Raw genomic sequence first — 72,089 nt, forward strand, 5'->3', positions numbered from 1 at the left:
TAGGTGTTAGTCTGTGAATGTAGTGTTGGGTGGATGGGTCTCGCCTCAAGTTTACCGTTTAAGGGATGTGAAGGGTTCTTTCTCATTGGTAAGACTGTATTCTTATGCCATATATTCATGCCATTATTGTATATTCCATTATCATTTCAATATTTTATTGTATTGTTTCTTTATTTAACGTGAGAACAAGATGCGTAACTTGTTTTGAATCTATACAAATCTACCTCAGGGTGTGTTGAAATATATTAAATGGACATGTTAACAGAACATTGTCCATTTAAGTGTGAGAGAGAGAAGTGTGTGTGTGTGCTTCAGTTTAATTTTTCTAGGTTTAATGTATTTAATTTCTTGGACATGTTATAGTTTGCCATGTAGCTGCACTGAGTCAGTTTTGGTCAAATGTGTGTGAGTTATTTTAATTTTTTTGGTTTAGATTCAGACCAACTCATGAGAGAAGTGCAACTGTAATATTGCTCCGGTTGACTTTTTATTATTATTTTTACTGTAATGTACCCTGAGATTGTTAACTCGGGACTATGTTAATTATTTCTTGTTGGGTTCTAATTAATGAAGAGGATGATCAGTGTTGGTGACCTTGATTGTTGTATTATAATAATTCTCATTTTGTGTTGCTCGCTGATGCTCAGGGCTCCAGATGCTGCACAAATATGAAGCCCTTCATGTTCGGTGTCTTGCGTCGTCACTCATGTGGTTTAGGACGGTTTGTTCCACTTTTCGTGTGATGAAGGCACATATGTTTAGTGTTCTGGTGACCAAAGAATGTAGCCACATTGAATATGGCAAACAGATACCATGGATCTGGTGTATGGAGTGATCCATGTTGACTGGTTTCAGAGAGAACGCTGTCATGTTCAGGTCATCGTGACAAAGTATGGCAAGAATGTTGTGCCCAAAAATCTGTTCTAGTGTTAACATCGACAACTGCTTTCTAGTGAATAAATATCTTTTTCTAATTATGCTGGCATTGTTTCTTTCACAGGTGGTTTTTGATTGTGTGGCACATTGTACTTGACTACAGGCCATCAAAGATGTAGACGAGCTTGTTTCCCATTCAAAACCCATTCACTTATATATATATTTAACAAACTTTTGTGACAAATATGTTCAGTCTGTTGGAAATTATGGCTGTGATGTTAGGAAAAAAAAAGTATTAATCAAATCGATTAATCAAATGAATTCAATATCGCTTTCTACAAAAAAGGGAGACTGGCGCTTGTCGTGGTTTGGAAAAAAAGGGAAGAAAAACATGACCTAATAATAACTGAGATAGTGAATTGGTGGGTTTTTGTTAAATGTGAGCCAAAATCATCACAAATAAAAGAACCAAAGACTTAAAGGGTTAGTTCACCCAAAAATTTAAATTATGTCATTAATAACTCACCCTAATGTTGTTCCAAACCCGTAAGACCTCCGTTTATCTTCTGAACACAGTTTAAGATATTTTAGATTTAGTCCGAGAGCTCTCAGTCCCTCCATTGAAGCTGTGTGCACGGTATACTGTCCATGTCCAGAAAGGTAAGAAAAACATCATCAAAGTAGTCCATGTGACATCAGAGGGTCAGTTAGAATATTTTGAAGCATCGAAAATACATTTTGGTCCAAAAATAGCAAAAACGACGACTTTATTCAGCATTGTCTTCTCTTCCGGGTCTGTTGTAAGACAGTTCAAAACAAAGCAGTTTGTGATATCCGGTTCACGAACGAATCATTCGATGTAACCGGATCTTTTTGAACCAGTTCACCAAATCGAACTGAATCGTTTTAAACGGTTCACGTCTCCAATACGCATTAATCCACAAATGACTTAAGCTGTTAACTTGTTTAATGTGGCTGACACTGCCTCTGAGTTAAAACAAACCAATATCCCGGTGTAATACATTTACTCAAACAGTACACTGACTGAACTGCTGTGAAGAGAGAACTGAAGATGAACACCGAACCGAGCCAGATAACGAACAACAGATTCTCGATACATTATAATTTTATAGTAATTCATCACATGTTTTTTGTTTTTTTGTATTCAAATTTTTAATGTATTATTGTTGTTGTTGAATTAAACAGCATAAGCTCTTTTCACCGACCACCTTGCTGATATTTATCAAGGGTGCCAATATTAAGGTGCTTTCTTTTTTATTTTCGTTTATGTTGTTGTCTAAAGTTGTCTTATGTTTTTCTGTTCTGTTCTGTCCTTTTTTGGCTAATTGTAGCCCATCACAGAATATTCTGAATGGTAATAGCCTGTTAGACTACTGTAAGAAGTTTTCTGATTTTTTCTGTCCTTTTTTCACGACAGTGATGACTAATAAAAATCCTATAAATTAGCTTAATTGAGTTACCATCGTGAAACTCGGTCGACAGAACACGACTGATGTGGCGTGAGAGATAGAGAGAGAGGGCAGTGTTTCTCACTTTCGCTACATTGCCCAATTTTGTAAGACAGGCAAAGGGTGAGAGAAAGAGAGAGAGTGTGTGCGGCGGTCTCGCGCTTATAATGGCTGCCAGGAAAAGCAGAGCAGAGGAAAATCAGATAGATTGGGAATAACGTCGTGCACAGGTAATGCTCGTGTGTGTGCGCGTGCAGCAGGACTCTGTCTGAAGCAGCCTTTCCACTGTCTCCGACGAACGACAAGCGACAGACCGGAAGTCATTCATTTCCAATGGAAAGTAATGCGGGAGCTGCGTGGAGTTCCGATCACATGCGTATGTGGAAATTTCGGATCTGATTTGAGCCTCGGATACATTCAAATATTTGAACTTCTGCGACTAGACCGTATGCGAACGCTCGACCGGATGTGATGTATTCTAATCAAAACGATCGGTGCGAGGTCAGAATTACCAATATTTTGTTAACATTAACATTATCCTTTAAACACTATTTCTGTAAAATGGTGGTTTATAATACTTATGGCAGAAATAATTATTGAATAATTATTAAACCATTATTTACGTTGATTAGCCACATAAAACCTACAGTTTTTATTTTGGGGGTCATCTGATTTGTGACGATGCATTCATAAATTAACTATGTTCATTAAAATTATTAATTTTACCATGGTGAATATGCCAAGGTAACGGTTGCTGCACGACGTTTGAAAGTTCTGCGCGACTTCCGCTAGAGGGAGAAATGCGACAATCGTGTCCGAATGTCGTGTGCAGTGGAAAGGCAGCTTGAGCATGTGTGTTGGACTGCTGCGCAGGTGCATGTGTGTGTCGCTGCTGGAGGGGTTTTGTCATGAAACACACCATTAACTGTCACTGTAACATATGAGCTGCTGCAATTTATAATATCCTTTTGGTAATCCAGCTGTGGAGAGGAGAAAACAGCGGAGCTGTTGTCGAAAGAGACAAACACGACACGCGATTTCTGCTTGACCAACGTTACTCAGGCAGATTACAGGGAGTGTGTAATCTTAGTTTTTCCCTTTGATCGCCGTTTCCTGAAGTCAAGATGCTTCCGCACACACACACACACGCACGTGCTGGCAGCATTTTCGGTGACGCTGAAAACGCATTATGCTTAGTGTATTATTGTTTTTATGACTATTGTTAATATGCAAAATAATTTATAGATTTTGTCATGGTTGGTCATCCTAATGATTTACCTGAGGTACCTCCAAATGAGCCTACAACAATTAAGCATTTTTATAATGTTCTTATTTTACATAAATAAGAGTCCTTAAAATGTGTCGTTTAATAACTTTGTCACAATGAATCTGTTGTGCCATAATAAATTGTATGATGATTATTATGTGTCATTCCTAATCGTTTGCTCAATCATTCAAACAATGTTTTTAATAACAAAGCGAAAGCTGACTGTTTTTTTTAATGCCCACATGAATTGGAATATAAACATTCTTAATCTGTATTTATTTACCCCCCCCCCCCCAAAAAAAAAATATATACACATTTAGTAGATAAAATGCACTATATAGTTAAAAAGTTGTCTTTAATCATATACTGCATTGTGGTGCACTTGGAAATCATTTTGACTCAAATGTGTATTGGTCAAGTTTTGAAATCCACAACAGTACTTGCAGTACTTTAACAATGTTTTGCTTAGTTGTAACAATTCAAATGTTTTGTAGTTTAATAACAAATGGCTAAATCAAAACCAACAGTAATTTGTATATTTTCATTTCAAAGATGATAATAAAGATGGCAAAGATGGTGAATAAAGACTTTAACTGATTCTGTGTTAAAAGTTTTATTAACAGATGTGGGAAAGGCATTACATAAATGACATTTACTACAGACCTGTATGAATCATCTAAGCCGTGTGAGAGATCTCCATCAAACAACATTAATGTGATTTCTACTCAATTGGTGATTGTACTACTTTTGGCTGGAGACATCGAAGTTAATCCAGGCCCAACACCAGTTGTCAACACCATTTGCGCTACAGAAGAAACAACAGTGCCAACAAATAATGGCCCTCAATACACTACCATCTGGTCACTGTCAAATCGCCTGTTTGACCCACCTCTGGGCGCTGTGGGCCCTGTGGAGTTCCCGCGTCTTGGGCTGTTTGGTGGTGGTTGCCCTGACGGCGCCTCTTCCTGGTTCGGCGCGGACGTGTCTTTGGCTGGTGGTGTGGAGTGCGGAGGCGTGGGCGGCCTTGGAGGGGCTGTTTCGCCGTGTGTGGGGCGCGGTCGCGGTGCTGGCTTTGCTGGGCTGGGGCTCTTCATGGGTATGGCGCTCGCTTTGTGTCATTTCTTTCCTAACCAAGCTTAAAGACGTGATAACGTGCGTGTGGAGAACGTCTGCCCGTCTGCCCGTCTGAACGTCTGCGCGTCTGTACGTCTGCCCGTCTGAACGTCTGCCCGTTTGAACGCAAAACGTGCCTTGGCTAATTTAAAAATAGCGCACGTACTTTTATGCAGCTACTTGTTGGATTAATAAATGACTGACTAACTAACTGTATTTTTATATGTACATTTCTGAAATGCATTTTCTGTAAAGCTGTTTTGAAACTATATGTTTTGTGAAAAGCGCTGTAGCCAACAACTAAATTTGAATTGAATTGAATTGAATTGAATTGAATGGACTTGTCTTATTTGAGACACTGTTCGAACAGTGTGGGCTAGAAGATTTGATAACTTAAGCTATTATTAAATTAGATGAAGTAATTTCCAGCAGAGGAAATCACATTAATAGCTATTTAACATAGACCTAGCTTTTAACATCCTCGAAGAATATTAAGAAAATACTATTTAGGTTTGAATACATAAAAAAAGAAAAATCTAATCTCAACAGAAAAAGTCTTTGAATGTATTTTGGAATATATTATGCACGATCATGCATGGGAATATGAAATAGGCTATAGGCTATAGGCTACAATAATAATAATAAAAAAGCTCCATAGTAGAGTGGATGCATTACTTAATTATATTCTTAAATTCGATGTTATAAAAAAATCGTACTATGAACTTCTAGCAAGCTCATTTAAACCGAGTTGTAAATGCCGAAATGAACGGAGGCTAAATAAATATTAAACTACTAAATATCAATATAATTGCCAGTAGATGGCGCCAAGGCCCTGTTCTATTGAGATTACTGGTTGATGTTCAACCACCTGCTGTGGTGCTGTTTGGAACTGTATTTTCATTGACTAGCCTATTGTGTGAAATGCCAGTCATTAATATATTGTTTATTTACAGGCTTTCTGGTTTTCTAAAAACTGCTCATAACAGAAACATTCAAACAAATATTTACAAATTTGTGTTTTACTTGGTATTTTTTTATATCCTTGGTATGTTGGCAATTCATTTTCATTATATATATATATATATTTCTGTTACTCAGAAGTGAAACATTATGTGAATTTAAAGTGGCTGCGTTATAAATAGAAATATGGGTATAGTCTAAATGTATGTGCTGTTGTTGGTTGTCCCATGACATGCTACATTTTAACGTTTTAATGACAGTGTCTTGGCTATAAATTTTACATTTCACTAATTAAGGGGAATGTAAAGCATTAAATCAACTAGGTCTCTGAAATAGCTCATGAAGCTTCATTTGACAAGCATATTGACAGAGCACAACTCAATGTCACACATTTAGATAATGGAAGAACAACACAGAAACAAACAGGGTCAACAGTCGAAGAAGAGGAGTAATGATGTGTGGTGGAAGAAGGGTACGGAGGCAAAACAGTGGAAGAGGTCAAGATTGTGGACATGTTTCTAATGAAATAAGGACACTATTGCAGACAATGTTATCAGTCATGACCTTACAATGACGGGGTGTCAAAAGGTAAAGGCGAATGTTAGGAGAACAACAGTGTCTTCAATCATTCAAAAGTTTGTAGACAGAACAGGTGTGTAATCAGACATTGTTTTCTGTACTGTAATACTGTATACGTACTCCACTTGCATTACATAATACAGCAAATATACTTTATAGAGACAATGTAACACACACACACACACACACAAACACACACACACATATACAGAGTGTGTGTGTATGTATGTGTATATATATATGTGTATATATATATATAATATATGAATGAAGAGTTCAGATACAAAAGCCATCTGAATTTTTTTTCTAGAACGATCATTTTTATCAAGCTCATATGTTTAAGTTCAGTGATTTCACTTAAATGATAATTAATAGGTAATTTTCATTGCCATTTAAGTGAATTTCCTGAACTTAAACATACGAGCTTGATAAAAATTATCATTCTAGAAGAACATTTCAGATGGCTTTTGTATCTGAACTACACACACACACACACACACACACACATATATATATATATATATATATATATATATATATATATATATATATATATATATACACACACACACACACACACACATTTCATTGTGATATAAAGAATATAAATGTAAATCGTAGCCATAGGTTAAATCTGAAAATAGTGAACACTGTTATATTGACAGCATGACTAATCATTTTGACTCTTGTTTGTGAACAATGACACAAGGACTATTCATTCTGATGGCACTATATGTTCATTGACATAAATACATGACTTTTGAGAGATGAACTAAAGATTTTGAGCAGGTTACAGGCTTTTGCAGGTAATCCATTGTGTGGTGTTACTATGAATTATTTTGAGAAAAGCATTTACTGGTTTGCTAATCTTAAGGATTATTCAAGAAATCTACCAAAGTGACTGAGAGAAACTGTAAAAGGACATTCAGGGCAAACAGCAGGCTATGTGCAAGGGGATTTAGTAAATGTAACATCTCAGAATCCACATCCTTTTTGATCATGGAGCAACATTCCAAGAAGATTTGAGGAATATACAGTTAATAGCAATTTCAGACTATAACCATGGGAGCCTAAGCTCCAAGTCAATAAACAAACCACAGACAACAGCCATCACATCTTTATTATTTTTTTAACACATAGAATTGTCTTTCAAATGACTTGATAACTTGTATGTTTATCTGTGCTGACAGGTAAATTCCAGTTTAGATCTTCTGGGGAATTTTGTGCAATTCCTTAGTTGGAGTGTTAATATTTGAAACTATTTGTAAAACATGAAAACGTAATGCGGGATCGATAAATAAATAATTAGATTTTTAATACCTGGGGTCTGTTTCAGAAAGAAGGTTAAGTGAACACTCTTGAGTATGTTAACCCTGAAATGAGTGAAACGTTTTTTTTTTGTTTTGTTTCCTGGACACCTGTGAGATCCATCAAAGAGGAGATTCACTCGAGTGCATGTCAGTGGTGGAGAAATCGATTTAAATGAGGCTAATCTGATTCACTTGATAACATCTTGCTGTGACCTCTGAAAGTAACCTAATTACTAAAAACTGCATAAAATCCTGTGTTTGTTCTGATCTACCGATCTTGATGGAAATTTAAAGAAGCCAAGTGAATGACAACTTTATTAGCCAAGTAGGCCTAAGCATTCTTTTTTAAACAATATTTTGTATCTATTCTGTGTCTTAAGTAGCCTACAATAAAACATTAGCCAATATAGTCTATAGCTTAGTAAAATTACTATGGTAAATCGATAAAAAAAGAAAAGATTAAAGTTAGCATATAATATTTATTTAATATGGCCGAATCATTCTCCTAAATCTTACAGTACTGCGCATGCTCAGACCACCTGAATCGTCTACTACACCAATGAGATTGCTAGGCAATTCCCTTTTACGGTTGTTTTAAGCATAGACAGTAGGCTATATAAACGTCTCGCCCGACAGTAAATGAAAGGATGTGGCCTCACAAAATGGCGGCGCTATATCGTTTACGTCCCAGAATGCACTGCGCAGTGACGTCGGTTGCCAGGCAATTCGGGCTGGCAATTCAAATGTGTCGCCCCGCCCATAGACTAAAAAATAGGCCCCGCCCCATCGTCCAGACTGCACTCTGGGATATGCCTACTATTTTTTCCATGAACCACCCACAGATATCATATAAAGGCTAGATGTCTTAAGGCGGAGTCACTTCCGGCATCAACGGTGGCCATCTTACCACAGGGCTCTGTGAATTAAGGTGAGTGAGCAGCACGCACACAAATCCTCTTATCTCGCTGAAATCTGGACGGATTTACAAACGGTTTGGTTTCTTACAAACGTTATTAACGTGGCTATAATTCTGAATGCTTAAACATTTTGAACATAATTATTCATATGTATGCAGTATAATAGCTACATCTCTGATGTTTATAACAAACCAAACCGTTTGAAAATCAGTAGAAAATTGAGCAAGTTATGGTTATTTAAAAGTACATGCACCATGTTATGAGTGAGCGAGCACCCTGTGGTAAGATGGCCGCCGTGTGCGGATGTCGAGCTCCATTGGCCAGCAGCGCGGACGAGACATCTAGCCTTTATATGATATCTATGGAACCACCTATTTGGACTACCTACGAAATACCTGATGATGAGACAATCTTTATAACTATTTGTTACTTTAAAACAAAACAGGAAAGTCTCCGCCCAAATCACGCAGATTTTGAATTTCGAAACCTTGCTGGGTCATGGACGCCATGGATGGGTGAGTTATTATATAACAATTTAGCCATTCTATTTATTAAAACTCAATCTTTAAATTATTTAGTTGACACATTAATAGCCTATTCTCTCCCCCCCAGACATCCCGTGCCAGTCTCCCGCGAGTTTTTGGAGCAGATCTCTGAACAATTAAACTCGATAAGGACTGTACTTCTGCAAAGACCGCAAGAAACGGATTATATATATTATCGGCTGGAAAGTGTTGTTCAAGTTCTTTATCGTTTAGCTGCGGTTGATTCATTGCCGAGAGAGGATGAGATTTTTTTTTTTTTACACAGCAGTTTGGAGCTTTTGGCACCAGAAGTTGGTGTAGCAGGCCTACACTTTGAAGAGCGTGGACAAAATATGGTAGTAGGGAAAGAACAACTGCAGTTTTTACTGGAACAACGTTTTCGAGTGCATGAAATCGCAAGGATGTATGGAGTATCCTATTCAACCATTAGGAGGTGGATGAAGGCGTACAAACTTTCCGTACGACAAACATATTCTGACATCAGTTCGGAAAACTTGAAAGTCGTCATTGAGAACTTCATTGGACAGTACCCGAACTGTGGATACAGGATTGTTGATGGCCACCTGAGATCCGTAGGCATAAGGTATGACCTTTAAACTTATAGGATATATTTTCCCCCCTACAAATCGTAGGCTACATTTGAAAAATGCAATTTTGCACGTTTTATTATATGATATTGTTTGTATATTTGTAGATAATCCGATGTAATAGTCGGCATGAAACATAAGTTGTGATTGTCTTTTATTACTTATGAATGTCCTAATGCGTTTCTCAATTTTGGAGTGTTTTTTAAACCGGTGGGTGTTTCTAATCATAGGCTTGTTCGACTTGAACCGGCGCTGCACAGGCCGATCGGTGAATGACATCAAATTACCGTGAGAGCGATTCAAAAGCATACAAGCCGTCTGCTCTCTATTCGCTCTCAAGGTACTTTTCTTCATGAGGAACTGAATGGCAAACGGCGGATGTTCCCAGAAGCAAACACTTGTGCCATCATCTTGAAGTTGCCTATTGGGCATACATATGAAGACTTTTGTCATTTTATGACAACTGGAATCATTCAGTCACCAGTATTTGGGGTAGCCTAAAACTTGGGGTAACTCCTGCATGGCTGTTCACTCCCCAGCTGTCCTGTTGTTGTTGTTGTTGTTGTTGTTGTTTTTACGTTGTTTATACTATGTATTGTGTATTGTTTGCTTGTGTTAAAGTAATAATCATATAAATATTACTTTGTATGCCCTAAACCTTGACTGTCTTTTATTTTTTATACCTTATTTATTTTAGTATGACATGATAAAAATAATTAATTACATTTATATAGCGCTTTTCTAGGAACTCAAATCGCTTTTACATATGGAAGGGGGGGAATCACCTCCACCACCAATGTGCAGGTCATTGGTTTTTAATGACCACAGAGAGTCAGGACCTCAGTTTAACGTCTCATCCGAAGGACGGTGCTCTTTGACAGTATAGTGTCCCCGTCACTACACTGAGGCATTAGGACCCACACAGACCACAGGGTGAGCGCCCCCTACTGGCCTCACTAACACCTCTTCCAGCAGTGACCTAGTTTTCCCAGGAGTCTCTCATCCAGGTACTAACCAGACTCAACCCTGCTGAGCTTCAGTGGGCAACCAGTCTTAGGCTACAGGGTGATATGGCTGCTTTTGGATATTGGATAATATTGGTTAATCATATAAGTAATATAAACATGATTATGCCATAGCATTTAGTCAGTTTTATACAATATAACTGCAGTGTTGACTACTAATTTGACTTTTAATTGATGTCAATCTGCTCTTACAAGAATTCCAGTGATGCCAATACAGATTGTGCAAATGGAGCAATATGGAATGAAAAACATGTACTTCAATAACTGCAAAATTGTTAAGAAAATGCTTTTTACTGTTATTCTTATTTATGTAACAAACTTTATTTCCCATGATTTAAAGATTTAGTGTTGCATTTATGATTATTGTGTGTGCTTAAGAGCAGGGTAAAGGTATGGGTATCTCGTGTATCAATAAGTAGACAGGAATAGGACCAGCATGCAGACAATACCACAGAATAAATCAGTCATACTCTGACCATTTAAGTCTATTATTCTGTTATTAAAAGATGCTACAAATGACATTACAAACGCTTCGTTTTGACATAAAAATAAATTAAAAAAATTATTCAGTCATACATTTCACTCATTAATTATCTTGTGTTAGTGGAATATAACTTTTCCAAAGACGCAGAACCCCCATACAATACAAATCTGTAAGACATTTAAAGCACTGAAAATATTTTAGAAAAGCAAATGTATACTATATCGAACATTGCTCCTTTATGAAATTGTTAATGCACTGAGCCCTTAATGTACAGGAATAAATGACCCAAAACTTACTGAAACTTCCTTACAAATAGATCAAGGAGTGGACATGGCTAATGAGCAGATAAGTGTCCCTCTGCTGCCACCTACTGACTTTAGTGGTCATTTACTGTCATTTTTGTTTTAACTGTTTGTTTTTCCTGCAGGTGAAAACAAGATGCATCCGTTTAAGCCTGTTACAGTTTATTTATCAGGGCTCTTAACATAGTAGTAAAAAATGTGCAGTATGACTAGGCTCAATTTAATAGAGTGCTAGGCTTTATATTTAGTGTAGCTCTATTAAATAGTATTTATGTTAAACGATTTTAAATTGAATGATTGATAATTTATTTTAGTTTAAAATCCAATACGTTTCTGAATGGTTAATTAAAACTAAATGCAGCATCTATGAATGAACTTGAGGCATGCAGACCGGCTGCTGCAGGGCTTTAACAAATCTTAAACAAACAAATAATGATATGACCCACTTTTTCTGAATTTTACTAGCCCATTTTATTTGTCTCTCATAAGATCGTATATACATGACAATAGACTTGTATATCATTGGGATACCAAATGTATGTAGCCTACTTAACATTCAGCATTATAAAAATAAATAAATCCAATGTAGTTCTAAGTAAACTGCCAAAATAAGATTATCTAAAATGTCTATAACAGTAAAAGTATGAGAAAATAAGGAAAATTAGGCGGGCAGACGTTAAGACGTGCAGATGTACAGACGGGCAGACGTGCAGACGGGCAGACGTTAAGACGGGCAGACGTACAGACGGGCAGACGTACAGACGTAATCCACACGTTAACTTCTAACGTGACGCCGCCGTCACGTCTGTAAAAATCAACAGCTACACGTTATTGACGTGTCTACGTGACGTGATATTTGCGTGTACGTCTCCATATAAAACAAATGGAGACGTACACGCACGTATACACGTGTGTTATCTGTCGTGCTTGTCAGTCTCGTCGCCGAATGACACAAAGCGAGCGCCATAATGGGCTCGGCGGAGATCGTGCCAGTGGCGGCGGGCTTGCCGGGGAGGCTGCACTGCAGGAGGGACGCGGCGGTAGTGTGCACTGGTGAGCGTGTGACTCCGCTAACACAAACAACTGTTGCTGACTTTTGCAATGTTAATCAACAGACTCCTCCAATAAAACACAGGAATCCAGTCTTCAAAAGGCACAGAACCAACAAAATATTTCGCACATTAAATCAGGCAAGGGTAGTTTGGGATCCGTTATCAAAAGTAAAGGGACTATTTGGCGGACACTTAAATATACGTAGTATGAAACCAAAATGTGAACAACTGGAACATCTGTTGTGCAGTTCCAATATTGACTTTTTAGGGCTTTCAGAGACGTGGTTAACCCATTCTTCCCCCGAGGCTGTTGTAAATATGCCTGGGTATAATGTATTTAGAAAGGACAGAAATAATGGGAGGGGTGGGGGAGTAATAATGTATGTTAGAAATGATTTAAAGTGCACAATGATTGAATGGCCAAGTGAAATTGTTTTGGAATGTGTAGGTGTTGACATATCACTTTCTGCAACAATGTCTTTTGTTATAGTGTGTATATATAGAAAGCCTACTGCAAAAAATGATTTTTATGAACAACTTAAACTTCTCCTTAAACACTGTGATAAAAGCAAGGAAATTATTTTAATGGATGATTTTAATATTAACTGGAATATAAAGAGGGAACGAACGACTCTTAAACAAATTACTGACTATTTTAATTTAACACAAATGATAAAAACACCAACCAGAATAACAAATCATTCGGAAACTCTAATAGATCTGTTATTCACAAACCACGCTGAGAGGATTAGTAAAACATACAATCTCATTACAGGGCTTTCTGATCATAATATTGTATTTTTCTCCCGAAAATTAAGTAAAAAGCAATTTCATTCATCTACATTTAATAACCATTACAATTTTATTCCAAAACATCTACATCAAAATCTTGATATTACTCTAAATGAAGTAAATTGGTCTGGATTATTTTCTGATAAAGATATTGAAACCAACTCTCAGATATTTAACGCTAAAATTACAGATGTTATGGAGTCTTTTATTAAAAGAGGAAAGGGTAAAAAAGGGGGAAATCATCTACCCTGGTTGAATAATCACTGCAAAATACTTATGAAAGAAAGAGACATCTTACTCAAAGTGTTTGTAAAATCTGGTTTTACCATTGATAGGCAAAGATTTACTTCCATGAGAAATAAAACAACTCATACCTTACGTAAAGCCAAGGCAAATTTTTTCTTGGATGTCATTACAAGTGCAAATGGAAATGGCAAAATAATATGGCAAAATATCAATAAACTAATTGGAAAGCAAAATAAAATGGACAATGATAGATTGGAAATAAAAGTTAACAACGAGCTGCTATATAATCCAAAAGAGTCAGCAACTGAATTCAATAATTTCTTTATTAATTCTGTCAATGAAATAACACAAATGTTTAGTTCCTCAGAGATAGTTTGTAAGCCTATTAATCCTGGACAGCCGGTCTTCAGGTTAGAGCAAATAACTGATCTTGAAGTGGCTAACATTATTAAGTCCATGAAACCATCAAAGGCCAAAGATGCATTTGGCCTTGATACATATTTTTTTAAAAATACACAAAGACCTGCTGGTATGCCCGCTAACACATCTGATAAATCTATCAATTAAAATGGCAGTTGTTCCATCAGGATGGAAGGTGGCTATAGTCTCACCAATTTTTAAATCAGGAGACAAAACAAACATCTCAAATTATCGCCCCATCAGCATCCTCCCTGTTGTATCTAAGGTTGCAGAAAAGTGGATCGCCAAGCTGCTGAATAAACATCTCAGTAATGGCCATTCTCTCCTGCACCCCATGCAATTTGGGTTTCGCCAGTACCACTCCACAGAGACTGCAAACTGTGTCTTCGTAGAAACAGTGAAATCCTCGCTTGATAAAACCACATGTGTTGGTGCAGTCTTTTTGGATTTAAAGAAGGCGTTCGATACAGTAGATCATCGAGCCCTTCTGTCTAAACTGACTCACTTCAACTTTGCAGAAGATGCGCTAGTTTGGTTTCAATCTTACTTGTCCAACAGAAGACAAGCTGTGAGTGTTAATGGCACTATGTCGTCTTACCTTGAATGTTCAGCAGGAGTCCCACAAGGATCTATTTTGGGACCAGTACTGTTCTCTCTATATATAAATGATATGCCAAACATTTGTCAAAAAGTCAATTTCCAAATGTATGCTGATGATGCAGTTATTTTTACACCTGCTAAAAGCACACAGGAAGCATCATCCATTCTTACATCAGCACTGGAGAATATTCAGCATTGGCTGCTTAAATCCTGCCTGCTATTGAACAAAAAGAAAACTGTTACCATGATTTTCTCAAAAAAATTCATAAAACTGGAGCGGTCCAATGTGTTCCTGGGGGGAGTTGAACTTGACATTGTTTAAGAGTTCAAGTACCTCGGGGTCACACTGGACCCAACACTTTTATTCAAAAAACACATTAAACTTACGGCAAACAGAATCAAATTCAATTTACATAACTTTAAACAAATCAGACCATCAATGACAATTACTTCTGCTAAAATGTTCCTACATTCAATGATATTCTCACATATAGATTATTGCATCACAACCTGGTCACTTACTGGAAATACAATTTTAAAACCCATAGAAATGTTATTCAAAAAAGCTATAAAAATACTTGATCAAAAGCCTCTGTCATTCCATCAGTGTAATATTTTGGGAAAATACAATATGCTCAATTTTGAAAATTTTATTAATTTTAAAAATAGCTGTTTAATTTATAAAGTTTTTCACGGATTGGCCCCACCTTCTCTTTCCACATACATCAAACCTAGGTCTGACAGAGGTTTTTGCACCAGAGCCTCATTTAGAGGAGATATAGAGATCCCGCACAGAAAAACTACCTTTGGACAAACTGTTCTGTCTATCAGAGGAGGTCATTTTTGGAACAGCCTCCCAACAAATATAAGAGAATGTCCTACTTACTGCACATTTAAAATGCACCTTAAACAGTTTCTTAAAAGTTCCCAGATATGTCCTCATTTTGACTAACTTTATTGATGTAATCTGCCTGAATGTGTACTAATGTGTCTCTTGCTTGAAACTGTTTATTGTCTGTTCTTTTATGTTGTAATATTTTTATGTTGTTGTCTTCCTGCCTCGGGACTACAGGTGAAAATTAGCAGTTATGCTATAACCTGGCTCATTTACAGTCTGTACAGAAATGTTAGATTGTTCATTAATGTGCACTGTCCCGAACAAATAAAAAAAAAAGAAAAAAAAAAAGAATATATGGAATGCCAAAGCTGCCAATTTTAAAAATAAATAAATACATAAATACATATACAAATAAATGTAAATAAGAATAAATAAATACATAAATATATAAATAAATATACATAGAAAAGCAAAAAAACGAAAATAAATTATTTATACATTTATTTCCATATTTATGTATATATTTATTTTTTTCCATATTTATTTATTTATTAATTCATTTATTTATACATTTATTCATTTCTACATTTATTTATTTATACATTTATTTATTTATACATTTATTTATTTATACATTTATTTATTTCTTCTAGGGCTGGGATAAACGATTATTTTTTAAACGATTAATCTAGCGATTATTTGTTTTCGATGCATCGATTAATCTAACGATTAATTTTTCCAGACCGATTTGATTTCGATTATCTCCCCATTAATTGACTACTAACAATTTATACATGTTGATTTACATATCTGAATGAAAAAAAACATCAATTCCTTAACATTGCAATATATGTTTATTACTCTTAAAATTACAAAATAAAAGACTGACTAAGAATGCATTACTTTGCACTTGTATAGCGATAGCATTCAATAAAACCTTGAAACCTTGAAAACACATAGCTTACTGAAACAAGCTTACTGAACACATAGGGCCTAGCTTACTGAAAAAAGTTCTTCTTTCAGATGAAAATAACAACAACTTGATGTCTAGCATTCAATAAAAAAGGTCACCCAAAATACTTGTTTAGAGCAATTGAAAGAATACAGTAACCAATGTAAACTTGAGGGCTTTAAGCTAATACAGAGAGTGCTTTTCCAAAAAAAAAAATAAAAAAAATTAACAGTGGGAGCCAGCAGCCTGTCATGTAGAAAAAAAAATCTCTGAATGCTCCACGTGAAACTTTGGCGTTCCGCCCTTTTTCTATCATGTCTAATGATTTTGGTTAATATGCACGAGGGAGAGAGAGAGAGAGAGAGAGAGAGAGCAAGACAGCGCTCGTGTAGTTTGAAGACTGTGAGTGCGCGAGCGCGCGTGAAACTTTGGTGTTTCGCCCTTTTTCTATCATGTTTAATGATTTTGATTAATATGCACGAGGGAGAGAGAGAGAGAGAGAGAGAGAGAGAGAGAGAGAGAGAGAGAGAGCAAGACAGTGCTCGTGTTGTTTGAAGACTGTGAGTGCGCGCGCAGCCGGGGCTCTCTCTCGTACGCGCCCTTTCACTGTCACTCACCGATCAAATAAGGCTTTGACAGCCGCCAAAAAAAAAAGATCAATGCAGAAAAACCCCTGGATTGGTTATATTACGTTGGACAGAATGTTGATCCGGCCATCGCGTATATTCAGCGCACATAAGGTAAACGTTTTGCAAACGTTTTTTAGAGAAATAAAAACAGGTCGACGAATCGATGCGCATATTTTGCGTCGACGTATTTTTTGCGTCGACATCATCTATGACCTCGACGCGTTGTCCCAGCCCTAATTTCTTCATTTGTTTCTTCCTACATTTCTTCCTGCGTAGGGTAATGAGGAGGGCGTGGTTTACCTCAGACATAGCAATCGAGCTCAGAGTAAGCGAAGGCGAAGGGTTGAGGCCACAGTGACGCCTATTGTGTGGCGAAATACATTTTGTATAGCTCACTGACATTGATACGGTCTGTGACTGCGAGGTATATGGTCAAAATCCTAAATCTTACTGTGTGACATGGATAGGCTACTCTTTATTCCGGACATGGCGGTAGAACATCGTTTGGTCTGGATTTGTAAAATGTCCTGGGCTAACAAACATGAAACAGGGACTCTGCAGTGCTTAATTTGTAAATTGCGAGGTCCCGGAACAAAGCGGGGTAACGGAGGCCGGATGCATGTGATTACAGGAGGGAGAGGTGATGGAGCACTCGCACAATCACATTGGTCAGCAGTTTAAGTGATTGACTGCATGCATCAGTTGCTTTTAGTGTCTGTATGTTCATGAATAACATGGAAATGCCATGCAATTTTAAAACAACAATTTCCAGGCCTAAAAACGTTTTGAAAAAGTTGTGGAATTTTATTTTACAAATCTCTGTATAATAGAGTCCTACATTTCGGTGGGGGGCTGTGTAGCTATGTCGCGTGGTTTTAATAATTCTCGCAGCTTTCAAGTTTATAATGGAGGAACATTCCTGCATTTATTCAACATAGCTTGTAGGTTTGAATAATAAAATTAATCCACGCAAAATTTAAGATTAAATAATTCATTCGAAACCAGTCTTCGAATCCATGACCTCTCTCACGCGCTTCTCATCAGCGCATCTCGTCTGCACAGTGACCTGCAGCACGCGCCGACACAAGACTTCACTCGCATCTCGGGACAGCTGACAGAACAGTCACTTGACTAATCGAGTCATTGTCACAAAAAATGTATAATTTGCACACTTTTTTAAGTATTTTAAGCCATATGGTACTCGCGCGCTCCGAAGGCTGTATTATGTGCCCTCACAGTCACATCCAATGTTCACGCGTATAAAGCCGCCTCGCGAGTAGCCTATTATATAAGTTATTTTTCGTAGTTTGTTGAGCTTAAGCAGTCAAATACATACAATATGATGTCTGTTGTGGGTGTTGACAAACAAAACAATTTCATGGCACACTCTACTTAAACACATGGGGAAAAAAAATAAAGAAAAGGGGAAAAAATAATTAAACAACACTGTGTCTCAGGACACTTGCACTTAACATGAGGCTATATGAAAAACAAGCTCAAATGGAGTAAGAAGGTTTTTGCTGGCGAATGAGGAGATCGCATCTGAGACAAGTGCATCGCATTATACGCTTTCATCAACTCTTACAGGTTATATAACATTTATTGTTGCTATATGGGCGATTTGTTTTTCTTGTTGTTTAATTCACTTGGCCAAAATCTCATGATATAAACGATAAAGCGCTTATGCACAGGACATTTAAAACGTACAAAAGTAGGCTATATTGGCTTGCGAAAAACCAGTCTTCAAACACACAAAAACATTAGCCTTTACAGACATAGTGTTTGAGTAAAGAAAATAAATAATAATAATGAATTATAATAGAGATATGAATTTTGGATAGTTTTTCACGGCACATCTGGCTATTCTCTGTCTGCCATATGGAAACGCCGCACCTCGAGGAGGGGGATCCGCCAAAATGAGGTGCTGGATCGGATTTCGGAGGTGCCGGATCCGGATCCGGTGTGTTGCGGCACAAATTAAGCCCTGGGACTCTGAGACTGAAGCGCTTGATATTTTCCATTTTTCGGTCAGAACTCATGGAAAGGAAGTAGGGCAGATTTAGGCTACAGTGAAGTCGACGCAAGCATACTGACCAATGCTTTTGAAAAAAAAAATTATTCTATTAAGCGGTGGTAATCTTTAACCTACCTCCATAAACTCATGTCCAGGGGCAACCTTATTAAATGTATGAACGTCACATTAATCCACATCGATAAATTCAGTTAGAGGATAAGACTTTAGGGCAGTTAGCCTACCCCTAAAATCCAACCAGAGCTTCATCAGAGCCATCAATACAGAAGAGATCTTAATGCATTTACACAGCAATTAGCCTACAAGTGCATCGAAATATTATGAAGTGTTTTACATTTTGAAGACATAAATATGACATGATGGAATCTAGGGCTGCAACTAACGATTATTTTGATAATCGATTAATCTGTCGATTATTTTTACGATTAATCGATTAATCGGTTTATGTACTTATATTTTAGTTTTTTCCATTTTTTCCCCAAGTAAATTATTAATAAATGGTCTTTATCCTTAAGAATAGATTTTTAAGAGATTTTAACCATTTTGCACTGTCATATCCTCATCAAAAATATACCTGGAGTTGTTTTATTGTGTTAGTAATCCTTTGCCGAACTCTTCTGCAATCAGAACACTGACCCATACGTACTCTAGCAAATTTCACAAGTAGATTTCAAATAACGTTTTCACCATGGCAGTCCTTAGAGCTCCTAAAGTAGTTTAACATCCCGAACAAAGCTTATTAAGGAATCTTTCAGAACATATTTTCACGAAGAATAAGGATAAAACAATAAGATTGCAGTGAGTTGTATTTTATTATTTACTGGGAAACAGCTTTATAGCTTTTGCTGTGAAATTGTAAACAATCCTTCGAAAAAAGTGCCAATGGCATGAAACCTGAATGGAACTCACAATTTAAAGTAAAATCCATCAGAAGGTTGTCCAGAAAAAAAAAAATTGGACACACACAAAAAACCTGCTGTGTGAAAAAGAGCAGTGAATACTTAGAAAAAAAAAAGTGCATTTCAAATATCTTTAAACATTTACCTCTCTCATTCAGTCATAATTAGGCTGCACGACTGAATTTTTAACTGGTAAACGACAAACTGATCACAGAACATGTTTGTAAAGCTTTAAATGTTAACTGTTAAAAAGCAATGTTATCAGCTTTTACGACTAAACATTTGCAAACAACATTGTACTGGAGAATTTGCACAAATGCAAGTCTTAGGGGCCGTTCACAAATCGCGCCTAAAAACGCGTGGAAAACGCTAGGCGCACCGCTTTCTCCTTCTTTCCAAAGCGCTCGCGCAGAAGCGCCCCTGAGGCGTCTGCCTTTGTTAAGCAACCATGACGTGCTCTCTCCTTGAAGACGCGGAAATATCAGCAAAGGATAAATGGATTTGCAGCTCAAAAAAATCGCTTGCAGTAGCTCTGCTACTAAATTTATTTCAAAATGGAAATCCATATACAACTATGATCAGCTGTTCTTTTCATCTTGACAGAGCTTTTAACGTTGTTACGGGAAAGGATGAAGCTGATTGGTTAGTTCTTGTCACATGACCCTTGGTGCGCTTGCGGCATTCTGAAAAGTTGAAATGTGTTTAACTGGATGCGGTGCGGTGTTGGAAATAACGAACTTGAGAAGAAGTGAGTGAAGAAGTGAAGAAGTGAAGTGAAGTGAAGTGACATTCGGCCAAGTATGGTGACCCATACTCAGAATTTGTGCTCTGCATTTAACCCATCCGAAGTGCACACACACAGAGCAGTGAACACACACACACACTGTGAACACACACCCGGAGCAGTGGGCAGCCATTTATGCTGCGGCGCCCGGGGAGCAGTTGGGGGTTCGGTGCCTTGCTCAAGGGCACCTCAGTCGTGGTATTGAGGGCAGTGAGAGAACTGTACATGCACTCCCCCCACCCACAATTCCTGCCGGCCCGGGACTCGAACCCACAACCCTTCGATTGGGAGTCCGATTCTCTAACCACCAGGCCACGACTTCCCCTTGAGCGCGCAAAAGACGTGATGTGTGAACGTCCCCTTAAACAGTTCAGTAGTGCAGAGTTTACAGGTTACTCTTCTTTTTTGAAGGCTCAAAGTAAAGTACTCTTACATCATGCTGAATGCTGCAGAGACGCTGCTCGGGAAGCACGTGACATAAAACGAGGCCAGCTATTGGCTATTCGCTACTTCTCCTGCTGTACTGGCTGAGTAAAGCCTCCGGTGGCTCATTACTGCCACACTTTGGTCACCGCAGATTTGAAATATGCACGAAATGAGCCGCTTACGGCAAAAAAAAGTTATTTAGCAACGAATCGATGACTAAATTAGTTGACAACTATTTTAATAATCGATTTTAATCGATTAAATCGATTCATTGTTTCAGCTCTAATTGAATCAATGAAGTGATAGACCTACGTTTAATATGAAACTAATACAGACACCAGGTGGCAGAAAGACACTGTCTTAATGCGTGCGTTCAATCCACTCGTTTGATTCCTTAAAAATACACCGAATCAAAAACAACTCGACGTGTTAAAGCGGATCAGCTTTGGATTTGTTTTTGATCATTTCTATTTAGGCCTATGCGTTATTTAAATAATAATAATAATAATAATAATAATAATAAATAAATGACCAAATGTTCAAAAAGTTGGCAGAGAGGGGTCATGTTCAGGGAAACAACTTAATTGTCGATAGACTATTTTTCGGGGACATGAGTTTAATGCGCAAACCTGCGTGACCATATAGCAACTATTCAGAAATGGAAATTACGAATGCATTAATATTTTGTTTTGAATTTAAGAAAAGTCGATTGAATATTTACAGGTTTGTATCTCGTTATTATTTTAAGTAAAGTCTTTGTAACCAACCATAGTGATCAAATATCGAAGCTATTTATTGTTAAATTTTGTAAAATTTTCTGTAGGCCAAAAACTGCCAAGAACATAACTAAAAAATAGCTAGTAGCCTACATAACTTTTTAATTTGTATTATTATTATTATTATTCTTTCTTTTTATTATTATTATTATTATTATTATTATTATTATTATTATTATTAGGCTATTGTTATCATCATCATCTGTAAGATGTAAGAGTTGATGAAAGCGTATAATGCGATGCACTTGCCTCAGATGCAATCTCCTCATTCGCCAGCAAAAACCGGTTTATTCCATTTGAGCTTGTTTTTCATATAGCCTCATGTTAAGTGCAAGTGTCCGATACAATACCAACACTGAGACACAGTGTTGTTTAATTATTTTTTCCCCTTTTCTTTATTTTTTCCCCCATGTGTTTAAGTAGAGTGTGCCATGAAATTGTTTTATTTGTCAACACCCACAACAGACATCATATTGTATGTATTTGACTGCTTAAACTCAACAAACTACGAAAAATAACTCATATAATAGGCTACTCGCGAGGCGGCTTTATACGCGTGAACATTGGATGTGACTGTGAGGGCACATAATACAGCCTTCGGAGCGCGCGAGTACCATATGGCTTAAAATACTTAAAAATGTGTGCAAATTATACATTTTTGTGACAATGCAACAATGACCCAATTAGTCAAGTGACTGTTCTGTCAGCTGTCCCGAGATGCGAGTTAAGTCTTGTGTCGCAGCGTGCAGCAGGTCCAGCGCCGGCGCTATGGTGGGGCATTCGAGGGCCGTGCCCCCCCTAGCAGTTATTGATGCCCCTCCTACAGGCCATGGCGTGGCCAAAAAAAAAATCCCTTTTAGTTATTATTTTAATATTAAATGTTCAAACTGTAACTTAAATTAAATAAAATAAAAAGAATGGGAAAATGAATTATTTTGGTTGTTCATGGCACGTTACAGGCTTCTCATGGTGAATGCTTATTGGTCGCCGTCTCGCTGAGTAAACTTGTTACATTTTATTTGCAGCGCGCGCGCAAAATCCATTTCAAGTTGAAGAACAGTTTGTCCGTCTATATTATAGACAGTTGTTAGTAGCTAATTAAAAAAAATTCTAAAAAAAAATTACTTTTTACATTTATTTATGGATTTACAAAAATAGATTAGACCTCCGCAGCCTCGTCAATCAGCAGACTTGGATACTCCGGCCACGACCACCAGTACCATGGTCTGAGAGCCGAGCTGGCCCTTCTTTTGCGAATGCTAGCAAATGCACAAGCAAATGGAAGTACACAGTACTTAGACGGTTCAGTAGCAACACTCGTCGCCTGCAACTCTTCTGAGGGTAACTCATTTGTTCAGTTCACTTATTGAAGCCAGCCCTGGCTTTCATAAGGCCTACTAAGCAGCAGGTGAATTGTTGATGAATGTTTGTGGGTTCTAACCAGGGCCGGCGCAAGCTCAAATGCCGCTCTAGGCAGAGCACGATCATGCCGCCCCCACCTCACATTCATAATTAGGGATCCTTTAGATGCATGTAAACAAATTTTTTTAATCTATGAAATTACACTAAAATAAAAACGTGCAAGCATGTTTTCAGAGGGTTTTTTTTTTCTGCAAAAACGTGAAAAGGGTACACAATGCAACAGCTGCATATAATTTCTGTTTTATAGGCTAATAGATAGTGTACAGAATAAAACTAAACATGTGCACTCAACTTTTTAGCTCACAAAACTGGAGATTTTTATTTTTTCTTGACTGATACACACATTTAGGCTACACACATTTCAGAAGCGTGCGCGTGGGGCTTTCGCAGCGGCAAACGCTTTGATTGCATCCTCGAGTTTAACTTGTACTTCTGAGATAATATTTATTTATTATTTAAACGCTTTGATTGCATCCTCGAGTTTAACTTGTACTTCTGAGATAATATTTATCAGTTTAAGCTTTGAGAAACTGCGTTCTCCATAGCTCACAGTGACGGGGAGAGTGAGAAGCACTCTCAATGCTATAAAAACATTTTTTGGAAAAATTGATTCCATCCCTTTTTCACAGATGAATTTAAGCGCATCCAGTGGTTTAGATCCAGCAACCAGGCGTCTGCCCAAAGCAGTCAGCTCTTCAAACAATTCATGCCCATCAACATCTCGCGAGTCTCCATGAGTCAGGGCCTTTTCCAGTCCTAAGCAATCCTGAAGAACTATTGTTTTCTCCTTTTCTTTGAGAGATGCGATGTCATATAAAAATCCAAATACGCGCCCATTGTCTAAGCAGCGAAAAGCGCTCTTCCACGGAGGCGATTGTACTCATGACCAGATAATTTTATACGTTTTGACATTTTTGAATACATTAAAGTATTTTGCATGCATATAGACTTTCTAATCGAGCGCTGCCGGGCGGGAATTTTTATTCGAAATGTAAAGTTTTTTTATTTTATTTATAAAAAAAAACCTGTTGATATAAGTGCGATAATTGTAACCTAATGTGAAACAAACAAATTAATTAATATTTCTCTCTCTCTCTCTCTTTCTCTCTAAAAAATCAGTTAAAAAATGTTGTGACATCCTTATTCTCTGAAGGCGAATTTTAGTCTTCTGATTTAACTGGTCCATACGCAGACATTTGTGTGATGATGTCCAACTCGTTTTATGAAGAAAAAAGCCTTAAGTTTTCAGAAACATCTATACGAAAAAACATCTGATGGGGACATTTTTTTGACGTTTTTTCTAAGCTTCAAACTGATTCAGTGTTTTATTTTTGTCTTCGTAATTTGTTAATTATTTAAGTATAAAAAATATATAGCTATTTATATTAGGCCTATTTTATGTTTTTTTTTTAAATATTTTTTTATTTAGCCTATATTATATTTATATTATAATTTTTTGTCCTGTTCTGTTGTTTAGACTATCTGTTCTGGGCTGGGTTTTCCGAGAACGATGTAGCCTAGCCTATCTTAGCTCTTAAAAGCGCTCTCTACGTGCAAGGTTATGAACGTTAGCCGCAATTCCTCGCGCTTTTCCCAAAAATGTACATTTTCACAAAAATGTAGGGCAGGCTACTGAACTCGAAGAACGCTACTACATGCTACTTGAGTCACTGTCCATTCGCAAAGTGCTGAACTAGGCTATATTTACCTTATATGGAATCGTATTCTGAACGTTTAGCCTAACAATCGTCATCTGTTGTGTATTAGGAATCAAGACAGGTAAAAATAAAATTAAAAATATATAATGACATTCTATATAGATAGATCATTGGAGCTAACTGATTCTTGCCGTATCCGGTCAGCAAAACAGCAAATTTCAGCGCTGTCTTCTGTTCCTCTTTTAGATAAAAAACCCGAGTCCAAATCGTTCATTGTCATTCTAAATGATCTTTCAGATTTAGGTCTGGATTTCCATGCTACTATGATGTTGCCAATGCGTCAAAAACTAAAATATTTATCAAACGACAGTGCCCCCCCCCCCCCCCCCCCCCGGTCAATGATCCAATGCCCCTCCAGTAGATATGCTCTGATGCCGACTCTGAGCAGGTCACTGTGCAGACGAGATGCGCTGATGAGAAGCGCGTGAGAGAGGTCATGGATTCGAAGACTGGTTTCAAATGAATTATTTAACCTTAAATTTTGCGTGGATTAATTTTATTATTCTAACCTACAAGCTATGTTGAATAAATGCAGCAATTTTCCTCATTATAAACTTGAAAGCTGCGAGAATTATTAAAACCATGCGGCATAGCTACACAGCCCCCCACCGAAATGTAGGACTCTATTATACAGAGATTTGTAAAATAAAATTCCACAACTTTTTCAAAACGTTTTTAGGCCTGGAAATTGTTGTTTTAAAATTGCATGGCATTTCCATGTTATTCATGAACATACAGACACTAAAAGCAACTGATGCATGCAGTCAATCACTTAAACTGCTGACCAATGTGATTGTGCGAGTGCTCCATCACCTCTCCCTCCTGTAATCACATGCATCCGGCCTCCGTTACCCCGCTTTGTTCTGGGACCTCGCAATTTACAAATTAAGCACTGCAGAGTCCCTGTTTCATGTTTGTTAGCCCAGGACATTTTACAAATCCAGACCAAACGATGTTCTACGGCCATGTCCGGAATAAAGAGTAGCCTATCCATGTCACACAGTAAGATTTAGGATTTTGACCATATACCTCGCAGTCACAGACCGTATCAATGTCAGTGAGCTATACAAAATGTATTTCGCCACACAATAGGCGTCACTGTGGCCTCAACCCTTCGCCTTCGCTTACTCTGAGCTCGATTGCTATGTCTGAGGTAAACCACGCCCTCCTCATTACCCTACGCAGGAAGAAATGTAGGAAGAAATAAATGTATAAATAAATAAATGTAAAAATAAATAAATGTATAAATAAATAAATGTAGAAATGAATAAATGTACAAATGAGTAAATGTATAAATAAATAAAATAATAAATAAAAAATATGGAAAAAAATAAATATACACATAAATATGGAAATAAATGTATAAATAATTATTTATTTTCGGGTTTTTTTGCTTTTCTATGTATATTTATTTATATATTTATGTATTTATTTATTTTTATTTACATTTATTTGTATATTTATTTATGTATTTATTTATTTTTAAAATTGGCAGCTTTGGCATTCCATATGAATATAATATACATGGTCATGTTTTGAAAAAATAAAAAAGTGGAAAAAACTAAAAGCTACACAAGGGTTTACTTGTATATGTGTTTAGGGATAGACCTACTGATCAACACAAGCAAGCATATGTTATACGATTTATGTTGTAAGTAAATTATTAAATACATTATTAAAGTAAATTCCTATATGAACAACAAATGGCAAACAGAGATTTATACACCGTGAACAAACTCAATGAAATCAGTCTAAATGTTGGGAGAAGAAACATGCTTCCAAATCAATGGGACCAGATTGTTTATACCCACTGCAGAATAAGCCATTCAAGAATGACCCATGTGTTTTAATAGTAGTAGAATATCCACCAATATGATCTTTTTTACAAAACCCTTTATCCATGAAACTTGTTTTATTAGGTTGTGCTTGGTGTTATTAGTTTGATTTATCTTGATTCCAAAAATGTGGATTTCAGGAACAAAATGTAGTAAAACTTTAAAACTGGTTAAATAATACAACATTTGTATCAAATAGTAGGCTATAAAAGTTTTTTATTTTGCATATGATTTGTTTAACTATTACACTGAAGTACACACTCTGTTGGTCATCATCCACCATCCCCTGCATCAAATAAAAGACCAAAAGTTAACCCTGAGGACGTTTACCCATGCCTTCATGTATGTGTGCAATAGTAGCCTCATATATAACTTGAGAAAATGTAAGTCTCCCCCATAAGAAGAGCTTCTGCAAACTAGGAAAAAAATAACAGGCAGAAGTGCAAGTATCAAACTCTGCTGATTTGTAACAGATATATTAATTACAAACAAACAGCTTCTCTACATTGACTGTAGGCTGTCATGCACTTTAACGAGAGAAAAAAAGTTAAATAGTTGTTACTTCATAAGAGTCTTTATATCGTTCTTTATTTCTAACCTTACAGTCTTACAATACAGTGAGCAAGTTTGTGCCACCATATACTACACAACTTCAAACGACATACTTGTCAAATGACATACTTATAATAGCAAAACAGAGGAATATAAGAAAATATTTAACAGCTGCTGGCCCATTTACTTGAAGCGTATTCTAACGATGGGCTGCCTCTGGCAAATCAGTGCTGTAATCGTTGAGTAAACAATTAATAACATTTAGTGCACAAACGAACAATTATATTCTACGTTTGCTTATCTTCATTCGAAGCTGAAACGTAATGAACCTACCTTGTTGAACAGTTTTTGGGATCCGGTGAAAACGCACTAATATTTTCAGAGTCGCTTTAACGTGAAACAGGAAACTCATGAATATTCATGTAGGCTCCGCCCAGCGTCACGTTAATCTCAGACACCGAATATTTCAGAACACCGATCACTCCGGTACAAACACGAGAGCACATAATGGTCTTTGAGAGAAATCACCATGCTATATATTTGAAGACTACATACATGATGACTAATTTAGTGGAAATTTCCCTTTAGAATGATTTAAGACAATTCTAAATGTGAAATTGGGATTTTGTGGCATCATCTTTAAAGTCCCTCTCACTAACACAACCTTCCATTAACTTGTAATAAAAGGTAACACAGAACGTTCCCCTAACCTTATGGTTCCCAATTGTTTTTTTTTTTTGGAACCAAGAACGTAGGAACGTTCCCTGTAGTATATTTTAGTTGTATTTTCATAACCATTTAAACTTATAAAACTTTGCAGAAGTTTTTTGAGTGATGACAAACAGAGAGATTATTGTAATGCTGAAATGTGCTAATTCAGTGGGAAGAAATTGATGTAATGTTATGCTAGTATGGAACGTTCCCAGAGCCTACCAAGAATGTTCTGGAAACGTGCTATTTAAGAAACCTTTCCTGGCAGGAAAACCAACAAGGAACCAGAAGTTAGTTGTAGCTCGCAGTTCTTGAGTGTGACATTAACTGCTGACTATTTAAAATGGGGTGTTGTCTTTCAATGTCCCGCCCATGGTCTTGTTTCAGAAGGGAATAAGTGAACAAGAGATAATTGGACTTATTATAGGTGCAAGGAGTAACAAATGTATTAACCAAATATTTATGTCATTATTTTTTTAAAACAAAAAATAGGCCCATCTGCCATCTCTAAGCAACTTTAGCTCCAAAAAATTCCAAATTTCCCTTTTTAATTATTATTATTATTATTTTTAAAAATAGTTTATAAAAAAAAAAATGAAAAGGTCAATACTCAGAGCTTGACCTATTAAATATATTCATGGGTCATTATTGTTTATTTATTTTTTCTTTCTTTCTCCTTTCTTAATCAGACCAGACATTGTCTGTTGGTCGGTTTGGTTATGTTTATTTTCTAAGTGGTTGAAGTGTTGATTATTAAAGAAAAAATGGACCATTGAAAGAAACCAAGCAGGTTTGCGGGTAACTGTAGAGTTGACCAACCAAATATTTGAGAGACTATGTGACACTTGCAGATGAAAATAAGCTTAAAACGACAAAAATGCAGGTAATAATAATAAAATAAAAATAATTACTTTTAATAGAGATAATTTGGAAAATCTGCTAAAGCCGTTTCAAAAATCAAAGGTTGTGACAATAGCAAAAGACAACGTCCAGTTCTAAATATTAAATGGGTTCAAAGTTGACTTGGTTTTTAAGTGGTTCTGAATGTGAACTAACACTAGGCCATCCTTAAAAATATTTTGGTTTGCAGTAACAGTAAAAAAAAAAAAAATGGGTCGGTTGGTAGGTCTATATATATATATTTCAATGGAAAAAAAAAGTACAATTTTGGTGATGGTGATTACGTAGGTATGAATTTAAACAAATTAGCATATCGAGACGTCACTGACTGGGTCTTCAACCCGTGCCTTCGGGCCACAAACATATTGAAATCTTTGTCAAAAACATGTTTATTGCATGAATTTCAGGTGCATTCATTTGAAGAAAAAAAAAAAAAGGTACTTTTTTACTTGCATCCACCGCTAGGTATCAATGCAACCTAAAATTGGGAGACCATTTACTTTGATTTCTTGGGTTGTCACTTTTGTGAAAAAAATCCTGTTTGATTTGAGAGAAAAGTTCATTGATTCGATTGTAAAATCGATTTTGCAACATTATAGGAATAATAATCTAATGATATAATAAATAATAGTACCGTAGTCCCAGTTTACTTTTAAACAAATTTCCCTGATTATACTTACATTAAGTAATGTTTATACTTGATTATATTTACTTAAGTAGGATTTTCAATGCAAGACTTTTACTTGCATCAGAGTATTTTTACAGTGCTTTTATACATTATTAGGTAAAGGATCTTAATACTTCGTCCACAACAATATTTAATGAGGTTAACTTATAACGATACCCTCCTTGTGGTTTGTCTGCACGAGATCAACAAGCTTGTTTGCTTTGCAGCCGCTGTAAATACAAAATAATCATTCGATCTACATCAGAGCGTCTGAGCGCTCGCAAATCTTTCTGCAGCGTTGTGAGCAGAGCGGCAAGAGCGATTTTTGACTCTCTCAACGCCGGCGGTGTGAACGCACAGTTAGGCTGTTGTCTCTTTAAGCAAAAATACTGCACGTTGTGTTTTCTTTCTCATCTGTTTGTTCACGTAAGACAAAAACGGCTGCGTTTATGATGATATACTGATGTAGTTTTCTGTATCGTAGTTTCGACTCGGAACAACCTTTTCTACAGTTAAAATACACAGAACAGTCCGAGAACGGACTAGTGATGGGAAGTTCGATTCTTTTCCGTGAACCGGTTCTTTCGGGCGGTTCGATTCAATAAACCGGTTGAAAAAAACGGTTCAGCGGTTCTTTTACGCTCGGCATAATGACGTCATTGGCGATGACGTAATGGCCTCACGTCTATCAAACATTGAAATATATAAAGTCAGTAATCATAACTTCAGTCAGTTAAAAACCTTATAATCATGAAAAGTTTACTATTAAGTTTTGCAACAACGCACCCAAATACAGTAACAGCAATAATGTGCATACAAGGATTTAAGTCTTGAAGATATAAAGTAAATAAATTAGGTGTCATCAGCGCAGAAACCATGATCACTTACTATACATATTCCATTGCGATGTATTTGTTATTAAATGAACTTACGTTTCACCAGATTGCCCTTCATCCAAGCCCTCGGTTTACCCGTGCACATAACATTAGCACAGAATCAGTTCAGAATCAATCACCAAAAGAATCAGTTCGGTTCAGACGTGCTGTGAGTCAGTCTGCTTCACACTGAATCACGCATGCGCAGTATCATCAGCTCCTCGGCTCTCGAATCGGACATGTCTGACAGAAACGGTTCTCGGTTCAGTGTACTGGTGATCCGAAAACCGATGCAACCGTTTCTTGACTCGAGAACGAGAATCACTCTAACCGGCACGTGCTGCAGTTCAGTATCATCAGCTGCTCTACTCATGTTCATGTTCTGTTTACTACAAACTCAATTTGTGAATGGTGTCATCATTAACTATAAATACAGTACACATATTTCATAAATAATTCCTTATTCCTATTAAACATAGAGTCTTTAGAGTCTTAATTATTGTCCAACTTCCCTGAAGACCCCTTTTGGCCTATACATTATCTACAATACACAGATCAGAAACATTCATCTTAAAAAAAAAAAAAACAACAAAAAACAAAACAAAATAAAAAAAATAGTTATTTTATCATAGACGGGTTGCATCGGTTTTCGGATCATCAGTAAACTGAACACTTTATATCTTCAAGACTTAAATCCTCGTATGCACATTATTGCTGTTACTGTATTTGGGTGCGTTGTTGCAAAACTTAATTGTAAACGTTTCATGATTATGAGGTTTTTAACTGACTGAAGTTATGATTACATATTTGAATGTTTGATAGACGTGACGCCATTACGTCATCGCCAATAACGTCATTACGTCGAGCGTAAAATAACCGTTTTTCAACCGGTTTATTGAATCGAACCGTCCGAAAGAACTGGTTTGCAGAAAAGAAATGAACTTCCCATCACTAAGTGAATGAGAGTCTGAGACGAAGCGAACGCACAGGCCATAGAGTTACATCCGTTAAACAATAGTGTAAACATAGATGACGTCACAGGTTTTTATTTAAAAGAAAGAACTTAAGCTGCCTTTCCACTGCACACGACATTCGGACACGATTGTCGCATTTCTCCCTCTAGCGGAAGTCGCGCAGAACTTTCAAACGTCGTGCAGCAACCGTTACCTTGGCATATTCACCATGGTAAAATTTATAATTTTAATGAACATAATTAATTTATGAATGCATCGTCACAAATCAGATGACCCTCAAAATAAAAACTGTAGGTTTTATGTGGCTAATCAATGTAAATAATGGTTTAATAATTATTCAATAATTATTTCTGCCATAAGTATTATAAACCACCATTTTACAGAAATAGTGTTTAAAGGATAATGTTAATGTTAACAAAATATTGGTAATTCTGACCTCGCACCGATCGTTTTGATTAGAATACATCACATCCGGTCGGGCGTTCGCATACGGTCTAGTCGCAGAAGTTCAAATATTTGAATGTATCCGAGGCTCAAATCAGATCCGAAATTTCCACATACGCATGTGATCGGAACTCCACGCAGCTCCCGCATTACTTTCCATTGGAAATGAATGACTTCTGGTCTTCGTTTGTATGTAGCCCTAGGTAATTTATATATTTACAATACTTACTAAAATATAATTAATATTATTTTATTGCTTATGTATTAGTTGTTTGAAGAGTAAAAAAAAAATATTTTTACGCAAATGTACAACCGGCTAGTCGGTCGGACTAAAAGCAAAAAAAAATAAAATAATAATAATTTGAGTCGGTCCTAAATTGAGAGGGTCAATCGGGTTACGGCAAACAAGAATATTTTTAAGGATGGCCTTACTGTTGCTCTAAAAGATGATATTATTTTGGATCACATGACATTCATATCTTTGGACGTTCTTTTAGAGAAACTGGTATGCAGCAAATAAGTGAGATAAAGCCTACTCTGTTGTATTATCTTGAAGATCCAGACTATTGACAAAACTATTTCATTATGTAGCGTCTGGCCAAACACCACCCACCAGACAGAAAGCAGCTGATATCTGACTTGCATGTAAAGCGAGCAACCACAGTTTGCTTTTTACATAAAATCTGAAAATTGATATTATTACGATATACATTTAGTGTACAACAAATTTCAGCTTTTTCTGAGACTAGTTGTTGTACAACGAGTTAAATTGAGAAACCTGATAAAACAGCTTGCTGCTGTAATGGGCCATAGACTATGAGCAGGGTTTTTTTTTTTCCTTTTATTCTACAGAACAGCTGAAATCAACATTGCAGATGATATCTCCGTGTCATGCCAACTGGAACCATCGTGATAATGGAACAACATCCCTGCTTTGGAAAAGGCTGATAACACGGTTATTTACACGCTAGTTATTTGACCAGTATGTGACCAAAGTAGCCAAAGATATGTATACTATTTTATACTTAACGTCAAATTTATATTTTAGAATGCACTATCTATACTATAATATAAAAAGCTATAAATGTAAAAACTGAAATCAAAAATTTTTACATCTGAATTTTGGAATCACAACATTACAATATATACAGTATGAAAAATGGATATTCATGCTAAAGATTAGGGTTTCCTTAAATTAATTTGTTATGGGAACGATGATTCTATTTTACTACTGGAAATAAAATAAATATTAACTGAAATGTATATTAAAAAACATATTTATTTCAGCTAGTCACCAAGGCAACATCTGTAATTTTATTTGGTTTAAAGGGATATTTCACCCCAAAATCTAAATTTTGAAGCCCCCCAAAAAGTGCATCCATACATCATATAAAGTGCTCCGCATGGCTCCAGGGGGTTAATAAAGGCCTCCTGAAGTGAATCGATGCATTTAAGAAAAATATTTTTACAAATATTTAAATAGTCATGGGCCGATATGAGATTTTGATGGTATGATAACTTTAAGGAAAAATATAAGTTTCACAGTATGGTTGTTAAAGCTCTAAAATGTGTTGTTTTTAAATCTTTTTACTTCAGGAGGCATTAATTAACCCCCTACTAATATAATTGAAGTTAAACTAAAAAAAAAAAAATAATAGCCAAAACTTGATCTAAAATGTAAACGAAAACAGAAAATATAAAACTCTCATTCAAAATGTTAACAAAACTAAACTAATAATATTAAAAACACTATCTAAAAATGTATTAATTAAAGTTTTTAGTGTGTCAATATGGCAATAGTATATTTTAAATACTTTTCTATTAGTGGTCACTTTAAATGGCATTTGTTGTCTTCACTTGATTAAATGTTTTGGGATTGTGAAAATGTTTCAGTTGCTGGTGGAGCAAAGATGACTTCAGTCACAAGATAGACTTGTCATTTAAAGTGGCTTTAAAGTTCCCGACAAATATCTTAGTGACTCCACTCATGGTATACTGTGTGTTTTGGCTTTCTTACACACCACACAGGTGATGAAGAAGAGGATGGTGAGCAGTCAAGCCAAGTACGAGCTGATCCAGGAGGTGGGCCGGGGCAGTTACGGTGTGGTTTACGAGGCAGCTGTACGGCAGACCGGTGCTCGCATGGCTGTGAAGAAGATCCGCTGTCACTCCCCGGAGAACGTGGAGCTGGCCCTGAGGGAGTTCTGGGCCCTGAGCAGCATCCAGAGCCAGCATCCCAACGTCATCCACCTGGAGGAATGCGTTCTCCAGAGAGACGGTCTCGCTCAGAGGATGAGCCACGGCTCCAGCTCCTCGCTCTATCTGGAAGTATGTGTCCAACCTGCAAGCACAGCCAACACACAGCCCATCAAGTTTAGGTTTACGTTAGCTTTACAAGAGGCTAATCAAAGAACATGATGGCAAGCAAGAGGAAATGCAAACCACTACATTCAAATAGATATTACATACTAATGAACGAACATTTTTGGGGGAAACTTAAAAAATCTGTTGGTGACACCGAGTACTCTTCACAAGAACCACATTGAACCTCTTTCAGGAACCATAAAGTACAAAAAAAACTCTTTCCACTCAAGTTTTCAGCTGTTTGTTATTCATTCAATAAGTCTATGAAATAATAATTATTAGGTATTACATAAAAATAACACATATATGTGACCCTGGAAACAAAACAGTCTTACGTCGCTGGAGTATGTTTTTAGCAATAGCCCAAAAAAAAAAAACATTGTATGGGTCAAAATTATCGATTTTTCTTTTATGCCAAAAATCTTTAATATATTGAGGAAATATCATGTTCCATGAAGATATTTAGTAAATTTCCTACCGTAAATATATAAAACCTTAATTTTCGATTAGTAATATGCATAGCTAAGAATTCATTTGGACAAATTTAAAGGCGATTTTCTCAATATTTCGATTTTTTTGCACTCTTAGATTCAAGATTTTTTAAATAGTTGTATCTCGGGCAAATATTGTCTGATCCTAATAAACCATACATCAGCGATTTATGCAGCTTTCAGATGATGTATGAATCTCAATTTCGAAAAATGTACACTTAAGACTGGTTTTGTGGTCCAGGGTCACCTATTGTAATAATATTGTTAAATTAAAATATTTTATATTAGTATTTTAAGTATAAAAAGGATTTTAGTACAGCTGTACAATTATTATTATTATTATTACTATGATTATCATTTACATCAGTCATTAAAGAGTTACTCCACCCAAAATGTTGTCATTAATCACTTACCCCCATGTTGTTCCAAACCCTTAAAAGCCAACTGGTTTTCATCCAAAATATCTTCAATTATGTTCCAAAGATGAACAAAGCTTTTACAGGTTTGGAATGACATGGGGGTAAGTGATTATTGACAACATTTTCGTTTTTGGGTGGAGTAACCCTTTAAACATCACACTTTCAGTTGGTTTTCTAGCAAATCAAACATATATTGAGCTGCATGCATGTAAATGAACACTGCCGTGAATATAATTATTTAAATAAAGCATATCATTTTGTGATACCAGTGCAGCCCTATATTCTATACTGTTGAAGCGTAGCTAAAAAGCTTCTTTTAGCATTTGTTTTATCATTGTGCTTTTTTCATGTGACAACAACATTATCCATTATTCTTTCCAACGTAATCATAAAATACATAAAGCCTCAATTGCACACCTATTGTACTTAATCCACTTCATCCCACATGGGACATAAGGCTGCGCCGTTTCTGTAATTTGGTTTCTTTTATGGTGTGAAGTAGTTGGCACCCCTAATGTGCAAAACTGAAAATGAAAACGTCCCTTTCGCTCGTTTTATTCTGAACATCACACTCTATGTAGGAACTTCCCAGGAGGACTTCATCATAGCATCACTGTGTAATTTTGGGTTTAAGACCATGTCCACCAGACACTGACCATGCAGGTTTCTTAAGAATATATGGACCATAAGCACAGCCCTTAAGTAGTGTAATGGACAGATTAAACAAATACATAACTGTTTATGGCATAATACTATCATTGTCTTCAAAAACAATGCATATACATACAGATTTGACTGATCTGACAATCTAATAGTGACTGTGAGCAAGAAAAAGTACAGCACAGTAAAACCTGGTAAAAAATAAATAAAAGTGGAAGTAAGCCAGAGTGCCCAGCAGCACAGTAATAGGTTATGATTAGCACCCTTGCTGCTATAATTACGAGCCTGCAGAGGACCATTTGTCTGCTGACCTCTGTCTGTGCAAAGCCTTCAGCATCTTCTGTCAACAGCTGACGAAGAGAAAACACACTTCAGATTTACACCAAAATCACCAAACTACTTGTAAACATTTTTCACCTCTTATTATTTCACAATGTGCTAAAACTTAGTTTAGCATCTTTTTAACATCACCACTAGGTAAAGTGACATTTCACTTTACCTAGTGAAAGAACTAGAAACATCGGAGTGTTTTTTCTTGATAATAGATAGACTGATAAGAATCGCCACAGGTCAAATGTTCTTTGTGTGCTGTGCTTGTCTTTTATTTCACTTTTATTAGTCTTGTAAATATACAAATAACTGTTAGTCCAGAGTTTACAAATGTACAGTATGAATATGGATTACACTGATTGCATTAAACAGGGTTAAATCACCCTGTGTTTACCACTACAAGTTTAAAAAGCCCATTCGTTTTGGTTTAGGTAAGATAGATTTGAATCTAAAGAACACCGTCTTAAGTTTTGAACAGGCTTCTTGAGAAAGCAAAGCTAATATTGAAACATGAATCCCGTGCAGAGGTTATCAAGAGAAGGATGTGGTTAAATGTGCCAACACATGACATGCAGCAATGACACACATCATGTAAACAGCATTGTTGTTGCTGTGCTTCAGATGAGATGGACTTTAAGAGATGTGCTTTGATTGGTTCCCGAGTGAGTGAAAGTGACGTGACATTCAGCCAAGTATGGTGACCCATACTTAGAATTCGTGATCTGCATTTTACACATCCAAAGTGCACACACACACACACACCGTGAACACACACCCGGAGAAGTGGGCAGCCATTTATGCTGCCCAGGGAGCAGTTGGGTGTTCGATGCCTTGCTCAAGGGCACCTAAGTCGTGTTATTGCCGGCCCGAGATTCGAACCCACAACCCTAGGGTTAGGAGTCAAACACTCTAACCACTAGGTCACAACTTCCCCCACTAGGTCGGTACTCTGTTTTGCAATAGCCTGCAATGGTGAATAAACCTGAAGCTGGTTGTGTAATTGCATAAGTGTGGACTATCCTATCATTCAGTCAGTATTACTTGTCTTGCAAACTGTCTCTGTAAAAGACACCTTTACTTTACAGCATGTATAAAGCTACTCTTAATACCCCTGAAGGCATATATATTTTTCAGTCTTTTTTGTGCAAGATGACAGCCTGAGTGGAGAGACATTAATTCTAAAAACACTTTAATTCAGTGCTGCAAAGTATAAAAATGTTTCCATCCATGGGAGTAACTTCTCCTATTATCTGTGTTTGCTATGTATTTTTCTGCTTACTATTCTGCATTCCATTCATTCACAATTTCAATCTTCCTAAAATCTAGAACTTTCATTTTATAAAGATGCAATGTATGATGTCAGGTAAAAATGCTGACTCGAAGGAAAATGTGCATGGACAATAACAGACATTTACTTTTAAGCAAATTCAGGTGCTGGTCATATAATTAGAATATCATCAAAAAGTTGATTTATTTCACTAATTCCATTCAAAAAGTGAAACTTGTATATTATATTCATTCATTACACACAGACTGATATATTTCAAATGTTTATTTATTTTCATTTGGATGATTATAACTGACAACTAAGGAAAATCCTAAATTCAGTGTCTCAGAAAATTAGAATATTGTGAAAAGGTTCAATATTGAAGACACCTGGTGCCACGCTCATATCAGCTAATTAACTCCAAAGGCCTTTAAACAGTCTCTCAGTCTAATTCTGTAGGCTACACAATCATGGGGAAGACTGCTGACTTGACAGTTGTCCAAAAGACGACCACTGACACTTTGCACAAGGAGGGCAAGACACAAAAGGTCATTGCAAAAGATGCTGGCTGTTCACAGAGCTCTGTGTCCAAGCACATTAATAGAGAGGCGAAGGGAAGGAAAAGATGTGGTAGAAAAAAAGTGTACAAGCAATAGGGATAACCACACCCTGGAGAAGATTGTGAAACAAAACCCATTCAAAAGTGTGGGGGAGATTCACAAAGAGTGGACTGCAGCTGGAGTCAGTGCTTCAAGAACCACTACACACAGACGAATGCAGGACATGGGTTTCAGCTGTCACATTCCTTGTGTCAAGCCACTCTTGAACTACAGACAGCGTCAGAAGCGCCTAAAGACAAAAAGGACTGGATATGCTGCTGAGTGGTCCAAAGTTATGTTCTCTGATGAAAGTAAATTTTGCATTTCCTTTGGAAATCAGGGTCCCAGAGTCTGGAGGAACAGAGGAGAGGCACACAATCCATGTTGCTTGAGGTCCAGTGTAAAGTTTCCACAGTCAGTGATGGTTTGGGGTGCCATGTCATCTGCTGGTGTTGGTCCACTGTGTTTTCTGGAGTCTAAGGTCAACACAGCCGTATACCAGGAAGTTTTAGAGCACTTCATGCTTCCTGCTGCTGACCAACTTTATGGAGATGCAAATTTCATTTTCCAACAGGACTTGGCACCTGCACACATTGCCAAAGCTACCAGTACCTGGTTTAACCATGGTATCCCTGTTCTTAATTGGCCAGCAAACTCGCCTGACCTTAACCCCATAGAAAATCTATGGGGTATTGTGAAGAGGAAGATGCAATATGCCAGACCCAACAATGCAGAAGAGTTGAAGGCCACTATCAGAGCAACCTGGGCTCTCATAACACCTGAGCAGTGCCATGCCGCATTGCTGCAGTAATTCAGGCAAAAGGAGCCCCAACTATGTATTGAGTTCTGTACATGCTCATAGTTTTCATGTTCATACTTTTCAGTTGGCTAAGATATCAAAAAATCATTTCTTTGTATTGGTCTTAAGTAATATTCTAATTTTCTGAGATACCGAATTTGTTATAATCATCAAAATTAAAAGAAATAAACATTTGAACCATATCAGTCTGTGTGTACGAATGAATATAATATACAAGTTCCACTTTTTGAATGGAATTAGTGAAATCAACTTTTTGATGATATTCTAATTATATGACCAGCACCTGGAATTTACTTTGGGGAGTCCAATTTCCAAAATGACCTATTAAGTAAAAGTTAGCAGAGACAAAACACCGTAAACGATCCTCGCGGTTGATAATCATAGCTTCATTTATCCACCACGGCTTGCTAGGAGACAGTAGCATTTTTTCATACTACAACTTATGAGTGTCTGCAATGCAATGCAATTTCCTACATCCAACTATGTATAGAACACAGCATTAGCATAACATGCTAGAATCAAACTCAATACCAGCTCACTGATTTTTGAAAGAGAGCTGAGAGCTGTCTCTCTCTAAGTGATTGTGTTTTGATGGATGCTGATGTGTGATTATAGTCTTTTAGTAGCATGTGGGTTGTTGTGAATTATTCTTAGATTTCAGCTCCAGTTTGGTTTCATTCCCAGAACAGCTTCAGTTTTCTCCTACTAAACTTCCCCTAGAGTATCCTCAAGCAAACAATACTGGAACAGGATGAAATAACTGGAAGTAATATTTTTTTTGTAAGGAATGATCCCTCAAATCATGCAGGATTTCATTTCTATGTGATCTTACTTCTGAGTTTCTGGATGGTTGCTCTCAGCAACCTTGTCTTAAATCCCTGCTTACAACACCTTAACAGGTGTGTAGCTACAACTTGGCAGACCATGTAAAAAAAAACATCCTTTTTACCTGGTCAAGAAGAGCTCTGTTCACAGTTTCGGTGCATGTCTCTTTAAATGATAATGTGTTACTGCTTACCCCACCCCTCTTTCCCATAGAGCATGGCAACAAAAGACACCTGAATATATTTGTTTATGGCTTGGAGGTGGTCTTATTTAAATAGCAAGCTCTTTAATGGAGAAACGGGCTGCAAATTGAAACAGCTCGCTGGAGAGAGGATGGACTCTTCACCACTCTGGAGTTGCCCATGGTGAGAGGTGGCGGGCTGGTGTGGGTCTGCTTATAGCCCCCCAGCTCAGCTGCCATGTGTTGGAGTTTACCCCGGTGAACGAGAGGGTCGCTTCCCTGCGCCTTCGGGTCGGGGATAGGTCTCTCACTGTCGTTTGTACCTACGGGCCGAACGGCAGTGCAGAGTACCCGGCCTTCTTGGAGTCTCTGGGAGGGGTGCTGGAAAGTGCTCCGACTGGGGACTCCGTCGTTTTACTGGGGGACTTCAACGCCCACGTAGGCAACGACAGTGACACCTGGAGGGGCGTGATTGGGAGGAACGGCCCCCCTGATCTGAACCCGAGTGGTGTTCAGTTATTGGACTTCTGTGCTAGTTACAGCTTGTCCATAACGAACACCATGTTCAAGCATAAGGAGGTTGGGGGAGGTTGGAGATATTGAGTCCGAGTGGACCATGTTCTCCTCCTCCATTGTCGAAGCGGCCGCTCGGAGCTGTGGCCGTAAGGTCTCCGGTGCCTGTCGAGGCGGCAATCCCCGAACCCGGTGGTGGACACCGGAAGTAAGGGATGCCGTCAAGCTGAAGAAGGAGTCCTATTGGGCCTGGTTGGCTTGTGGGACTCCTGAGGCAGCTGACAGGTACCGGCAGGCCAAGCGGATTGCAGCCCGGGTGGTTGTGGAGGCAAAAACTCGGGCCTGGGAGGAGTTCGGTGAGGCCATGGAGAAGGACTATCGGTCGGCCTCGAAGAGATTCTGGCAAACCGTCCGGCGCCTCAGGAGAGGGAAGCAGTGCCCTACCAACGCTGTTTACAGTAGAGGTGGGGAGCTGTTGACCTCAACTGGGGATGTCGTTGGACGGTGGAAGGAATACTTCGAGGATCTCCTCAATCCCGCTGTCACGTCTTCCATTGAGGAAGCAGAGGCTGAGGGCTCAGATGTGGACTCGTCCATCACCCAAGCTGAAGTCACCAAGGTAGTCAAGAAACTCCTCGGTGGCAAGGCACCGGGGGTGGATGAGATCCGCCCTGAGTACCTCAAGTCTCTGGATGTTGTGGGGCTGTCTTGGCTGACACGCCTCTGCAGCATCGCGTGGCAGTCGGGGACGGTGCCTCTGGGATGGCAGACCGGGGTGGTGGTCCCTCTTTTTAAGAAGGGGACCGGAGAGTGTGTTCCAACTACAGGGGGATCACACTTCTCAGCCTCCCTGGGAAAGTCTATGCCAGGGTACTGGAGAGGAGAATCCGGCCGATAGTAGAACCTCGGATTCAGGAGGAACAGTGTGGTTTTCGTCCATGCCGTGGAACACTGGACCAGCTCTATACCCTCTACAGGGTGCTGGAGGGTTCATGGGAGTTTGCCCAACCAGTCCACATGTGCTTTGTGGATTTGGAGAAGGCATTCGACTGTGTCCCTCGCGGCGGCCTGTGGAGGGTGCTCCGGGAGTATGGGGTCCGGGGCCCTTTGCTAAGGGCTATCCGGTCCCTGTACGACCGGAGCAGGAGCTTGGTTCGTATTGCCAGCAGTAAGTCAGACTTGTTCCCGGTGCGTGTTGGACTCCGGCAGGGCTGCCCTTTGTCACCGATTCTGTTCATGATTTTTATGGACAGAATTTCTAGGCGCAGCCAGGGGCCGGAGGGGGTCAGGTTTGGTGACAACACGATTTCGTCTCTGCTCTTTGTGGATGATGTTGTCGTGTTGGCTTCATCAAGCCAGGACCTTCAGCATGCACTGGGACGGTTTGCAGCCGAGTGTGAAGCGGCTGGGATGAGAATCAGCACCTCCAAATCCGAGGCCATGGTCCTCAGTCGGAAAAGGGTGGCTTGCCCACTTCAGGTTGGTGGAGAGTTCTTGCCTCAAGTGGAGGAGTTTAAGTATCTTGGGGTCTTGTTCACGAGTGAGGGAAGGATGGAACGGGAGATTGACAGACGGATCGGTGCAGCTTCTGCAGTAATGCGGTCGATGTACCGGTCTGTCGTGGTGAAGAAAGAGCTGAGCCGCAAGATGAAACTCTCGATTTACCGGTCAATCTACGTTCCTACTCTCACCTATGGTCATGAGCTTTGGGTCCCCAACTGTGAAAATATATATTTTCAAAATGATTATTCATAATATTTTAGATAATCAGATGATTAAGAGAAGTTGACCTTACATATAGTGGCATTTCCATAATCAAAGTTGGTTATGTAAGTGGAAATTGCACATGTTCTGTTAACACTTGAATTTATTAACTTCTGTAAAATAAAAGCCATCAAATTCAAATTGTATTTGTCATCTACCAGCCATTCTCCTTTCTGGCTGACAATAGTAGAATTGGCCATTACAAATCCTGCAGAAGTTGACCACAAGTATCAGTGCATTTTTCTGTACAAAATCTGAACCTTTACACCAGGGCTCTTTGACTCCAACCCTTGATGCCTTGTGTCCTACTGAGCTGAGCTCTAACCTGAACCAAAAACACTTGAACCAGTTAATCTAAGCTAATGTTGAAAACTACTTCCAATTTAAAGACAGGTGGGCTAAATTGGAAATGGTTCTGACGTTTCCAGGTCTGTAGATGAAGAGTCCTATTTTACACAACTGGTTGTAATGTTTTTGTATTTATTTATATCCACTCAGTTGGTGGAGACCTCCCTGAAAGGTGAGATCACGTTTGACCCCTACTGCGCCTACTACCTGTGGTTTGTCATGGACTTCTGCGATGGTGGAGACATGAATACCTATCTCCTGTCTCGCAAACCAAACCGCAAGACCAACACCAGCTTCATGCTGCAAATGGGAAGCGCTCTTGCCTTCCTCCATCGCAACCAGATCATCCATCGAGACCTCAAACCTGACAACATTCTCATCTCGCAGGGCAGGACCCCGGCCGGGTCCCCCGAGCCAACCCTGAAGTAGGCTGACTTTGGCCTCAGCAAGGTCTGCTCCAGTTCGGGACTGAACCCTGAAGAACCAGCCAGTGTCAACAAGTGTTTCCTGTCCACAGCTTGTGGGACTGACTTCTACATGGCCCCTGAGGTCTGGGAGGGCCACTACACCGCTAAAGCTGATATCTTTGCTTTGGGGGTCATCATCTGGGCCATGGTTGAACGGATTACGTTTGTGGATGTAGAGACTCAGAAGGAGCTTTTAGGGAGCTACGTACAGCAGGGGGAGGATATAGTCCCATTGGGGGAGGCTCTGTTGGAGAATCCCAAGATGGAGCTTCACATACCGGCGCGGAAGAAGAGCATGAACGCTGGCATGAAGCGGCTGATTCGAGAGATGCTGTCTGTCAATCCACAGGAGTGACCGGATGCTGTTGAGCTGGAACTCAGGCTAGTTCGGATTGCATGCAGGGAACTTGATTGGGATACCTGAAAGGACAGCATCTTGGAGATGGGGCAAACTTCTAGGACAATGGAGCTTGAAGTGAACGTAAGAACATATGGTTTGGCCCTGTCCGAAATGACACACAAGGGTCTTGTGGTCTTTACCTCGGGAGTGTCTGTGAAATCCAGAAGAACATAGGACAGGGATCTTGAACCCTTCTCCTGGAGAGCTACTGCCCTGCAGACTTCAGATCCAACCCTGCTCCCACACACCTGCCTGTAATTTTCAAGTAAACCTGAACACCCTGAGTAGCTAGATCTGATGTGCTTGATTTGGGTTGGAGCTGAACTCTTCAGGACGATAGCTTTCAAGAAGCAGAGTTGGACGTCCCCGCTGTAGGGTTTCCCATTTTTCAATTCGGTTCAGCCACCATTTGCTGATCCCACAGTGGTGTGGACTTTTACCTAACATTATCTGTGCTGTGAAGAATAATTTTTTTGAGGAATACTGCACAGGCTGAGGGTGCCGTTTGGGATAGGGCCTTTGTGGACAGGAGTGGGTTTTTTGAGGGTGATTGCAGTTTTGTACAACTGATTCATTGATGATAAACAGCCTTTACAATGTTAAATACTGTTTCACCTGTTCACAAGCACAATGTGACCTTCATCGACAATAGTTCAGAGGGGTTTTACTTATGGAAAAACATCAGATAGCCAACTTCCATCACATCGACCCAGATAAACAGAGGGGTCCACAGAATTCTCAGAACATTCAACACTAAGACATCAGAGAGCCTGTAGGTTAGGGCTGGGTGATTACAGCTAAAAGTATATATTTGTATAGTATGATTTGTAAGTATATTTGCTAACTGATAGTGTTTGATTTATTTTATTTGCTCATGAATTGGAAGAACATGCAGAAACATGCAAAAGTGGTCTACTGGCATGGTCTTAATGTCTAAGAACGGCATTAAAATCATGGTCAATATTTATCATGTTTTATGTTAGCAACAACATAGAGAATATATTGTATATATTCAAAGTAATGCCCAGCCCTAATGCAGTTTTAAAACAGCACAGCAAAAAGATTCATGGCTTCCATCTTTCTTGGAAACTCTTTAGTTCTATATAGGGCCTTTTCGCACCGCGTTGTACAGTACTAAAATGTACAGTACTAAAATACTGGGACGATTTTGTCCAAACTATTTATCAGTACCATTTTAAGGGTTGCATTTGCACCGACAGTGTGTACTAGGATGTGATGTTAGCTGGTCGACAGTGACATCATTTGTGCGCGGAGTTCAAGAATGGGAAAAAAGAAGAACAATATACAATGAACAATTTTTTTTAAAATCTTTTAAGAACTGTCGGGTTTTCCAGTATTGGGCGGAGCTAATGCACAAACAACAATCTTATTGGTGCTCACCTATCATAGTCTCACAGTCTTCAGCAAATCAGTTCAAGTGAACACACACAACCTGATTAATATTTATGAATCCAGTAGCTTGATAATCCTTAGCGCATTTTATAATGTGCTTATTAGTAGAAATTGCATTATTATTATTATTATGTTTATCATCATCATCTTTTAAGTTTTATTGGTAGTTTTTCTCCCTTTTTTTCATACAGAAACACTGAATGACCAACAAAGCCACCACCACCAGTCCAGTTAAAATGTTCAGTTCATGTTCAATCTATGCAATTCTTACATACATTTGAATTCTAATTACTAAAGTTCTATCATTAAATAATACTTGATTATCATATTATAATGCTTCCTTGACTGATGTTAAGAGTGTACTAAATAGTGTATATGTTTGTGTGTGTGTGTGTATCAGTCTGGTGAGTAAATAAAAAAAAAATTACTAGCCAATGGTGATTCAATTGCCAAGGTGTCGGTAGAGGGTTGCAATAATGTACATGGAATGTCGACATATACGTAAAGCAATTGAAAGAACCTAAAGGAGGACTAAAAATCTACAATGACAACTCGCAGTGCTACATTTGCTACAAGTGCCTGCACTTCAGCATCGTCTGTCTATCGCTGTTCATCATTCTTGCGTAATAAGTTGACCCCATGTCTACAGTATGTTACACTGCATCTTAAATCATGGTGGGTGAGGGCACTTTCGAACTCGTCTGGCCAGTCTTCAGAGCAGGAGCTAATTTGGTTCTCGGAAAAGGCAGTCCGGTACTAAAATCGCACCCAGTTCTGGAAGTGCGAAAATGCCAAAAAGTGGGTAGTTCCACAATTAGTTCTGGTACTATGAAAGGTTCCCACGGTGGAAAAGGCCCTTATAATAGCTGATCTCACCTCACTCCTGGTGCTAGTTCAACTTTAATGCCAAGTGGAAAACATGCAGCAAATAACGGCTTCTTTTACAGCAACCTTGTGTTTTTAGTTTTTTTTTCACAGTCAAATGAGGAGCTTTTTTACAACAGGATCAATATCTGTTTTTCTGTGCTTTACACACAAAAGGACTTCAGGGAGTTGTATTTGTATCACTCAGTTTAAAAACATTTTCTATAAAAAACGAAGAAAAAAACTACAAGGCAATAGTTTATATTGCATCAAAAGACATGCAGTAAATTATTCTGTAATATTTGTCATCCTGCTGAATTGCATCCTGAGTGCATTGAAGATCAACATTTAAGGCAGTTCAGATATAGTATCTGACAGATGCGAATATAAACACGTATTTTCTGTCAGAAACGGGAACGAGGATGTGCATCCACTTCAGAGAATCAGGTGTTAACTGAAAGCCTTGATTTGAGTTTTCTTCTCTCTGGATTGTGGCTTAATTAAATTGGTGCCTAATTAAGTTTGTGCTTTTCACAAAGAGGTCAAATAAAAATAAAAAATAGGGAAGTATTTTATTTTCTGTTTGGAGGCTTGCGATTTTTGCTACCCATTACCAAAGTTCTGGTCATGTCTGATAGATTAAACCATTATTTCTTTGATAACAGGTTTGAATGGTTGGGATTGACGAATGCAGTCAATACTACAATTTGTGTAAAAATGTTGAAAATTAAATTTACTTCCTGTCATGCTATCACACTTCCTGCCAAGCTTTCAAAGCGTTAGTTCACCCCAAAAAATAAATCAAAAATAATTTTGAAAGATATTTTGAAGAATGTGGGAATCCAAAATGTGTCTGGTCCCCATTGACTTCCATAGTATTTTATTTTAAACGAAAGCCTTGATTTGAGAAGCTGATTTGATTTAACTTTGGTTGATTGATCGGAGGATTTCCTTAAACATTGACTTGAAATCAAAGACTGAAAGTCAAATGAACATTCAGAGTTACTTGTGCACTACAACAAACAGCAGTGTACTAATGCATGGCACCTCTCACCTTCAGGGAAAAGCATACAGGGAGTGCGAACGGATATTGATGCTAACACACACACAACCGTAAGCCTCTCTGAGTCGGGGATCTCATGTCTTTGACACACGATACCAGCGAGCTGAATTTGATCTCCACTACACTGTATCATTTTTGCCTGGAATCCCAGACTGCCGAATCTTATCTGTAATCCCTTCCGCCACACTCACAACAGACTAACGCTAAGCCTGTTACGTTCCTGAGGAATTAAGTGAAGCTAGCATTCTCTGGGACAGAAACTGCCTTTCAGGTCTATGTTTTGTACAATTTTACAGGCACTTCAGACATGAGCCCTCATGGCAGTAGTACCGCTGTCCCTTTAAACACAGGACACGTCTTTTACTAAGTGACAAGCAAAGGCATTAATATTTAATGCTGTGTGTATCCATACTTTTTTTTTTTTTCACCTTGTCAAGTGAGGCATGTTGTAAATGCCAGAACCAGCTACATTTAATTCCAAGCAATGGCTTAAAGACCACATCACACATGACGACTCGTAAAGACGACTCGAAAAGGTAAAATGAATTACACTTTTATATATATTACAGTCTGAATGTGTTTGCTATACATTTATATATTTGTGTGCTTTCAGTCGATTATTATTATTCTGAGATTAATCGCAATTAATCATGCCTAACATTAAAGTTTTTAAATATACATTTATATTGGAATACGTTTCACATCCAGTCTTCAAATGAATTTAGAAATAACACACACACACACACACACACACACACACACACACACACACACACACACACACACACACATATGTGTTTAATGGCATCTTTTTTATGACTGAAGGTATCACTGATAAGTGTTTTTCCCCCTAATATTTAACCATTGACTACAGCCATTCAACATTACAGTAAAATTGAGAGCTATAAGTTTTAACATTTATTAAACTTAAAAAAAAATTACTTTTAAGTAAACTTAAAGCATTTTTCACATAAACCCATTATAATATCATATTTAGCTGTGCCCTTCAGCAAATAGGAAATATAAAGATAATATAAAATTAACGTTTTCAAACACTAATTTCTAAATAGAAATATAGATGAATCCTTAAAGCTACAAACGTTATAGATGTCCTCTCTTTTCTTTTGTTCTTTGATGAACAGACATCACATGAGGTTAATTAGGCTGCTTTAAGAGCTGCTGCTGCTGAACATGACGTGGATCTGACTCACATCATATTTTCTCATAGCTCTTTACCTTTTCTGACCTACTTGAAGTCTCTATAATGAGCTGATGAGTTGAATCGAGTGTGTTCGTTAGATGAGGCAGACAGTGCTGCTGATCCAGGACAGTTTTGAAAACCACTGCTTTTCAGAGACATGTTCCTAAATCTGACTCGTATATAACAAATACATAAATACGTGCACCGTTTTAAGGCAGCTTTAAGCCATGTCCCCTTCAGTTTAAAGAAAAAGAATCTCTGTCCACATGAAGACTCAAAGGCATGCTGTGAAGCACTGTCAAGAGCATACCAAACCAACAGGTGGCGATATAATCTCTACGGTAAAACTGTGTTGGCCAATCAGAAGCCTGAAAAGGTTTCCAGTAGGCGGAGATAACGGCACATGCTCCGACATCACAACCCAAAAACTCTTGAAAATCAAAAACGTTTAAAATCTTTACCTCGGCAGGAGTTTTTAAAAAAATGTTCGGTTTCATTAACCTGGCGCTGCGTTTGCGTGTGGACGAATGGCCAAACTGCGTAAAAAAAGCTGCGGTTTTGAAAATAACCGCGTTCGTGTGGACAGGGCCGCCTTAAATGCATTTTTGGTAACTTCATGACTTAACTGACAAGTAACATTATGACAGTGCATGCTCCTAGTTTCTTCTGCGCTTTAATATGATATAGGCTAGTATTTTAATATAATACAGTGATCGCTGCCTTGTTTGTACATGTAATTGAAGAGCACGTGCTACGAGCACAGTGTAAGAGCTGATACATCAGGAGAATTGGTCTTTATACTGCCATATACTGGCCTGACAATATATATATATATATTTCTCACGGGATGCAGACAGAACCCAAATGCTAGACAGCCAGGTTAGAACAAAAATAACTTTATTATTTGAACAAAGAGACACATTCACTTCAGGAACACTGACATCGAACCAACACAGGGCTGGAACCACAAGGGGTAAAAATAGGGCAGGTAATGAGGGACAACAGGTGGGACAACTGAACCAATAAACCGATAACAGGGTGGGGTTAACAAAGACCAGAGATAACACAGCACCAGCAAAAACATTGACAAGCCATGTGCTCCCCAACAGACCCAGGGGTGCCCTCTGGTGGCCGTCCAGGGCACGCCAGCCGATGACCGGGACAGCATACATGTTATATATGTATGTGTGTGTATAATACCTATACAACAAACACATTCAGACTTTAGTGTCCATATGCTTTTTGATGTTGTGACACTTGCTTTGAACAGTCATAGGAGAAGTTCAAATGTGTTGATTAATGACTTGAAGTCCAAAGTTTTCATAGACATATCCGCTCGTTTATTTATTTATTTATTTTTATTTTTTATTTTTAAATGTGTTTATTTCTCAAATATATTGTACGTTTTTATTTATTTCTGTGATCAAAGCTGTATTTCCAGCATCATTACTCCAGTCTTCAGTGTCACATGGGCCATCAGAAATGTATAATAATATGATAATCTTTGTTTTTTCTTCTTCTCAGGGATCTTTCATTCATAACAACAACTATTATTTGATTTGGATTTAAAAGTCTTCAGTTTCACTTTTGTTCAGTTGAAGGCGTCTTTGCTGAAAAATAAATACGTAAATGAACCGACCGCACACTTTTAAACGATTGTGTAGTTTCATAAAATAACAGAATATGATATCATGATAAGAGAAAAGCGGGAAGGTGATTCACACACACAGGTCAGTTTAAGATGAAATGTAGTTTGGGTGCTTTGTCTTGCAGTGTGAACTGTTAAAACGAACAACCTAAGTGTGTTTTATAGATGTATCTACGTTAACTTGACTTGAGTTTCCCTTCCTGACTAATAAACAATGACCCAAAACCTTTGCTCTCCTGAACATCCTGAAATGCACAGACTTCCTGAGTGTTTTGTGTGTCACATGTGTTTCTGTGCTGCTTCAGTGTCCGCTCGTGATCATATACTGATATGAAGGGTGAAGCTCTTATTTAAAGTGTGTAACAAAGACAATCTGGTTTCAGAGATGCAGTAGGAAATATTTCCCACAGTGCCATGCTCACAGATTCCCGCCCAAGCGTCCGAAAGCCTTCGACCTGATTCACGATCAACTACTGGATCTTGGTGGCGATGCACTGCGACATGAAAACTGATCTTTTATTTTGACACTTATTTCTTTCTCTTTTTTCCCCCACAGACACTTTGTGTTATTGTAAAGTATGTTGAGAGACACTTAAGGGGAACTTCTAAGTGAATGTGTAATTTATTGTTGGAGTTGGCTTTATTAATAAAACTTTTACTTGAATCATGTTTTATTGAAGTATTTATTTATTGAAAATGCAGGGCAAGTCTCTGTGTTGGCCGAGATTATGTTTTAATGAGACAAAGTGTTTATAAAGTGGAAGGTTGTCCATTAGCTTTAAGCCTTGAATAGTTCAAATTCAGTTTATAAAAATAAATATAAGTTTCTATATAGAGCCATAAACACAGTAAAAACACTATTATGCTCTATCAACTGAACATGTTTTATCACTGAGTCTTTGAACTACATGATCACAGATGATCTTTTTCTTCTTGTATTGTATAAATTGTTGATATTAATTATTTTAATTGTACATTTGTCAAATTTGCCAGTTGGTAACTCTTAAAGGGTTAAAATCCTAAAAGGTTTTATATTTTTATTTAGTTTTTCTAATTCTCTGTCCATGTCCTCTGAGCACACACAATAACCTAATTGTGCTAGGATTAATAACATTCCTAAATAAATTATAATTTTGTAACTGATGCCACTGTAAAAATTCTCAGTGAGAATATGTATTACTGCAAATCCGCTTTTGGTGCAAAAAGGCAGCAGTTTTCCCTTTAACTATAAAATGAGTGAATGAAACATGAAGTAATCTGACAGCGTTGCATTCTTCACTGCTTTGAAAGTATCTGCCCTACAGTCTTATACAGGGACCCCGGAAAACCTTGTTAGGATGCCTATAATAATTACAATTAGATCACAGGAATGAAAAAGCCAGATATTCATGCATTCAAGAAAGAGTTTGGAAAATCGAAACGAGACGCCATGTCAGCATCAGTGCAATGGAAAGTCTGAACTGAACAGACGTGCTGCAGATGCAGATCCTGATGGAAGTATCAAGACTGAAATGGCCGTTTTAAGGGTTGTTTAGGGAGTCAAAAGTCTCTAAAACCTTACAGATAATAATACAGTCACAACATGTATAAACGTATGATATTGGTATTATATAGAACATTATTATTATTATTTATAAACAACAAAAGCTGGATCAGTAACCAGTGCATGTAACTCCTCATCAGTTGTCAAACGAATGTACTACAAACCCTACAATCCTCAGCAGCGTCCAATAATTACCCAGAGTTCCCTGCGACTGGGCAAAATCCATGTCTTCGACTGCCTGTTATGGTGACATGGAAAAAAAAAGGACAATGTTATTGCAATTTAAAATTAAAATAAAGTATGTCTTGCATGCGTGTGTTTGGAGCGGATGAATAGATTATGAATGCATGCATAAAAAATATATATATGTGTGTGTGTTTGAGCATAGAGTATGTATAGAAATTAAACTATAAATCTGAAAGGTTTAGGAGACTGGAGATTTGAATGAATTTTGTCACATTGAATGTTATTTTAATTTAATATAATCTCAGGGCAGGGAAACCTTCACCTGGACTCCATCTGGATCTGGTTAAAGGAGACAAATGAATAGAGGTAAGACTGGTAAATGAGCAGTAATTGAAATTATTGTTATGATCCATGAACTTTGAGCTGGTGCACTTGTTTCCCCTTCATGTTAATATATATATTCTGAGACAGCAAGTGTTGGAAAATATACACGGTTCCCTTGAGCATGGGAAGACCAAGAAATATTTTATAAATAATTGTAATTGTTACTTCCTAGGCTTGTGTAAGTTATAGAAATATATAATCTATATGTGTGTGTGTGTGTGTGTGTATATATATATATATATATATATATATATATATATATATATATATATATATATATATAGTAGTTGTTGTTTGTTCACAGTTTCACAAAAATATAAAGCAGCACAACATTGATAATAATCAAAAATAAGCAGCAAATCTGTACATTAGAATTATTCTATATTCACTTTTCTTTTTTCATGCTAAATCTAATCTGATATGTTCTTGTGGAGATGTATGCTCATAGGACCCCGTGTGGAGTTACAGGTTGATTGTTTCAGCCAGCTACAGACGTGTATTCAGCAGATCTGAGTGGGTGATTTGGGGAAATGTGTTCTCACTCCGGTTAAACATACCAGCTCGTTGTTTTCAGCAGGTAACAATGTGCAGAAAACACAGCAACGAGTGTTTAATACACAGATTTAGCTTTGAGAGCGTATTCCCTGGGCAAAACCACAACAGAATTTTCAACTGTACTTTAATGTAAAGTTGATTTTAAAAAGACGTTTTCATATTACGTATTTTAAGTACAAATCAAACCAAGTGTACATTACAAAACTAATGCCATAGAACAAAAAATTATTTGGAGTTTGAGAACAGTTTGGAAAAGTTGGAGCAATGTGTTTAGAAAGGTTGAAAACCATAAAAGAAATCATTTAGAAATCGTGATAGCACTTAAGCATAATTTAAGGTAATCTTGTAACTTTCCTGCAATAATTGAGACATTTTGTTTTGAATGACCCAACACTCTTCAGGATGACATTTATGAGTGTGAACAGAGAGAGAGAGAGGTTGTGTGTGTGTGTGTGTGTGTGTTTAGTGATGTTCGTCCACTAGAGGGTAGTGTGTGACAGCTGTCTCTTTGGGCTTCTCTGTGTGCATGTGCCAAGATGTGGGAACGAACTGCATGTGGAAAGGCCTTTTATAGATGTTGACCAGATGAATCCATCAATTCAAACCATATTTCAATATGAAGAAGAAGAAAAAACGGAAATATGTTTTTATGCAAACATTTCTAGATAATGTCTAATTAGCGTTTGGTTCAGCGATATATGCAGGGACATCGTGACTGCTCGATTGCTAAATTCTCTGAGACTCAGCAGCGGCCGCTCGTTGTTTCGGGAGGGTGTCTCTGTGTCCCGCCAGGGGTCTCTATGACGCCACTGTCTCACTGGCGCGCGGATAAATGGCACCTCATTAATCAAATGTGCATGAGTTAGCTCAGGTTGCCATGGCAATAATTATCAGAGCTGCCTAATTAACTTTCTCAATTGCTTAATGATATACGACCCTGTGAACTCCCCTCTGTTTCTTTCCTCTCTATAATTCAGGCTGGGATTTTAATTTTTTTCCCCCTTTCTCTTCATTTTTTATTCTTTCCATTCTCGCTGTTAACCCGTGACCACCATCTTATGAGAATAAAACAGAACAGATTGGCAGCAACACTGATGTTAAAGTTGAGTCTGCTCCAGCTCTGTCTCTGTATGACTTACTGCTGCTACAACAGGTGGAGAAATACAGCTAAAAAGAAGAAATCTATACTGTACATATCTGCATATTACATATCTACCGAAGACTGGGGCTATGAACTGCCATTATCATTATTATTAGTATGTACTGTTCTCTGATGTCAACTTATATTATTTACTTAATGTTAACTTAATGTTATTAAGATTTTTACATAAAAATATATATATATAATAATTCAATATATATACATAATTCAGAAGTGGCTATTTTCTGGCCTTTTTTGACCCCTCATATGTACGCTCTTTTTGTAAACGCCCACACAGCTATGATTACAGTTGTGTATGTTTGAAAGCTACATCCTTCATTGATGGATGCATAATTACTCAGTTCATATCAAACGGTCTGTCCATACAAAGCAATACTGAGCACGTAACAAAAACAGTAACTCACACTTGTGTGGTGTGACATTACTGTCAGATCCAGGTGCACAGCATCATCTTTTAGTTTCAATCTTTCTGAAAATCCTGTGTCGGATTGTGCCTTGATTGTAAATGAATCCAAGCTGAAATTAAGTGAACAAAGGACCGAGTTCTTACTGACTTGAGTCAGGATCTGGTTCTTCATTAAATTCTTCTGGTTCTTCATTCTTCACTAAACAGACAGTGATGTAGAATCGGTGGGCGGAGCTAAACAGACAGTTATGTTCAATCGGTGCGTGGGGCTAAACAGGCAGTGATGTAGAATCGGAGGGCGGGGCTAAACAGGCAGTGATGTAGAATCGGAGGGCGGGGCTAAACATGCAGTGATGTAGAATCGGAGGGTGGAGCTAAACAGGCAGTGATGTAGAATCGGTGCGTGGGGCTAAACAGGCAGTGATGTAGAATCGGAGGGCGGGGCTAAAGATACAGTGATGTAGAATCGGAGGGTGGAGCTAAACAGGCAGTGATGTAGAATCGTAGGGTGGGGCTAAACATGCAGTGATGTAGAATCGGAGGGCGGAGCTAAACAGGCAGTGATGTAGAATCGGTGCATGGGGCTAAACAGGCAGTGATGTAGAATCGGAGGGCGGGGCTAAACAGGCTAGTGATGTAGAATCGGAGGGCGGGGCTAAACATGCAGTGATGTAGAATCGGAGGGTGGAGCTAAACAGGCAGTGATGTAGAATCGGAGGGCGGAGCTAAACAGGCAGTGATGTAGAATCGGAGGGTGGAGCTAAACAGGCAGTGATGTAGAATCGGTGGGTGGGGCTAAACATGCAGTGATGTAGAATCGGTGGGCGGAGCTAAAAAGGCAGTGATGTAGAATCGGTGCGTGGGGCTAAACAGGCAGTGATGTAGAATTGGTGGGCAAAGCTAAACAGGCAAGTGATGTAGAATCGGTACATGGGGCTAAACAGGCAGTGATGTAGAATCAGTGCGTGGGGCTAAACAGGCAGTGATGTAGAATCGGTGGGCGGAGATAAACAGGCAGTGATGTAGAGGTGGAGCTAAACAGGCAGTGATGTAGAATCGGTGGGTGGAGCTAAACAGGCAGTGATGTAGAATCGGTACGTGGGGCTAAACAGGCAGTGATGTAGAAACGGTACGTGGGGCTAAACAGGCAGTGATGTAGAATCGGTGGGTGGAGCTAAACAGGCAGTGATGTAGAAACTGTACGTGGGGCTAAACATGCAGTGATGTAGAATCGGTACGTGGGGCTAAACAGGCAGTGATGTAGAATCGGTACGTGGGGCTAAACAGGCAGTGATGTAGAAACGGTACATGGGGCTAAACAGGCAGTGATGTAGAATCGGTGGGTGGAGCTAAACAGGCAGTGATGTAGAAACGGTACGTGGGGCTAAACATGCAGTGATGTAGAATCGGTACGTGGGGCTAAACAGGCAGTGATGTAGAAACGGTACGTGGGGCTAAACAGGCAGTGATGTAGAAACGGTACGTGGGGCTAAACAGGCAGTGATGTAGAACCGGTACTTGGGGCTAAACAGGCAGTGATGTAGAAACAGTACGTGGGGCTAAACAGGCAGTGATGTAGAATAGGTGGGTGGAGCTAAACAGGCAGTGATGTAGAAACGGTACGTGGGGCTAAACAGGCAGTGATGTAGAAACGGTACGTGGGGCTAAACAGGCAGTGATGTAGAATCGGTGGGCGGAGCTAAACAGGCAGTGATGTAGAATCGGTGCGTGGAGCTAAACAGGCAGTGATGTAGAATAGGTGGGTGGAGCTAAACAGGCAGTGATGTAGAATCGGTGCGTGGGGCTAAACAGGCAGTGATGTAGAATCGGTGGGCGGAGCTAAACAGGCAGTGATGTAGAATCGGTGCGTGGGCTAAACAAGCAGTGATTAAGAATCGGAGGGCAGAGCTTAACAGGCAGTGATGTAGAATCGGAGGGCGGAGCTAAATAGGCAGTGATGTAGAATCGGAGGGCGGAGCTAAACAGGCAGTGATGTAGAATCGGAGGGCGGAGCTAAACAGGCAGTGATGTAGAACCGGAGGGCGGAGCTAAACAGGCAGTGATATAGAATCGGAGGGCGGAGCTAAACAGGCAGTGATGTAGAATCGGAGGGCGGAGCTTAACAGGCAGTGATGTAGAATCGGTGCGTGGGGCTAAACAGACAGTGATGTAGAATCGGTGCGTGGGGATAAACAGACAGTGATGTAGAATCGGTGTGTGGGGCTAAACAGATAGTGATGTAGAATAGGAGGGCGGAGCTAAACAGGCAGTGATGTAGAATCGGTGCGTGGGGCTAAACAGACAGTGATGTAGAATCGGTGCGTGGGGCTAAACAGACAGTGATGTAGAATCGGTGCGTGGGGCTAAACAGATAGTGATGTAGAATCGGTGGATGGTTCTTAACAGACAGTGATGTAGAATAGGAGGGCGGAGCTAAACAGGCAGTGATGTAGAATCGGAGGGCGGAGCTAAACAGGCAGTGATGTAGAATCGGAGGGCGGAGCTAAACAGGCAGTGATGTAGAATCGGAGGGCGGAGCTAAATCAGGCAGTGATATAGAATCGGAGGGAGGAGCTAAACAGGCAGTGATGTAGAATCGGAGGGCGGAGCTTAACAGGCAGTGATGTAGAATCGGTGCGTGGGGCTAAACAGACAGTGATGTAGAATCGGTGCGTGGGGCTAAACAGACAGTGATGTAGAATCGGTGCGTGGGAGTAAACAGATAGTGATGTAGAATAGGAGGGCGGAGCTAAACAGGCAGTGATGTAGAATCGGTGCGTGGGGCTAAACAGACAGTGATGTAGAATCGGTGCGTGGGGCTAAACAGATAGTGATGTAGAATCGGTGGATGGTTCTTAACAGACAGTGATGTAGAAACAGGTATTGATCTTCTTCTGTGAAGGCAGGTTTTAGCCACACTATTACATCATAGAATGAGACATTTCAACCTGTCGTTTGGCAGATTAGCTTCATTATAAGCTCTTTTGAGTGTAGGGCTACGCCGATATTATATTGAATCTCAATAAAATTTATGTAGATAAAGATGACAAGCTCTGGACATTTTTACTTGATATGGATTAATCTAAGAGCCAATCACACAGCAGAAATATGCTACAACAGCCAATCAGCATGCAGCTGTTAATGTGCACATCAAGTACAAAATCCAGTTCCTACTGCATTATGTAAAGCAAACTCGACACAGGGACGACAAAAAATGAGTGGAAGCAGCGATTACAATGAAACTAACCTTGAGTTATTATCAAAAGAGGATGAAATTGTCAGTAAACGGTCTGTAAATACAACACAACCAACCTATTCCATCATCTACAAAAGTATCATCTCAAGTGACCACACTGAAAGCATGGAAATACGGGCCGATGCTGCTCCGTCAACAAGTAGGGATAGCAGCGGGGCTGTACCAAAGCAGAAATCGATCTCATCATCCTTTGTGGCCATTACCCCTTATCAAAGGTTTTCTAAAAAGATCAAGGATATGTTTTGGTCACCGGCTGCATCCAGCCATTGGTAAGTTAATAAGCATCTAACATTAAAAAATAAAACTTTGTGAACTAGCCTTTATTTAACTCAGAATTGTGGGATAAAAAGACTGCCCTAGTGTGTGTGGTCTAAATGTAGTTTCTCATTATGCTGATTGAAAATGGCATAACACTGTAATTTATCATCATAAAATACTTTTTATCATCGCGAACAGAAGCCATTTTTATAATCATCTTTGCCTTGTAAAGTTTCTAAACGTGTATATATACTGTTTTCTTCATCATCAGAGAGGAGTATGAGAGACCAGAGAATCCAAAGAGCCATGGGTGTGTACAAAAAAGTGGTCAGTGCTATTTTTCCTTCTCATGGAAAAAGAAACAAGAACTAGCGGTCACTTAAGAAGAGCTCAAGTTGATCACAGAATCACCCGCCAGGTGGGGTCTCGCCGTGCAATGATCGCACGAGTGCTAGAGCAGGAGAAGGCCATTGCAAAAGTTTTATCAGCTGATAAAAAAAAATGAACTTGACTCAGTCATGGCAGGGCATTGATTCCCTGGAGTCTGCTTGAAAGACTCTAAACCCACTGGCTGACTTCACTGATGTCCTTTCTGATGAAGAATTTGTGAGTGTGTCGTACCTGAAACCTGTACTGCATCTTTCAATGAGGAGGTGTCGAAACCTGTAGCTGGTGACTCAGAGCTCACCAAGACCATCAAGGCTTCTGTAATCAGCTATCTGAATGAGAAATATGACAAGACTGGCACTGATGACCTTCTGAACATAGCATCCCTTGTTGATCCTCGTTTCAAGACTTGCTACATCAAAGATGACAAGGTTGAGGCTGTGAAATCCAGAGCCGTGGGTTCAGATGTTGGATGAATGTCAGAGCACATCGCAAGCTACTCCTGCATTCATCCACTGCACTGGGAGGAGGCAAAGGTGATGGTGCTGCTACAACCGCCAAATTGTAAGAAGACAACGACACTGGGCAGCTTTTTCAAAAAGTCCTACACTGAGTCTGTTGCAACATCCGATCTCACAGAACAGTATGCTTCTGAGGCTGAGCTAAACAGCTAGAGCGAGATCAACCCGCTGGCATGGTGGAAGATCAATTCACCAACACACCACAGAGTGAGCCTCCTGGCAAAACATCACCTGTGTATTTCTGCCACCAGCTCACCCTCAGAGCGTGCTTTTAGCACAGGTGGAAATATTGTGTCCTGCAACAGGGCAGCTTTAAAGCCAGATATATATATATCTCACCCTATTTTTCAACAAGTGCTAAGCATCTCTCGGGGAACTCCTTCAAGACTGTTGGAAGACCATTTCAGGTGACTACCTCTTGAAGCTCATCAAGAGAATGCCAAGAGTGTGCAAAGCAGTAATCGAAGCAAAAGGTGGCTACTTTGATGAACCTACAATATGACATATTTTCAGTTTTTATAATTCCACATGTGTTAATTTATAGTTTTAATGCCTTTAGTGTGAATCTACAATTTTCATAGTCATGAAAATAAAGAAAACTCTTTGAATGAGAAGGTGTGTCCAAACTTTTGGTCTGTACTGTATATATATATATATAGTTATAGTTATAGAATATTCAAATAAACATAAGTAGTAAATACCTCTTAAATATAATTTAAGTTACAATAATTTAAAACAAAACTTTAAGACAGCAATTGAACTCAAGTTGAACTCAAGATTTATTTATTTATCATATTAGGGTTACTTATTTATTTATCATTACTATTAAAGTCTTTGTTTGCATAATATATGTGAGTGTGCTGTGTATATCTATATGTATATATGTTATATATACATGTATGTATTTAATAAATATTTACACACACAAACATGTGTGTGTGTGTGTGCAGCCTGTAGCAGCCTGTATATTTTCGTCTTCTTCTTCAAGCAATCATAAAATATTAGGACCTATGGAATCAGAATGTTTGAAAACTCCCGCCATAGAGAACTGGCCCCTCTTTACAGGCCCCGGGCACAATGCCAACAACACTCAACAGTCTTAGGTGAGTAAAATCAGATACCATGCATGTTGTTTCTGGCTGCCAGCTTGTTATACTTCTGAAACAGCGTGTTGACAAGCTGAACCTCTTAAATGTTCATTCGCAGAGCTGCACAACTGCCGTTTAAATTACTGTCTGTGGTAATCGACAGTATTCCACACATACACACAGACACTATAGCTTGAAACACCCTTTAATATTCTAAGAGTCCTCTTATGATATCTCTGAGATCTTGAATCTCTGTGAATCTCTGTAACTATATGTGTGAATGAGTGATGAATGCCCGGGGCTGCAGGTGACCTCGCGTGACAGGTTGAGTGAAGAGGCCGGCGAGGGCCTGTCATCTCCTATTCACTCATTCAGTGTCTGACGCAGCCAGGCAGAACTCTGCACAACACCTGCTGACACCCCACTGGCCCCGTGCCTTCATGTCATACACACCGCCGTCAGGATGCACTCGTAAGGTCACACACACACCCCGCTGCCAGCACCGCTCACGACACACTTATAAAGACTCCAACCGTCTGTAATATTCATTTGCATGTATTTTCCTGTCTTTGCTTTCCACAGCCAGAAACATACTGTAAATATGCGGATGTGAATGCCTAGGGAGGGGATGATAGTTACCTTGAAAAGTTGGAGCCATTAAACCAAATACACACACATACACTGCTACACTGTTGACTTTTTATTTCCCACTTAATTTCACAGAAATGTCGCTAATTTGACTGCATCTTAAGGCGCACTTTAGTCAGTCAGTCACCTTAGCCTTGCTAAATCCGATTTTGTGCACATACATTTGGAATATACATATACGATCATATTTGTCAACAAAAATACATAAATCAATATGTCAATGTCACCTTTATTTATATAGCGCTTTAAACAAAATACATTGCGTCAAAGCAACTGAACAACATTCATTAGGAAAACAGTGTCAATAATGCAAAAATGAGAGTTAAAGGCAGTTCATCATTGGATTCAGTTATGTCATCTCTGTTCAGTTAAATAGTGTCTGTGCATTTATTTGCAATCAAGTCAACGATATCGCTGTAGATGAAGGGTCCCCAACTAAGCAAGCCAGAGGCGACAGCGGCAAGGAACCGAAACTCCATCGGTGACAGAATGGAGAAAAAAAACCTTGGGAGAAACCAGGCTCAGTTGGGGGGCCAGTTCTCCTCTGACCAGACGAAACCAGTAGTTCAATTCCAGGCTGCAGCAAAGTCAGATTGTGCAGAAGAATCATCTGTTTCCTGTGGTTTTGTCCTGGTGCTCCTCTGAGACAAGGTCTTTACAGGGGATCTGTATCTGGGGCTCTAGTTGTCCTGGTCTCCGCTGTCTTTCGGGGATGTAGAGGTCCTTTCTAGGTGCTGATCCACCATCTGGTCTGGATACGTACTGGATCCGGGTGACTGCAGTGACCCTCTGATCTGGACACAGACTGGATCTGGTGGCCACGGTGACCTCGGAACAAGAGAGAAACAGACAAATATTAGCGTAGATGCCATTCTTCTAATGATGTAGCAAGTACATAGGTTGTTATGGGAAGTGTTTCCGGTTCCGGTTTACCTAATTAATGCAGCCTAAAAATCCTTTAACGGATTTGGATAATAAAAGCATATTAGTATGTTATGTGTATGCCAGGTTAAAGAGATGGGTCTTTAATCTAGATTTAAACTGCAAGAGTGTGTCTGCCTACCGAACAATGTTAGGTAGGTTATTCCAGAGTTTGGGCGCCAAATAGGAAAAGGATCTGCCGCCTGCAGTTGGTTTTGATATTCTAGGTATTATCAAATTGCCTGAGTTTTGAGAACGTAGCGGACGTAGAGGATGAATGTAAAAGGAGCTCATTCAAATACTGAGGTGCTAAACCATTCAGGGCTTTATAAGTAATAAGCAATATTTTAAAATCTATGCGATGCTTGATAGGGAGCCAGTGCAGTGTTGACAGGACCGGGCTAATATGGTCATACTTCCTGGTTCTAGTAAGAACTCTTGCTGCTGCATTTTGGACTAGCTGTAGTTTGTTTACTAAGCGTGCAGAACAACCACCCAATAAAGCATTACAATAATCTAACCTTGAGGTCATAAATGCATGGATTAACATTTCTGCATTTGACATTGAGAGCATAGGCCGTAATTTAGATATATTTTTGAGATGGAAAAATGCAGTTTTACAAATGCTAGAAACGTGGCTTTCTAAGGAAAGATTGCGATCAAGTAGCACACCTAGGTTCCTAACTGATGATGAAGAATTGACAGAGCAACCATCAAGTCTTAGACAGTGTTCCAGGTTATTACAAGCAGAGTTTTTAGGTCCTATAATTAACACCTCTGTTTTTTCAGAATTTAGCATTAAGAAATTACTCGTCATCCAGTTTTTTATATCGACTATGCAATCCATTAGTTTTTCAAATTGGTGTGTTTCACCGGGCTGCGAAGAAATATAGAGCTGAGTATCATCAGCATAACAGTGAATGCTAACACCATGTTTCCTGATGATATCTCCCAAGGGTAACATATAAAGCGTGAAGAGTAGCAGCCCTAGTACTTAGCCTTGAGGTACTCCATACTGCACTTGTGATCGATAGGATACATCTTCATTCACTGCTACGAACTGATGGCGGTCATATAAGTACGATTTAAACCATGCTAATGCACTTCCACTGATGCCAACAAAGTATTCAAGTCTATGCAAAAGAATGTTGTGGTCAATTGTGTCAAACGCAGCACTAAGATCCAATAAAACTAATAGAGAGATACACCCACGATCAGATGATAAGAGCAGATCATTTGTAACTCTAAGAAGAGCAGTCTCAGTACTATGATACGGTCTAAATCCTGACTGGAAATCCTCACATATACCATTTTTCTCTAAGAAGGAATATAATTGTGTGGATACCACCTTTTCTAGTATCTTGGACAGAAAAGGGGGATTCGAGATTGGTCTATAATTAACTAGTTCTTTGGGGTCAAGTTGTGGTTTTTTGATGAGAGGCTTAATAACAGCCAGTTTGAAGGTTTTGGGGACATGTCCTAATGACAATGAGGAATTAATAATAGTCAGAAGAGGATCTATGACTTCTGGAAGCACCTCTTTCAGGAGCTTAGATGGTATAGGGTCTAACATACATGTTGTTGGTTTAGATGATTTAACAAGTTTATACAATTCTTCCTCTCCTATAGTAGAGAATGAGTGGAACTGTTCCTCAGGGGATCTATAGTGCACTGTCTGATGTGATACTGTAGCTGACGGCTGAATGGTTGCAATTTTATCTCTAATAGTATTGATTTTAGAAGTAAAGTAGTTCATAAAGTCATTACTGCTGTGGTGTTGGGAAATGTCAACACTTGTTGAGGCTTTATTTTTCGTTAATTTAGCCACTGTATTGAATAAATACCTGGGGTTATGTTTGTTTTCTTCTAAAAGAGAAGAAAAGTAATCGGATCTAGCAGTTTTTAATGCTTTTCTGTAGGATATGTTACTTTCCCGCCAAGCAATACGAAATACCTCTAGTTTTGTTTTCCTCCAGCTGCGCTCCATTTTTCGGGCTGCTCTCTTTAGGGTGCGAGTATGCTCATTATACCATGGTGTCAAACTGTTTTCCTTAACCTTCCTTAAGCGTAAAGGAGCAACTTTATTTAAAGTGCTAGAAAAGAGAGAGTCCATAGTTTCTGTTACATCATCAAGTTGTTCTGAGGTTTTGGATATGCTAAGGAATTTGGATACATCAGGAAGATAACTTAAAAAGCAGTCTTTTGTGTTAGAAGTGATGGTTCTTCCATACTTGTAACAAGAAGTAGAATTTACAATTTTGGCTATATGAATTTTGCAAAGAACTAAATAATGATCTGAGATATCATCACTTGGCTGAATAATTTCAACACCATCAACATCAATTCCATGTGACAGTATTAAATCTAGAGTATGATTTCGACAATGAGTAGGTCCTGAAACGTGTTGTCTAACCCCAATAGAGTTCAGAATGTCTATAAATGCTGATCCCAATGCATCGTTTTCATTATCAACATGGATATTAAAATCACCAACTATTAAAACTTTATCTGCAGCCAGAACTAACTCGGATGTAAAATCACCAAACTCTTTAATAAAGTCTGTATGGTGCCCTGGTTGCCTGTATACAGTAGCCAGTACAAACATAACAGGGGATTTATCATTAACATTTGTTTCTTTGGATAATGTTATATGAAGTACCATTACTTCAAATGAGTTATACTTGAAGCCTGCCCTCTGAGAAATCCTGAAAACGTTGTTATGAATTGAAGCAACACCTCCACATTTGCCTTTTAGATGCGGCTCATGTTTATAACAGTAATCTTGGGGGGTGGACTCATTTAAAATAATGTAATCATCAGGTTTTAGCCAGGTTTCTGTCAAACAGAGTACATCTATATTATGATCAGTGATCATATTATTTACAAAAAGTGTTTTCGTAGAAAGGGATCTGATATTCAATAAGCCAAGCTTTATCATTTGTTTATCCATATTGCTTCTGTTTTTTATTTGTTGAACCTCAATTAAATTGTTAATCTTAACTTGGTTTGGACGTTTTTTGTATTTTTTTTTAGTTCGGGGAAATAGACACAGTCTCTATAGTGTGATATCTAGGTGAAAAAGTCTCTATGTGCTGAGAATTAACTGACCTCTGTGACGGGAGGCAGCTAGCAGACGGTCGGTTTAGCCAGTCTGTCTGCTTCCTGACCTGGGCCCCAGTTAGTCAAGTATAAACACTAAGACTATTTGCCATATTTCTAGAGAGAAGAGTGGCGCCACCCCAGGAGGGATGAAGACCATCTCTTTTAAACAGGTCAGGTCTGCCCCAAAAGCTCGTCCAATTGTCTATGAAACCTATGTTATTCTGTGGGCACCACTTAGACATCCAGCCATTGAGTGATGACAATCTGCTATGCATCTCATCACCACGGTAAGCAGGGAGGGGACCAGAGCATATTACAGTGTCTGACATCGTGCTTGCAAGTTCACACACCTCTTTATTGTTATTTTTAGTGATCTCCGACTGGCGAAGTCGAACTTCATTAGCGCCGGCATGAATAACAATCTTACTGTATTTACGTTTAGCATTAGCCAGCACTTTTAAATTTGCCAAGATGTCAGGCGCTCTGGCTCCCGGTAAACATTTGACTATGGTGGCTGGTGTCTCTATATTCACGTTTCATACAATAGAATCACCAATAACTAGAGCACTTTCATCAGGTTTCTCAGTGGGTGCATCACTGAGTGGGGAGAACCTGTTTAATGTTTTGATCGGAACAGAAGAGCGGTGTTTTGACCCACGACTACGCTGCCTCACCGTCACCCAGTTGCCCTGCTGCTGGGGCTCTGTTTCCGGAACCGAACAATGTACAGGAATCCCTGAGCTAGACGCATCCAAAGCCGTATCTAGAGCCCTAACATTCTTACTGTCCTCAATTAAAGTTTGGATGCGTGTCTCTAATTCTGAAATCTTCTCTGTCAGCCTAACTATTTCCCTGCATTTATCACATGTGAATCCCTCATCAGCGACAGAGATAGATAAACTGTACATGTGGCAAGAGGTGCAAGAAACAATGATAGGAGAAGCCATTACTCACCGTGCTTGATGAAAATTCTTACTGCGGTTGTTTGATGAACTTGTGAAAAACACTTTAAAAAACAGAGAGTGATAGTAAGATAAAGATTCTAGAGAAAAAAATAAAATAAAAACAGCTACACGGAGCTACAATTTGCTACAGAAGGCCAACAGGAAGTAGAGAAAACACTGTCCAACAGCGACACCCGCAGGCAGTCAGTCAATGTCTCAATCAATAAAATCAATAATAATAATAAGATACACATAAAATATGAATTCAAGCTACGTTCAAATGTGGTTTGAAATACTCTTCAGATGCCATTTCTGCTGGTCTACACACCTCTGAGTTTTGAGGTAACGGCAGATAGACGGCAGCATGGAATAAAGTCACGCATTCCAGCTTAATACGTTTCTTCTGCTGCCTCATAAGATTTAATAATGTTGCCAACATGTTGTGAGACAACATCTGCATTGCAAACCAAGTAGCATAGTTTGGTGGAAGCTAGTGAAACTGGTAATATCATGGAATCTTTTAGGTTCTGATATACCAAGTTGCCATTGATGATTAACAGTGAATATTGGGAAATATATAGATGAATGGTCCAACTGACCAATTTTCGATTTATGACCAATTTATCCTTTTAAACGTGATCAAGTATTCTATGTAATAATGCCTGCTATAACACAGCAGTACTGACTATCCAAATAAATAAAGGTGCAGTCAAATTTACTGTTGTTCTGCAAATTTTCATGGGTAGAATCCAGTCATCTGAATAGGAATCCACATGATTGGGTCAAAAGATTTCCCCATGCAAATTTTGCAACGAGTTGTTCACATGGATTTCGACCCATCAACCAACAGAAAGCTGCTTCTAAAAAAATGTACCATGCACTTTCTCCCACTTAAGTTAGCACCTTATGGTGCACTTTGTCTGTCATTCACTTTGAGTGTTCAAATTTACATGTCGGGTTAATTTGGTGAAAATGGATAACATCACAGCATCTGTTGTGGTCTGATATACAAACCCAATTCCAAAAAGAGTAAGGACACTGTACAAATTGTGAGTAAAAAAGTAATGGAATAATTTACAAATCTCACAAACGTATATTTTATTCACAATAGAATATAGACAACATATCAAATGTTGAAAGTGAGACATTTTGAAATGTCATGCCAAATTTTGTCCCATTTTGGATTTCATGAGAGCTACACATTCCAAAAAAGTTGGGACAGATAGCAATAAGAGGCTGGAAAAGTTAAATGTACATATAAGAAACAGCTGGAGGACCAATTTGCAACTTATTAGATCAATTGGGAACATGATTGGGTATAAAAAGAGCCTCTCAGAGTGGCAGTGTCTCTCAGCAGTCAAGATGGGCAGAGGATCACCAATTCCCCCAATGCTGCGGTGAAAAATAGTGGAGCAATATCAGAAAGGAGTTTCTCAGAGAAAAATTGCAAAGAGTTTGAAGTTATCATTATCTACAGTGCATAATATCATCCAAAGATTCAGAGAATCTGGAACAATCTCTGTGCGTGAGGGTCAAGAGCGGAAAACCATACTGGATACCCGTGATCTTTGGGCCCTTAGACAGCTCTGCATCACATACAGGAATGCTACTGTAATGGAAATCACAACATGGGCTCAGGAATACTTCCAGAAAACATCGTCGGTGAACACAATCCACCGTGCCATTCGCCGTTGCCGGCTAAAACTCTATAGGTCAAAAAAGAAGACATATCTAAACATGATCCAGAAGCGCAAGCATTTTCTCTGGGCCAAAGCTCATTTAAAATGGACTGTGGCAAAGTAGAAAACTGTTCTTTGGTCTGACGAATCAAAATTTTGAAGTTCAAGTTGTTATCAGCGCTCAGTTCAGAAGCCTGCATCTCTGATGGTATGGGGTTGCATGAGTGCGTGTGTCATGGGCAGCTTACACATCTGGAAAGGCACCATCAATGCCGAAAGGTATATCCAAGTTCTAGAGCAACATATGCTCCCATCCAGACGTTGTCTCATTCAGGGAAGACCTTGCATTTTCCAACATGACAATGCCAGACCACATACTGCATCAATTACAACATCATGGCTGCGTAGAAGAAGGATCCGGGTACTGAAATGGCCAGCCTGCGTTCCAGATCTTTCACCCATAGAAAACATTTGGTGCATCATAAAGAGGAAGATGTGACAAATAAGACATAAGACAGTTGAGCAACTAGAAGCCTGTATTAGACAAGAATGGGACAACATTATTGTTCCTAAACTCGAGCAACTTGTCCCCTCAGTTGCCAGACGTTTGCAGACTGTTATAAAAAGAAGAGGGGATGTCACACAGTGGTAAACATGGCCTTGTTCCAACTTTTTTGAAATTATACATTATAAAATTATAAAATTATACATTTTCTCAGTTTAAACATTTGATATGTCGTCTATGTTGTATTCTGAATAAAATTTTGAAATTTGAAACTTCCACATCATTGCATTCTGTTTTTATTCACAATTTGAACAGTGTCCCAACTTTTTTGGAATCGGGTTTGTACCATGTTGTCATTAACGACAACAAATATTAGGAGCTATACAGCTGTATGGCGCAACTAACCATTTAGAACTGAGTGTTCTAGAGTGCAATGTTTAAAATGCCTGCAGCAGTGCAATATTTGGGCAAAATCCAATAATTTCAATAGGAATCTTTGCGATTTTCCCCTATGCACATTTTGTGATGCATTCACGTTGGTCACTTGGATTCGTCCCACTGACCAGCAGAAAGCTGCTTGATTTGAAAGTAACATGGCAACAGTATTCACAAAAGACAATGCCTGCAAAACTGAGGGGAAATTTCTCTAATGTGAAAGAGATTTCAGACTGCAATGTAGAAAATCTAACCGTGTGAGTGTATCTGCATAGATACACGCACTCTTCCTCTCAGTTGTCTGCGACTTTAAGTTCTTTAAATTTCTTTTAGATTCACATCTGATCTTTTGAAGCCAGTAGACTAGGGAGGATTATCGTGGTGACACCCACTGAGCAGGAATGGTATGGGACGTGCACCTATATCCCGCTTCCTCCTTGAAGTCCCCTTCTCAGCCGAGGGTCGAGATTAATCTGTCTTGTTGGATTTTTGCACATTAAATCACTCTTAGACAGTCAGATCCCCACAGTTCCCTGTCTTATCATATCGTTCCTCTAGTCCAAGTGCACTTCCAGATCTAAATCCTGCATATGAGCCTATAAAGCAAGTGGCCATGTTCCAGTGTGGTTTCCACATCTTAAGAACGATAAAAAAGAAACTGGGACTCAACTCGCATCCAAGCAGGAAGTATTAGTCAAAGTATTGCATGTTGCCAACCCAGAGGGAGTGAGCCCCAGCGCTCTCTCTTTGGACAGGCTCCCGTAGCCCTGAGCCAAACGTCTTTCCCTCCCTCCTTCCCTCCCTCCTCGCTTCCTCACATGCGGTGACATTGGGAGGCCACACTGTTGGCGGTGTCCCAGGTGTGAGGAGGAGACGCATTCCTGGGATGACCATCGGTTCTGCCGGGGCAGGAATGCCCAACCGCCCCCCTCTCCCACACTTCCCCGCCCCACTCAGACAAACAGTCTAAAACTATAACTTGTGTAACACAACACCAGCAAGCTGAGAGAGAGAGAGAGAGGAAGGAGGGATGAACGTAAGAATGCCAAAGAACTAGGCAATGGTGAAGGGAACATGAGGACACGTTAGGAAGGAAAAATAAAGAATGAGAATTTAACACTTGCTAGATTGCTCAAATTTCTCTTATCCCACCTTAATATGCAGAGATGACTATAGGTAATAATTTGTAGGTTGATTTCCTGAATCTGTGCACACAGTGCAGTTGTGAGGTGTTTTTGAAACATTACTCTGTTGGGGAATCTTGACCAGCTAGACAGACACTGAAAACATTAGTGAAAAATTTAAATGTAAAATATTGTAAAATGCTACTTCCCTGCATGTCACTACACATTTGATGGTATTTTGTTTAAGTAATCATGTTTTGTTTACTTCTGTTGTTTGACGAATGTTTATGACATCATTTAAGTGTTTTGTGTGTTACCATGATGGTGTTCAGTGTTTGCATGAATGACTGTGTGCACCATCTGTATACTAGTATATACTTCAGCTTGTGGAAAAGCTGCTTATAATGACCTTCTTCATTTTTCTTATTGTGGCCAGGGCCGTCGCAAATGGGGTGAAGGGTGGTGACGATTATAGGGGTCCACGGCCGAGGGGCCGAGGGGCCGATCTCAACCGTTTGGCTGAGGCCAGCCTAAAAAGACGATCAGGACAGTTAACAGGCCACTGCTGCGTGTCATCACGAAAGCTTATCATTTTCATGTGTTTTTAAGCCTGACCACTTTCCAATCTAAACATTTAAAAGATTTAAACCATTCAAACACAAGACGCGAAAAAAAGCTCAACTCGCGCGCTGTGTTCGGTGGGCACTCGGAGAGAGAGCCGCGTCTGACAGACAGCGACACTAAACCTCTCCTTTGCGAAGTTCTCCTCGAACTGCGCCAGGTCTTCAGGAAGCAGAAAAGGAAAAAAGCACCAGGCCCAGATTGTGTTACACCAGCCTGTCTGAAATCCTGTGCTGACCAGCTGGCCCCCATCTTCACAAAGATCTTCAACAGATCACTGGAGCGGTGCGAAGTCCCTTCATGCTTCAAACGCTCCACCATCATCCCCATCCCAAAGAAATCCAAAATTACAGGACTAAATGACTACAGGCCTGTGGCTCTAACGTCTGTAGTCATGAAGTCATTTGAAAAACTGGTGCTGGCCCACCTGAAGGACATCACTGGACCCTTGCTGGATCCTCTTCAGTTTGCCTACAGAGCAAACAGGTCTGTGGACGATGCAGTAAACATCGGACTGCATTATGTTCTGCAACACCTAGACAGACCGGGGACCTATGTGAGGATCCTGTTTGTGGACTTCAGCTCTGCCTTCAACACGATCATCCCAAACCTCCTCCTGCCCAAACTAACTCAGCTCTCCGTGCCCACCTCCGTCTGTCAGTGGATCAACAGCTTCCTGACAGACAGGCAGCAGCTAGTGAGGCTGGGAAAATACACATCCAGCACCCGTACAATCAGCACCGGAGCTCCCCAGGGCTGTGTTCTCTCCCCACTGCTCTTCTCCCTGTACACTAATGACTGCACATCTAAGGACCCCTCTGTCAAGCTCCTGAAGTTTGCAGATGACACCACACTCATCGGCCTCATTCAGGACGGTGATGAGTCTGCTTACAGACAGGAGGTTAAAGAGCTGGCTGTCTGGTGCAGTCTCAACAACCTGGAGCTTAACACGCTCAAAACAGTGGAGATGATCGTGGACTTCAGGAGAAACCCCCCTGCACTCCCCCCACTCACCATCATGAACAGCACTGTGACTGCAGTGGAGTCATTCAGGTTCCTGGGCACCACTATCTCTCAGGACCTGAAGTGGGACATTCACATTGACTCCATTGTGAAAAAGGCCCAGCAGAGGTTGTACTTCCTTCGCCAGCTGAGGAAGTTTAACCTGCCACAGGATCTGCTGAAACAGTTCTACTCCACCATCATCGAATCCATCCTCTGCACTTCAGTAACTGTCTGGTTCAGCTCAGCTTCTAAATCGGACCTCAGAAGACTACAGAGGGTAGTCCGGACTGCTGAGCGAATTATCGGTACAACCCTCCCATCTATTCAAGAACTGTACTTAAAATCACTCTGGACCCCTCACATCCAGCACACTCCCTCTTTGAACTGTTGCCATCTGGTCGACGCTACAGAGCACTGAGCACCAGAACGACCAGACACAGGAACAGTTTCTTCCCTCAGGCAATCCATCTTATGAACAGCTGATAATAACTGTGGGACACACTACACTATTTATATTTATATACACTACACTTTTTATCCAACACACATACTTAGCGTACACGTAAATCTTTTGCACATAATATACATGTACATACATGGAACACACTATACTACTTATATTTATATTTATATACACATACACTTATTTATCCAAACACACATACTTAGCGTACAGTTACAATTTTTCCACATAATATACATGTACATACATAAATGCTCTTTTTAATATACCTGCCATACATTGTCAATTTGTATATTGTCAATCCTTACCCACCTATTTGTATTTTTTTGTATTTTTTATTCCTTATTGTGTTTTTTGTTCTGTCGCTGTTATGTTGCACTGCGGAGCTCTGTCACGAAAACAAATTCCTCGTATGTGTGAACATACCTGGCAATAAAGCTCATTCTGATTCTGATTCTGATTCTGAACTTCCTCCTGCACCTGGACGAACAAACATAAATTGCAGTTTAAACAAACAGAAAAGGATGTGAAAAAGCCCATTTCAGCACAACGGTGTTCTGGCGTTCAGGGCTCACGCAGAGAGAGGCATCTCAAAACACTTTTTTTTTAAAACAGAATTTGCCTCTTTTTGCTCTTGTACTGACAAAAAAATACAAAATATGTCAAAATACCCGTCTTGGAAAGTATGTTGGAAAAAACTGTCGGTTATTTCTTAAGTGTAAGTAAACAGTTGAGGAAAAAAATGGGATGTGTATTATATTGGATGCTTCATCGTCTCTTAAAGTGACCGCGTCTAATTTAGCTACTAGCTGCTGTAATGTTAATCCAAGAGAATGAAAGAAATACATTTTTTTAAAGATTCAATAGTAGGTGCAGGACACTATAATTAATTTAGGTAAGAGAGTATAGCAAATTAAAGCGAGCTGTGACATATTATACCCAAAAAAATCTTTATACATTGGACTACTAGTGAAATTGATAGAAGAAAAAAATGGGTCCAAAAATTATTCAGACACTTTGACCTCATCATGTTTTGCTTACGTGTTTTTTTTCCTGAATTGCTAATGCAACCTTTTCACACCACAGACTGAACAAAATTAAGCATTGATAGTGGTGCAAATATCGTCATACTAACAGTTGTCTGAAGTTTTGGTTGATTGTAATCCATTACATATCTTTTTATCAAAGCTATCTGACATTATCAAGATGAATTTGTTCTGACAGTTCAACTCTGAGTTCTTGTCATATTTTATTACCATTTTATAAACTAGAGCAAATAAA

General features: G+C 38.9%; 1 pseudogene; it reads left to right on the forward strand.

Moving 5' to 3' along the window:
• The first annotated feature begins 2,484 nt into the window (after positions 1-2,484).
• On the forward strand, positions 2,485-43,450 carry LOC132104790 (serine/threonine-protein kinase pdik1l-like; annotated as a pseudogene).
• Positions 43,451-72,089: the final 28,639 nt, after the last annotated feature.

Source organism: Carassius carassius, chromosome 25 (assembly GCF_963082965.1).
Source record: "Carassius carassius chromosome 25, fCarCar2.1, whole genome shotgun sequence".
Classification (NCBI taxonomy): Eukaryota; Metazoa; Chordata; class Actinopteri; order Cypriniformes; family Cyprinidae; genus Carassius; species Carassius carassius.